This window comes from Hyla sarda, chromosome 1 (assembly GCF_029499605.1).
Source record: "Hyla sarda isolate aHylSar1 chromosome 1, aHylSar1.hap1, whole genome shotgun sequence".
Lineage (NCBI taxonomy): Eukaryota > Metazoa > Chordata > Amphibia > Anura > Hylidae > Hyla > Hyla sarda.
In genome coordinates, this window is record NC_079189.1 from 64,556,117 (window position 1) to 64,628,205 (window position 72,089).

A 72,089-nucleotide genomic window follows, 5' to 3' on the forward strand; every position below is an offset into this window, starting at 1 on the left:
AATGAATCTATTTCCTCACGAATTATCTGCCTAAGACTATTCGCAATAGCAGAAGATTTCTGTGTCACAATAACCTGCACAAACTGACTTCTTATATAAAGGGTCTAAGGTTTCTTGCATTCTGCACATTCCCTATTATGGGGTTTTGAAGAGACTAGCACTGCTTTCCACACCACTTTTGAATGGGACACGCGGACGAACGTAACATCACCCACGGCCGGAAGTAGTCATCAGAGGCAGCGCCCCCTAGGAACGGAAGAGCCCACACAACCTGCACTCTCCAAACCGTCTGGCCCCCGGAGAGACTGAACGCCAGCGGAAGAAAACTAAGAGCCTTGGGACTGTCGGCAGGCTCGCAGCGGCTTCCAGAGAAGACTTATGCCAACCAGGGAGCAACACTATGGAGGACCTGCAGCCTGGAGGCCCAGGCTTCCCACCGGAGGACAGGAAACCTGAACTGAGGTATGGAGAGGCGTGTTCAGTTTTATATCAACAGGTTTCCTGTCCTGCGGTGGGTGGTCCTCTCCAGGGGTGCTGCCATGAGCGTAGCGGTAGACAAAATGTTACCTTTGTTGTCCCAATCTACTCCAACCTGTAACCATTTGTTGCAAACCTGTCTCCCCATTATAACAGGCTATACTGCCTATTTCGGATATAAACATTGGAGATTGATCAAAACCTGTGCAGAGAAAAGGTGGAGCAGTTGTCTATAGCAACCAGTCAGATCACTTTTTAATTTTTAAAAGCCCTCTCAAAATCGCTGAGCACTGCTGTAAAAATAAAGTCAGATTCATGGAGCCAAGACTTATGCCTTGGTGCAGATACCACAGGACACCTTCAGAAATCTTCTGGTGTCCATGCCTCGAGGGGGGGGGGGGGGGGGGGGTTGGGGTCTTATGCGATCAGACATGATATCCCCTATCCTTCGGTTAGGGGATAAGGCTAACATGTCTATGCGTGGTGAACCCCTTTAAGGAGGAAGACTATTAAATCATTGGATGCATTTACAGAGGAAGAGGTTAGGTCAAGACAAGTAGAGTTAAGACAAGTAAGTCACAGGAGCCCTATGGGATACATTTAAAGTTATTAAAAGAGCTAAGTGGTGTACAACTGACACAGTGAGGATAAGTGCAAGATAAAGCATCTGGGGTGTAAGAATAGAATATGTGATCTAGTTCTAACCTCAGTTGTAGAGGAAAACGATTTAAGGGTAAACATTCCAAAAGACTTAAAAGTAGGCTAGCAAAGTAATAGAGCAGCAAGAAATGCTAGCAGAATGCTTGTGTGTATAGGGAGAGGTATTAGCAGTAAAAGAGGGAAGTGCTCATGGGTGTATAGGGTGAGGTATTAGCAGTAGAGAAGTGCTCATGCCGCTGTACAGAAGACTGGTGAGACCTCACTTGGGGTATTGTGCCCAGTACTGGAGACCGTATCTCCATAAGGATATAGATACTCTATAGAGAGTTCACAGAAGAGCTACTAAACTAGTACATGGATTTTAGCATAAAACTTACCAGGAAAGGTTAAAGGACCTTAAAATGTATAGCTTGGAAGAAAGAAGAGACTGAGGGTGATGTGATAGAAACTTTTAAGTACATAAAGGAAACACAATAAAGGAGGAGAGAAGAAAAACTACCACAAGAGGACATAGTTTTATATTAGAGGGGCAAAGGTGTATACAGTAATATCAGGAAGTATTACTTTACTGAGAGAGTAGTGGATGCATGGAATAGCCTTCCTGCAGAAGTGGTTGCTGCAAATACAGTGGAGTTTAACCCTTTGGGGACTGAGCCCATTATAACCCTAAGGACGGGAGCATTTTTTTGCAAATATGACCACTGTCACTTTAAGCATTAATAACTCTGGGATGCTTTTACTTATAAATTTGATTCAGAGATTGTTTTTTCGTGACATTCTACTTTATGGTAGTGGTAAATTTTTGTCGATACTTGCTTCATTTCTTGGTGGAAAATTTGATGAAATATTTGAAAAGTTTGCATTTTTCTAACTTTGAAGCTCTCTGCTTGTAAGGAAAATAGACATTCCAAATAAATAATATATTGATTCACATATACAATATGTCTACTTTATATTTGCATCATAAAGTTGACATGTTTTTACTTTTGGAAGACATCAGAGGGCTTCAAAGTTCAGCAGCAATTTTCCAATTTTTCACAAAATTTTCAAAATCGTAATTTTTTATTGACCAGTTCAGGTTTGAAGTGGATTTGAAGGGCCTTCATATTAGAAATACCCCACAAATGACCCAATTATAAAAACTGCACCCCTCAAAGTATCCAAAATGACATTCAGTAAGTTTGTTAACCCTTTAGGTGTTTCACAGGAATAGCAGCAAAGTGAAGGAGAAAATTCTAAATCTCAATTTTTTACACTCGCATGTTCTTGTAGACCCAGTTTTTGAATTTTTACAAGTGGTAATAGGAGAAAAAGCCTCAAAAAATGTGTAACCCAATTTCTCTCGAGTAAGGAAATACTTCATATGTGTATGTCAAGTGTTCGGCGGGCGCAGTAGAGGGCTCAGAAAGGAAGGAGCAACAATGGGATTTTGGAGAGCGAATTTTGCTGAAATGGTTTTTGGGGGGCATGTCACATTTAGGAAGCCCTTATGGTGCCAGAATAGCAGAAAACCCCACATGGCATACCATTTTGGAAACTAAACCCCTCAAGGCACGTAACAAGGGGTCCAGTGAGCCTTAACACCACGCAGGTGTTTGACGATTTTCGTTAAAATCGGATGTGTAAATGAAAAAATTTTTTTTTCACAAAGTGCAGTTTCTTCCCCAAATTTACAATTTTTACAAAGGGTTATGGGAGAGAATGCCCCCCAAAATTTGTAACCCCATCTCTTCTGAGCATGGAAATACCCCATGTTAAGACGTAAAATGCTCTGCGGGCGAAATACAATGCTCAGAAGAGGAGGAGCGCCATTGAGCTTTTGGAAAGAGAATTCGTTTGGAATGGTAGTCAGGGGCCATGTACATTTACAAAGCCCCCCCGTGGTGCCAGAACAGTGGACCCCACGTGACCCCATTTTGGAAACTAAACCCCTCACAGAATTTAATAAGGGGTGCAGTGAGTATTTACACTGGCGTTTGACAGATCTTTGGAACAGTGGACTGTGCAAATGAAACATTTTATTTTTCATTTTCACGGACCACTGTTCCAAAAATCTGTCAGACACATGTGGGGCGTAAATGCTCACTGTACCTCTTATTACATTACACGAGGGGTGTAGTTTCCAAAATGGGGTCACATGTGGGGGGGGGGAGGGGGGTTCCATTGTTCTGGCGCTATGGGGGCTTTGTAAACTCATGTGGCCTTCAATTCCGGACACATTTTCTCTTCAAAATCCCAATGGCGCTCCTTCTCTTCTGAGCATTGTAGTTCGCCCGCCGAGCACTTTACATCCACATATGGGGTATGTTCTTACTCAGAGGAAATGGGGTTACAAATTTTGGGGGGCTTTTTTTCCTATTTTCCCTTGTGAAAATGAAAAATTTAGGGTAACACCAGAATTTTAGTGAAAACATTTTTTTTTTCATTTTCCCATCCAAATTTAATGAAAATTCGTCAAACACCTGTGGGGTGTTCAGGCTCACTATACCCCTTGTTACGTTCCGTGGGGGGTATAGTTTCCAAAATGGGGTCACATGTGGGTATTTATGTTTTTGCGTTTATGTCAGAACCACTGTAAAATCAGCCACCCCTGCAAATCACCAATTTAGGCCTCAAATGTACATAGTGCGCTCTCACTCCTGAGCCTTGTTGTGCACCCGCAGAGCGTTTTACGACCACATATGGGGTATTTCCGTACTCAGGAGAAATTGCGTTACTAATTTTGTTTTTTGTTTTTTCCTTTTACTGCTTGTGAAAATAAAAAGTATGGGGCAACACCAGCATGTTAGTGTAAAAATTTTTTTTTTTTTTACACTAACAGGCTGGTGTAACCCCCAACTTTTCCTTTTCATAAGGGGTAAAAGGAGAAAAAGCCCCCTAAAATATGTAGTGCAATTTCTCCCGATTACGGAAATACCCCATATGTGGCCCTAAACTGTTTCCTTGAAATACGACAGGGCTCCAAAATGAGAGAGCGCCATGCGCATTTGAGGACTAAATTAGGAATTGCATAGGGGTGGACATAGGTGTATTCTACGACATTGATTCCCAAACAGGGTGCCTCCAGCTGTTGCTTAACTCCCAGCATGCCTGCACAGTCAGTGGCTGTCCAGAAATGCTGGGAGTTGTTGTTTTGCAACAGCTGGAGGCTCCGTTTTGGAAACACTGCTGTACAATACGTTTTTCATTTTTATTGGTGGGGACAGTGTAAGGGAGTGTATATGTAGTGTTTTACCCTTTATTATGTGTTAGTGTAGTGTTTTTAGGGGACATTCGCATTGACGTGTTACGGTGAGTTTCCCGCTAGGAGTTTGAGCTGCGGCAAAAAATTTGCCGCAGACCAAACTTGAAGCAGGAAACTTACTGTAAACCTGCCCGTGTGAATGTACCCTGTACGTTCACAATGGGGGGGGGGGGGGGGTGGGGGGGGGGGGAAGGGGGGGGGCAAACCTCCAGCTGTTTCAAAACCACAACTCCCAGCATGCACTGACAGTGCATGCTGGGAGTTGTACTTCTGCAACAGCTGGAGGCACACTGGTTGGAAAACCTTCAGTTAGGTTCTGTTAGCTAACTCAGTATTTTCCAACCAGTGTGCCTCCAGCTGTTGCAAAACTACAACTCCCAGCATGTACTGACATACCGTGCATGCTGGGAGTTGTACTTTTGCAATAGCTGGAGGCACACTGGTTGGAAAACCTTCAGTTAGGTTCTGTTACCTAACTCGGAATTTTCCAACCAGTGTGCCTCCAGCTGTTGCAAAACTACAACTCCCAGCATGTACTAATCGCCGAAGGGCATGCTGGGAGATGTAGTTATGCAACAGCTGGAGGTTACGCAACTACAACTCCCAGCATGGTGAGACAGCTGTTTGCTGTTTGGGCATGCTGGGATTTGCAGTTTTGCAACATCTGGAGGGCTACAGTTTATAGACCACTGTTTATAGACCACTTGTGATCTCCAATCTGTGACCCTCCAGATGTTGCAAAACTACAAATCCCAGCATGCCCAGACAGCAAAGAGCTGTTTGAGCATGCTAGGAGTTGTAGTTTTGCAAGATCTGGAGGGATACAGTTTAGAGACCACTATATAGTGGTCTCAAACTGCAGCCCTCCAGCTGTTGCAAAACTACATATTCCAGCATGCCCAAACAGCAAACAGCTGTCTGGGCATGCTGGGAGTTCTAGTTTTGCAACATCTGGAGGGCTACAGTCTCAGACTGTAGCCCTCCAGATGTTGCTAGGCAACTTACCGGCTTCAGTAGGATCCAGGGAGCAGTCTTCTTCTGCTGCACACCGCCCGCGCCGATCTCCGTCGCCGCTCGCCGATCACAGTCGCCCGCAGCCTCCGGAGGGGTAAGTGGACCTTCGGCGTTCGGTCCCCGTCGTTTCCCCGTCCTGCCCCGCCTATTGTGGGTGGGCAGGACGGGGAAAACTAAAGTAAACCCCTCCGCCCCCGATCTGCTATTGGTGGTCGCGTCTAGACCACCAATAGCAGAGATAGGAGGGGTGGCACATCTGCCACCTCACTCCTATCGCTTCAGAGGGATTGAAGTTGTCTTAGACAACCGCGATCCCCCTTCTATTCCGTGTCACAGTGTCACCATAGACCCGTAATGACCCGGAATCGGCGCAAATCGCAAGTGTGAATTCACTTGCGATTTGCACCGATCGCAGACATGGGGGGGGGGGGATCTAATGACCCCCCTGGGCATTTGCACGGGGTGCCTGCTGATAGATATCAGCAGTCACCCCAGTCCGGTCCCGCCCGGCGGAGACCGAAATTCCCACGGGTGTATGGATACGCCCTTCGTCCTTAAGTACCAGGACGCAAGGGCATATGCATACGCCCTTCGTCCCCAACAGGTTAACCCCTTAAGGACCCAGCCATTTTACACCTTAGGACCCGGCCATTTGTTGCACATCTGACCACTGTCACTTTAAACATTAATAACTCTGGAATGCTTTTAGTTATCATTCTGATTCCGAGATTATTTTTTCGTGACATATTCTACTTTAACATAGTGGTAAAATTTGGTGGTAACTTGCATCCTTTCTTGGTGAAAAATTAGAAAATTTTGCATTTTTATAACTTTGAAGCTCTCTGCTTGTAAGGAAAATGGATATTCCAAATAATTTTTTTTTTATTCACATATACAATATGTCTACTTTATGTTTGCCTCATAAAATTGACGTGTTTTTACTTTTGGAAGACATCAGAGAGCTTCAAAGTTAAGCAGCAATTTTCAAATTTTTCAAAAAAATTTCAAACTCACAATTTTTCAGGTTTGAAGTGGATTTGAAGGGTCTTCATCTTAGAAATACCCCACAAATTACCCCATTATAAAAACTGCACCCCCCAAAGTATTCAAAATGACATTCAGTCAGTGTTTTAACCCTTTAGGTGTTTCACAGGAATAGCAGCAAAGTGAACGAGAAAATTCACAATCTTCATTTTTTACACTCGCATGTTCTTGTAGACCCAATTTTTGAATTTTTACAAGGGGTAAAAGGAGAAAATGTATACTTATATTTGTAGCCCACTTTCTCTCGAGTAAGCACATACCTCATATGTCTATGTAAATTGTTCGGCGGGCGCAGTAAAGGGCCCAGAAGCGAAGGAGCGACAAGGGGATTTTGGAGAGTATGTTTTTCTGAAATGGTTTTTGGGGGGCATGTTGCATTTAGGAAGCCCCTATGGTGCCAGAACGGCAAAAAAAAAAAAAAAACACATGCCATACCATTTTGGAAACTAGACCCCTTGAGGAACGTAACAAGGAATAAAGTGAGCCGTAATACCCCAACAGGTGTTTCACGACTTTTGCCTACATTAAAAATAAAAAAAAATAAAAAAATTCACTAATGTGTGTTTTCCCCCAAATTTAACATTTTTGCAAGGGTTAATAGGAGAAAATACCCCCCAAAATTTGTAACCCCATCTCTTCTGAGTATGGAGGTACCCCATAAATTGACCTGAAGTGCACTACGGGCGAACTACAATGCTCAGAAGAGAAGGAGTCATATTTGGCTTTTTGAGAGCAAATTTTGCTCGGGGGGGCATGTCGCATTTAGGAAGCTCCTATGGTGCCAGGACAGCAAAAAAAACAAAAAAAAAAAAAAAACATGCCATATCATTTTGGAAACTAGACCCCTTGAGGAATGTAATAAGGAATAAAGTGAGCCTCACGACACTTGCATATGTAAAAAAAAAAAAAATTTCACTAAAATGTGTTTCCCCCCAAATTTCACAATTTTGCAAGGGTTAATAGCAGAAAATACCCCCCCAACTTTGTAACCCCATCTCTTCTGAGTATGGAGGTACCCCATAAGTGGACGTCAAGTGCACTGCAGGAGCGCCACAATGCTCAGAAGAGGAGTCACATTTGCAAACTTTGCTGAAATGGGGGGGACATGTCGCATTTAGGAAGCCCCTATGGTGCCAGGACAGCAAAAAAGCCCCCACATGGCATAACATTTTGGAAACTAGACCCCTTGAGGAACGTAACAAGGGGTTAAGTAAGCCTTAATACCCCACAGGGGTTTCATGACTTTTGCATAGGTAAAAAAAATATATATTTTTTTCACTAAAATGTGGGTTTTCCCCAAAATTTCACATTTTTACAAGGGTTAATAGCAGAAAAGACCCCCCAAAATTTGTAAATACATTTCTTTGGAGTAAGGACATACCTTATTTTTGGATGATTTTGGCTCCGCGGGTGCACAACAGGTCTTGTAGTGGGAGGTCAGTCAGGGGCCTTGAGCTTTTCATAGCAGCCAGGATGTGGGACCCCCCCTCAAGGAGCGTTAATTGGGGGGGGGGAGCACTGAGCCCTAAAATAGGGGAACACTATGGGGGACAACAGGCCGTAACTGGGGTAGACAGGTGGGGTACAGAGGCCCGTAATATGGGGTACAGTGGGGCAGAAAATTATAAAACAGGATATGTTCCCAGAATGATGACCCAGAGCATAGCCAAAACTAAAAAAAAATGCCCGTCCCAAACCCTATGCTCTGAGTCATCATTCTAGGAATGTGGCGTGTGGCCGTCCCTAACCTGTTGCCTCAAATGCGCACCCAGCTCAGGTGGAGAGAGAGCGCTGCACATTTGAGGCAACATAAAAAAGTCCCCGATGATAGTGACTCAGTGACCTGTGACCCATTTTTGAAACACCACCCCCAGAGGTCTCATCAGGTATTTTTTTTTTCAGTTTTTTTTTGGCAATATAGTGATTTATGGGGGTTATATTTTGGAATGTACTCTGGACTTGGTACATTGGTCAAATTATGGAAAATTCTAATGAAAAAGGAAAATTTAGTGCTCCATGGAAGTGTGATACCCCCTGAAGCAGCCTATGCAGAGGCCCAGATTATCTGGGCAAGTGTCGCACTGATAGGTGGTGTCCTTCCGCATCCCCTTCCTGTAACACACACTGCATTTTTTCTGGGATCATCCCTTCTTTCCACTGGGGGGGATCTCACCTGGAAAGTGTTGGCCTGGGACGATCCTGGCGCCTATAACTCCAGACCCTTGGGAAGTCCGCCCTGATCTTTCCCGGTCAACAAAGATCAGGAACCTTAGGACTTCTTCTTGGTACTGGAGGAATGTCCCTGTGTTGCCAGCGTACTGGGATAGTACAAAAGCGTTGTACATGGCAACCTGTACCAAGTAGACCGCAACTTTTTTGTACCATACGCGTGTTTTCCGCATGGCATTATATGGCTTGAGGACTTGATCTGAGAGATCAACTCCCCCCATATACCGATTGTAGTCCAGAATACAAATCGGGCTTGAGGACCGGTCCCACGGTACCGCGCACAGGGACAGGGGTGCTGCCGTTCCCATGAATAGTGGTGAGCATTAGGACATCCCTCTTATCCTTATACTTCACCACCAACAGGTTATCATGGGTCAGGGCACGGGACCCTTGGGGATAGGTGTCTGGACCAAATTTAGAGGGAGGCTTCTTTGGTTCTTCCGCACGGTCCCACAAGCGGACGTGGATCTGGCGGAAAGGGATTTGAACAGAGGGATGCTGGTATAAAAGTTATCCACGTATACGTGGAAACCCTTATCCAGCAATGAGTGCATAAGGTCCCAAACTATTTTCCCGCTAACACCCAGAGTGGGGGGACATTCTGGGGGTTCAATATGGGAATCTCGTCCCTCATATACTCTAAACCTGCAAGTGTACCCGGAGGTACTCTCACAGAGTTTATAGAGCTTCACGCCATACCGCGCCCGCTTCGAGGGAATATGCTGGCGGAAGATGAGTCTCCCCTTAAAACTGATGAGACTCATCTACCGATAGGTCCCTGAGCGGTACACGTAGGCCTCCAAAAATTTGGCCCCAAAGTGATCGATGACCGGCCTCACTTTGTTAAGCTAGTCATGGGCGGGATCACCTCGGGGCGGACATGCCGCATTATCTGCATAACGCAGGCATTTCCGAATGACCTCGAACCGCTTCCGTGTCATCGCCATACTGTAAAGCGGGGTCTGATAGAGGACGTCTCCGCTCCAGTAATGACGAGCACTTTTTGTTCAGGCCCATATGCAGCGGGAGGCCCCAAAATGTCCTCATTTCCGCTGCATCAATGGCGCGCCATTCATTGGACCTGGCCAAAAAGGAATCGGGATGGTGGGCAATGAACTGCTGGGCATACAAGTTCGTTTGCTCCACCATGTGATTGACCAGGCTGTCACTGAAAAAAAAAAACTTTAAAAAGTCCAGAACAGTGACGCCAGCCATGTCAATCCGGATTCCTAAGTCGCCAACAAACTCAGGAATCCGTGGCTGATAACCCTCTGGGGGGCTCCAGACAGGGTCATCGGAAGGGGCTCTTGTCTGGGGAGCCGGACTCCTATTACGAGCGGCATTGCCACTCTTACTTGTGTCGGCCACTGGGTCACTCTCATGGGGGGGGGGGGGGATGGTGCGTGGCTTCGCCTGGCGGCGTCTCCAGTGCCGTACAGGGGATTCATCATCACTACTAGATGATGAGGAGGGCGAGGAAGAACACAAAAAAGTTGGATCTTCCTCGTCCTCACTGGCAGATTCGGAGTTGGAGGCTAAAAAAGAGTAAGCCTCCGCTGCCGAAAATGCCCGGCGGGCCATCGCCTTTTTTCTACGGTGGCGGGGGGGGGGGGGCAGCTCCCTGAACCCCTAATAGGACCCGGGGTAAGGGATCAGACCCTAATAGGACCCTGGGAGACCTATTAGGGGGTCGGAGGGGGGGGGGGGGGCGTACTTTTTTTTTTTTACTTTTATTTAACTTTTTTTTTTTTAACTGATTTACTCCTACCTTTCCCTGCAAACCGCTGTCCCTATTCTAAGGCTCCTGAGGGGGCTCCGGAGCCCCGAGGGGGGATCCACGGCTTCTTCTCACTGCTGCACCCGCTGACTGAACGAAGAGAGTGGGTGCAGCAGAGGGAAGGAGCCGTTAACTCCTCCTCTGCCGCTCTGCTATTGGCTGGACGATCGCCGGCCAATAGCAGCGTTGCTGGGGCGGTGACAGTATTGTCACTGCTCCCCAGCAACGGCAGGTGATTGGCGGTGAATTGTACACCGCCGATCACCATTTATTTCTGGGTCATCGGGTCACAAGTGACCCGAATAGCCGAAGATCGTTTGCGTGATTTCGCAAGCGATCTCCGGCGAACGTCAACATGCGGGGGTCCCGGGACCCTCCTCGGCATTTGCACGGCATGCCTGCTGAAGGATATAGACATGCCGTTCTCTACCCGGCGCGCGGCAGGGACCGGAATACGCCAGGACGTCACAGGACATCCTGGGTCCTTAAAGCCCAGTGTGTCAGGACGTCCCCTGACGTCCTGGGTCCTTAAGGGGTTAACCCCTTAAGGACCGGAGGTTTTTCCGTTTTTGCATTTTCGTTTTTTGCTCCTTGCCTTTAAAAAATCATAACTCTTTCAAATTTACACCTAAAAATCCATATGATGGCTTATTTTTTGCGCCACCAATTCTACTTTGTAATGACGTCAGTCATTTTGGCCAAAAATCTATGGTGAAGCGGGAAAAAAAAATCATTGTGCGACAAAATTGAAAAAAAAACGCTGTTTTGTAACTTTTGGGGGCTTCCGTTTCTACGTAGTACATTTTTCGGTAAAAATGACACCTGATATGTATTCTGTAGGTCCATACGATTAAAATGATACCCTACTTATATAGGTTTGATTTTGTCGGACTTCTGGAAAAAATCATAACTACATGCAGGAAAATTAATACGTTTAAAATTGTCATCTTCTGACCCCTATAACTTTTTTATTTTTCCGTGTATGGGGCGGTATGAGGGCTAATTTTTTGCGCCGTGATCTGAAGTTTTTAACGGTACCATTTTTGCATTGATAGGACTTATTGATCACTTTTTATTCATTTTTAAATGATATAAAAAGTGACCAAAAATGCACTATTTTGGACTTTGGAATTTTTTTGCGTGCACGCCATTGACCGAGCGGTTTAATTAATGATATATTTTTATAATTCGGACATTTCCGCACGCGGTGATACCACATATGTTTATTTTTATTTACACTGTGTTTTTTTTTTTTATTGGAAAAGGGGGGTGATTCAAACTTTTAATAGGGGAGGAGTTAAATGATCTTTATTCACTTTTTTTTTGCAGTGTTATAGGTCCCATAGGGACCTATAACACTGCACACACTGATCTTCTATGTTGATCACTGGTTTCTCATAAGAAACCAGTGATCAACGATTCTGCCGGATGACTGCTCATGCCTGGATCTCAGGCACTGAGCAGTCATTCGGCGATCGGACAGCGAGGAGGCAGGAAGGGGCCCTCCCGCTGTCCTGTCAGCTGTTCGGGATGCCGCGATTAGCCGCGGCTATCCCGAACAGCCCGACTGAGCTAGCCGGGAACTTTCACTTTCACTTTTAGCCGCGCGGCTCAGCTTTGAGCGCGCGGCTAAAGGGTTAATAGCGCACGGCGCCGCGATCGGCGCTGCGCGCTATTAGAGGCGGGTCCCGGCTTCACTATGACGCCGGGCCCGCCATGATATGACGTGGGGTTACTGTGTAACCCCGCGTTATATCAGAAGAGCAGGACCAAGGACGTACCGGTACGTCCTTGGTCCTTAAGGGGTTAAAGGGGTATTCCAGGAAAAAAACTTTTTTTTTTTAATATCAACTGGCTCCAGAAAGTTAAACAGATTTGTAAATTACTTCTATTGAAAAATCTTAATCCTTTCAATAATTATCAGCTGCTGAAGTTGAGTTGTTGTTTTCTGTCTGGCAACAGTGCTCTCTGCTGAAATCTCTGTCTTGGGAACTGCATAGAGTAGAAGAGGTTTGCTATGGGGTTTGCTTCTACACTGGGCGGTTCCCGAGACACGTGTCATCAGAGAGCACTTAGGCAGAAAAGAACAACTCAACTTCAGCAGCTCATAAGTTCTGAAAGGATTAAGATTTTTTTTTTTTTAATAGAAGTAATTTACAAATCAGTTTAACTTTCTGGAGCCAGTTGATATATAAAAAAAGTTTTTTCCTGGATAACCCCTTTAACCCCTTAAGGACGCAGGACGTAAATGTACGTCCTGGTGAGGTGGTACTTAACGCACCAGGACGTACATTTACGTCCTAAGCATAACCGCGGGCATCGGAGCGATGCCCGTGTCATGCGCGGCTGATGATCGCAGCCAGGGACCCGCCGGCAATGGCCGACGCCCGCGATCTCGCGGGCGTCCGCCATTAACCCCTCAGGTGCCGGGATCAATACAGATGCCGGCATCTGCGGCAGTTCGCGATTAAAATGAACGATCGGATCGCCCGCAGCGCTGCTGCGGGGATCCGATCATTCATAACGCCGCACGGAGGTCCCCTCTCCTTCCTCCGTGCGGCTCCCCGCGTCTCCTGCTCTGGTCTGTGATCGAGCAGACCAGAGCAGGAGATGACCGATAATACTGATCTGTTCTATGTCCTATACATAGAACAGATCAGTATTAGCAATCATGGTATTGCTATGAATAGTCCCCTATGGGGACTATTCAAGTGTAAAAAAAAATGTAAAAAAATGTAAAAGTAAAAGTAAAAAAAAAAGTGAAAAATCCCCTCCCCCAATAAAAAAGTAAAATGACCGTTTTTTCCTATTTTACCCCCAAAAAGCGTAAAAAACTTTTTATAGACATATTTGGTATCGCCGCGTGCGTAAATGTCCGAACTATTAAAATAAATTTAAAAAGTCCAAAATTCCTACTTTTTTAATACATTTTATTAAAAAAAAAAAATTATAAAAAATGTATTAAAAGTTTTTTATATGCAAATGTGGTATCAAAAAAAAGTACAGATCATGGCGCAAAAAATTAGCCCCCATACCGCCGCTTATACGGAAAAATAAAAAAGTTATAGGTCATCAAAATAAAGGGATTATAAACGTACTAATTTGGTTAAAAAGTTTGTGATTTTTTTTAAGCGCAACAATAATATAAAAGTATATAATAATGGGTATCATTTTAATCGTATTGACCCTCAGAATAAAGAACACATGTCATTTTTACCAGAAATTGTACGGCGTGAAAACAAAACCTTCCAAAATTAGCAAAATTGCATTTTACGTTTTAATTTCCCCACAAAAATAGTGTTTTTTGGTTGCGCTATACATTTTATGATCTAATGAGTGATGTCATTACAAAGGACAACTGGTCGCGCAAAAAACAAGCCCTCATACTAGTCTGTGGATGAAAATATAAAAGAGTCCTTAAGGCCAAAATGGGCTGAGTCCTTAAGGGGTTAGAGAGTACCTGTCATCAACAAAAACTTTTAATATGTTGTTCATAATCATTAATGAAGACATATTGTAATATATCTTCATTAAAAAAAAATTATATTTATACCATTTTTGTCATTTTATACTTTTGGCCACTAGGGGCCTCTCTTCTATGTCTGGTCTGCAGGCAGCTTCCTATGCTTTTCATAGTAAGTGTACAGCTTTTAGGACTAATGCTGAAAGGGCACTGGTCCTTCCACAGGAAGTTCAGTACTCTCAGCTCAGGACTCGCTCCCAGCCTGGAGCAGCACTGTGAGCTACAAGCCTGCACATGCCTCTCATATAACAGAGGCCAGTCACCTCCCCCTCCCCCCTGCTCTGTGTTCTCCCTGCCCCTCACCACACGTTATCTTATACATTGTATTATCTCACTGCACTACCTGCTTTGTGCCCCACCCGACATTCATCTTAATTAATGTCTCTGTAATTGCTCCCACCACCCCTGGTTCTCAGCATTGACTTTTTAGTGCAGAGAGACACAGGAGAGAGAGACAGAGGCTGCCGTCCCTCCCCTGTACTTAGTCTGTATGCACACTTCAGAGCAGTGTTTCCCAACCAGGGTGCCTCCAGCTGTTGCTAAACTACAACTCCCAGCATGCCTGGACAGCTGTTGGCTGTCTGGGCATGCTTTGTGTTGTAGTTTTGCAACAGCTGGAGGTACCCTGGTTGGGAAACACTGCTGCAGAGGGAGAGCAGCATACAGGAAGACTGGCAGAAGCAGAGTCCGGCCAGGCTTCATGTGACCGCCTCCTTCCACCCCTCAGAAAGACAGTGCTCCTGAGCTAATGAAGAGGGATAAAAAAAAAAGGTATTTCCACAGCGTTTTAAACCTCAATAAACACAGGGATAGGCATAGTTAGAGTAAGGGACAGATGGGGAGGGGGATCAGGGAAAGTTTAGTTGATGACAGGTACTCTAAGTATGCATGGGATAAGCATAAGGCTATCCTTCATATAAGATAGGGCCAGGAACTATTCGTAGTATTCAGGATATTGGGCAGACTAGATGGGCCAAATGGTTCGTATTTACCGACACATTCTATGTTCCTCAATAGCAAAAGCCACCTGTAGCAGCAGCTCACATCCCATCATGGAAACACAGCTCAACCCTTCTTGCCTCATGGCTTGCCTAAATGGTTGGCTGGGCCTAACCTGCAGGTTTAGCCAACAAGCATTTAATTTGTCAGCATTTCTACTCAGGAAAGATTTATCCACAATGATGCATTGCAACAAATGCTCAGCTAAGATAAGAATCAGGTCGGTACAGTGTAAACAGAGAAGGGTGAAATTCTGATTCTAATAATTATAAGCAAGTTGCATAACTTTGTGCTTGCAAGAAGGAAAGTTAGAAATAATGACAGCAATAAAACATAATCATATAGTTATTATAAAGGTGCAAGCTGTGGCATGTAAAGCACTAAAAATACCTCAACAGCTGTGAAAGTCCAAGTGTGCACAGCACAGTGATAAAGGTACAGTAATGCTACCTCTAGATACAGGGACCTTCTCATATGTCATAGAGACATCAGATGTTATGACTGGTGGGGCAGTTGAACATGGGTATTAGTGGGTTTCATACCAGTTACAGTATTGTATTTCAGTGTGAATAAAAACATTAAAAAAATGCAAAACAGACATTAGAGATTTCAAACAATGAAGTTTTATTTAGCGAAAACTGTGACTACACTGGACAGCTTGCTGAAGAACTAGGATGTATGCTGCTCAATTTCTCAAGGTAAAACTCCATAAGGATCCCAAAACAGGTTTATACACACAGCGTGTGATAAAAAGGTAAAGTGCATGAAAGAATGGCTGCTCAGATGAGTGGGAGAAGTCAGAAAAGAACTGATCATTCACCAGATCGGCAGCAGGCCCGAAAACCACACTGCAGATTCTGGCATCCGCTGGCCGTGTCAGCATGAGGACCTGCATGAGAACACAATGGTGGTGAACAACAGAGACAATCAGAAGAAATCCAACAGGTGAGAATCAGCAAAATATTAAAGTCATTAAAAAGGTTTTTTTTGGGCACTATTTTTATATTTTTCAGTTTTTTGAAGGAAAACTGACGGTAGGGTCACCGGCACTAAACTGAATACATAGGCTTATAGTGCGGGTAACCCTCTCTTACCCAAATCAGTCCAGACGTTGTGGTGATAATCAGCATTACTATATATGCAGTAATTCGATTCGTCACAAATGTCTCGGCTCGGCAGTTGCTGACTTTAGCCTGCATAAATTAGTTCAGCAAACGCCGTGCCGAGAAGTTCGTGACGAATCAAACTACTAGAAGTTTGCTCATCTCTAATGCTAATTCTGGGAAACAAGCAATTAGGGGTTCCCATAGCGCTTTTAGCAATACTGATGTCTTCATCCCCTGGCCATTCCGCCAACCCCTTCGTTAACCACTTAAGAACTCCGTTTTTTTTATTTTCATTTTTGCACTTTCGTATTTTCCACCTCCCTTCCTGATCATAACGCTATCAGACCTACAGACCTATACGTGGGCTTGTTTTATGCGTTACCAATTTTACTTTGTAATATCAGTAATTTTAACACAATCTACTGCAAAACCAAGACAAAATTATTTGTGGGTCAAAATTGAAAAAACAAAAAACAGAAAAAAAGCCATTTTGTAACTTTTGGGGGCTTCTGTTTTACGCAGTACGCTTATCGGTAAAAATTACACCTTAGCAATACAATTATACAATTAAAATGATACCAGACTTAGAGGATAGATTTTGTTTTACTTCTGTTAAAAAAAAAATTATAACTTTTTGCACAAAAATTTGTAAGTTTAAAATGTCCTGTTCCGAACCCTATAACTTTTTCATTTTTCCTTATACAGGGCTATATGAGGGCTCATTTTTTGCGCCTTGGTCTGCAGTCTTTATCGGTAACATTTGTTTTGATGGGAATTTTTGATCGCTTTTTATAAAAATTTTAGGGTATACAAAAGGGACCAAAAATATGCACTTTTGGACATTTGGCATTTTATTTACGTATACGCCATTGACCGTGCAGTTTAAACATTATATTTTTATAGTTAAAACATTTACGCATGTGGCGATACCACATATGTTTATGTTTATTTTTGTTTACATTTATTTTATTAAAGGAAATCTGTCATCAGAATCACCCGCACTAAACCTGTTACACAGGCTTGTAGTGCGGGTGATCCTGATTAAAACGCTTCTTACCTGGTTAAAAATGGTTCAGCGGTTCTTCAGATATCTTTATTTTTAGTTTTCTGTTATTCCCTGGCTTGGGACTCAGTGGAAGGTGTTATCATCTGGGACTCGGCCACACGTCATTCTAGCTGGGCGGAGAGGCCGCCTGGCTCATGAATATTCATGAACTTATCCTCGTAGTCTCGCTCCTTTTTCTAGGTCTGGTGGGGAGGGCCGCGAGGATAAGTTCATGAATATTCATGAGCCGGACGGCAGCTCCGCCCAGCTAGAATGACGTGTGGCCGAGTCCCAGATGATAACACCTCCCACTGAGTCCCAAGCCAGGGAATAACAGAAAACTAAAAATATAGATATCTTAAGCGCTCAACCATTTTTAACCAGGTAAGGAGCGTTTTAATCAGGATCACCCGCACTACAAGCCTGTGTAACAGGTTTAGTGCGGGTGATTCTGATGACAGATTTCCTTAAAAAAATTTTGGTAAAAGGGTGGTTATTCACATTTTTAATAGGGAAGTAATTAATTCCCATTTCTAAATGTTTTTTTTAATTATTTTTATTTTTTACATTTTCACACTCTCTTTTAGTCCCCATAGGGGACTATCACATGCAATCCAAGGATTGCATACACTGAACAATGCTATGCCAGAGCATAGCAATGATCAGTATTATCGGTGCTCGATTGCTTCAGCCTGCCATGGCTGGCTGGTGCATCAGATAACTGATCGACCGATGAGGAGGCAGGCAAGGGTCCTCCCGCCATCCTCATGTTTTTACCGTGGTGGTCCCGATCAGCTCCGCTAAGCTGCCAGGACAGTTTTTTTATTTTATTATTTCTTTTAGACGCCGCAATCAACTTTGATTGCAGAGTCTAAGGGGTTAATGCCGGGCATCGCCACGATTGGTTGATAGCAGCCAGGACCCCCCCGCTATGACACTCGCTCAGTGAACAGGTATGCCCTGCGTCCTTAAGGAGTTAATATTCACTGCTCCTTCAGCATCTGTTATCACGTGGCAGCTGTAAGCTGCATAACCACTTGTGCTACAGCAAAGCAGGTAATATTTTATGAAGGTAAGGGTGGAACAGCCGGGAGATAAAGACATCAGTATTGCTAAAAGTGCAATGGGAACCCCACAAATGCGAGTTTTCTGTAATTAGCATACATACATTTTGTTGGATACCATCATGATGGCTTTATTAATTTGGGTAAGAGACGCATTGTTAGTAAAAGGGTGACCCGCACTATAAGTCTGTGTATTCTGATTAGTACTGGTGACCCTTCTGTCAGTGTCCCTTTAATGCAGTGCAGGTGCTATAAAAACAAAAAAAGGGCATACTTACCTGCCTCGATCCACCACAGCTGCGCTATTCAGACATCAAAAAGGAAAATCCGCTAATAGGGGGAGCAGCAGTGAGCAGCTGGGACCAGGAGACACCAGAACAGCAGCTGCAGGGGTGTGGGGACTTATGTTTTTATTTTTAAAGTCCCTAAATTCTAATGCCCAGAAAACCCCTTTTATCAGCAAATGCTTCTTACGTTGCATAAGTCTATTTGTCAATGCTGTAATCTTTTGTTTTAAGTATTTTAAACTATACAGTGGGGATCAAAAGTTTGGACACCCAAGGTAAAAATTTGTATTAATGTGCATAAAGAAGCCAAGGAAAGATGGAAAAATCTTATAATATGTCAAAAAAAAGTTAGATTTTATTTCCATCATTTACACTTTCAAAATAACAGAAAACAAAAAAATGGTGTCTGCAAAAGTTTGGGCACCCTGCAGAATTTATAACATGCACTGCCCCTTTTGCAAAGCTGAGACCTGCCAGTGTCATGGATTGTTCTCAATCATCATCATCTGGGAAGACCAGGTAATGTCAATCTCAAAGGTTTTAAATGCCCAGACTCATCTGACCTTGCCCCAACAATCAGCACCATGGGTTCTTCTAAGCAGTTGTCTAGAAATCAGAAACTGAAAATAGTTGACTCTCAAAGCTGGAGAAGGCTATAAGAAGATAGCAAAATGTTTTCAGATGTCAATATCCTCAGTTTGGAATGTAATTAAGAAATGGCAGTCATCAGGAACAGTGGAAGTTAAAGCAAGATCTGAAAGACCAAGAAAAATATCAGACAGAACAGCTCGCAGGATTGTGAGAAAAAATTAAAAACCCACGTTTGACTGCACAATCCCTCCAGAAAGATCTGGCAGACACTGGAGTTGTGGTACACTATTCCACTATAAAGAGATACTTGTACAAATATGGTCTTCATGGAAGAGTCATCAGAAGAAAACCTCTTCTACGTCCTCACCAAAAAAATCAGCGTTTGAACTTTGCAAATGAACATATAGACAAGCCTGATGCATTTTGGAAACAAGTTCTGTGGACCGATTAGGTTAAAATTGAACTTTTTGGCCAGAATGGGCAAAGGTACGTTTGGAGAAGAAGGGGAACAGAATTTAATGAGAAGAACCTCTGTCCAACTGTTAAGCATGGGGGTAGATCAATTATGCTTTGGGGTTGTATTGTAGCCAGTGGCACAGGGAACATCTCGCGAGTAGAAGGGAAAATGGATTCAATAAAATTTCAGCAAATTTTGGATGCCAACTTGATGCCATCTGTGAAAAAGCTGAAGTTAAAGAGAGGATGGCTTCTACAAATGGATAATGATCCTAAACACACCTCAAAATCCATGGGGGATTAGATTAAGAGGCGTAAACTGGAGGTTTTGCCATGGCCTTCACAATCTCCTGACCTCAACATAATTGAAAATCTATGGATAGACCTTAAAAGAGCAGTGCGTGACAGACAGCCCAGAAATCTCAAAGAACTGGAAGACTTTTGTAAGGAAGAATGGGCAGAGATACCTCAAACAAGAATTGAAAGACTCTTGGCTGGCTACAAAAAATGTTTACAAGCTGTGATACTTGCCAAAGGGGGCAGTACAACATATTAACTCTGCAGGGTGCCCAAAGTTTTGCAGACGCCATTTTTTTGTTTTCTGTTATCTTGAAAGCGTAAATGATGGAAATAAAATCTAACTTTTGTTGACATAAGAATGTCTAATCTGTAATTTGATTCCTTTTGCAGATTTTTCCATCTTTCCTTGGCTTCTTTATGCAAATTAATACAAATGTTTACCTGGGGTGCCCAAACTTTTGATCCACACTGTATGTACAAATTATATATCTGCATTTTGATGGATTTTCCACTTTCAGGGGTTATAAGGCCTATAAAAGCACCATGACATTCGCTGGAAACACTCCTAAAACCTCTATTGGACAATGTATACAGAACTTACCTTTAGTGTATGAAAGCTCAGAAGCGTCATTACATTAATACTATAATTACTAAAGACACTGCTTATGGTGTTATAAAAACAATTTCCCTTCAACCAAAGCAGCTTGGGGCACTGTACAGCCCACTAGAAATGCAGATAACTGACATTCAAGGGTTAAATCTTTAAGGTAGATGCTCATGCAAGTCTCCTGAGAGGTTTTGAAGTCACCAAACACCCAATGCACATTACCATTAATGTTGTCACAGTAGTAGAAGTGTTCATCATTAAGAGAGGGACATGCAGACACCAGCTCCTGTAAGCCTGAGCCAGTCACATTGAGACATCCAGAGAGATTTAGGTGTTCTAGATAAGGTAGTCCTCCGCCTATGGTCAACGCCCTGTAATAAACCCAACACATCATTATTAGGATTTCATCATGATATCACATACACTTTGCTATCCATATACCTGCTGAACAGACATTTAACTTCTATAGATTGAACAGAATAACATATTACAGATAGTCCTGGTGTCATCAGAAAGAAAGACCATTAGTGACCTTGCAGTGCTATGCTGTTTATATTACACCCATTAACCTCTAAACTACAGTGGGGATCAAAAGTTTGGGCAACCCAGGTAAAAATTTGTATTAAATGTGCATAAAGAAGCCAAGAAAAGATGGAAAAATCTCCAAAGGGCAACAAATTACAGATTAGACATTCTTACAATATGTCAACAAAAGTTAGATTTTATTTCCATCATTTACACTTTCAAAATAACAGCAAAAAAAAATGGTGTCTGCAAAACTTTGGGCACCCTGCAGAGTTAATATGTTGTACTGCCCCCTTTGGCAAGTATCACAGCTTGTAAACTCTTTTTGTAGCCAGCCAAGAGTCTTTCAATTCTTGTTTTAGGTATCTTGGCCCATTCTTCCTTACAAAAGTCTTCCAGTTCTTTGAGATTTCTGGGCTGTCTGTCACGCACTGCTCTTTTAAGGTCTATCCATAGATTTTCAATTATTTTGAGGTCAGGAGATTGTGAAGACCATGGCAAAACGTTCAGTTTACGCCTCATGATGTAATCCCCCGTGGATTTCGAGGTGTGTTTAGGATCATTATCCATTTGTAGAAGCCATCCTCTCTTTAACTTCAGCTTTTTCACAGATGGCATCAAGTTAGCATCCAAAATTTGCTGAAATTTTATTGAATCCATTTTTCCTTCTACTCGCGAGATGTTCCCTGTGCCACTGGCTGCAATACAACCCCAAAGCATGATTGATCCACCCCCATGCTTAACAGTTGGACAGAGGTTCTTTTCATTAAATTCTGTTCCCTTCTTCTCCAAACGTACCTTTGCTCATTCCGGCCAAAAAGTTCAATTTTAACCTCATCGGTCCACAGAACTTGTTTCCAAAATGCATTAGGCTTGTCTATATGTTCATTTGCAAAGTTCAAACGCTGATTTTTGTGGTGAGGACGTAGAAGAGGTTTTCTTCTGATGACTCTTCCATGAAGACCATATTTGTACAAGTATCACTTTATAGTGGAATAGTGTACCACAACTCCAGTGTCTGCCAGATCTTTCTGGAGGGATTGTGCAGTCAAACGTGGGTTTTGAATTTCTTTTCTCACAATCCTGCGAGCTGTTCTGTCTGATATTTTTCTTGGTCTTCCAGATCTTGCTTTAACTTCCACTGTTCCCGATGACTGCCATTTCTTAATTACATTCCGAACAGAGGATATTGACATCTGAAAACATTTTGCTATCTTCTTATAGCCTTCTCCAGCTTTGTGAGCGTCAACTATTTTCAGTTTCAGATTTCTAGACAATTGCTTAGAAGAACCCATGGTGCTGATTGTTGGGGCAAGGTCAGATGAGTCTGGGCATTTAAAACCTTTGAGATTGACATCACCTGGTCTTCCCAGATGATTATGATTGAGAACAATCCATGACACTGGCAGGTCTCAGCTTTGCAAAGGAGGAAGTGCATGCTAGAAATTCTGTAGGGTGCCCAAATTTTTGCAAACCGTTTAGTTTTCTGTTATTTTGAAAGTGTACATTATGGAAATAAAATCTAACTTTTGTTGACATATTATAAGAATGTCTAATCTGTAATTTGATGCTTTTTGTTGGAGATTTTTCAATCTTTCCTTGACTTCTTTATGCACATTAATACACATTTTTACCTGGGGTGCCCAAACTTTTGATCCCCACTGTATGTAAAACAGTTTGGTCAACAGTTTCCGGCTTGGTGATCACCTCTGGCAGCCAGGAAGACCTTCAAATCTCAACACAGGTGTAAGCCCAATGGTGGGACCCACACCTATCAGAAATTTATGACATATTCCCCATGGATATGATATGTAGATCTCAGATGGAAATTCCCCCTTTAAAGGGGTTGTCCGAGCACGTAAAAGTTATCACCTATCCACAGGTTAGGAAATAAGTGTCTGACCGTGGAAACAATTTTCAGAATGGGGCCAGTCTCTTATCTCGGAGCACTTCGGCCCACACCTTCTGAGACAAACTGGCCTCAGGGTGACAATCTGCTCCGATGGGGGGGGGGTCTACCGTACAGGGCTCCAGCTCTGCAGCTGTGATGACGATTCGCACCAGCACTCTATTCATTTCTATGGGAGAAGCAGAGACATGTGAACGCTGTGTCGCCACCTCTTCCATAGAAATGAATGGAGGAGGTGTTTCAACCAGCTTATGTGCTGTGTGCGAAACCTCATCACAGCAGCTGAGACAGGGGCTCCGTACTGGACATTGCGGTGGGTCCCAGGAGTCGGACCCCCTGAGATCACACACTTATCCCCTATCCTGCGCAATAAAGGACAATAAATATAGAGCAGTACTGAGCAGTGTACGGTAAGAGAATAGAAGCTGCAGGAATGCCTGTGTGTGCCTCTGCCTCTCTCCATCAGGTTCCTCCTCCTCCAATCACTACAATCCTCTATAAACAGCAGCTGTAACCTATTCTGTCAGTCTACAGATATCATCAGTTATTTTACAGTTAGTGCAGGAAGGGGCAAGAAAAGAGACAGACGTGAAGAAAGAGGCATTAACAGAGTTTCTTATCTTCCCTTCGGTGGTATTGATTTATGGAAAGAAAACGTAACCAGTAGCTTCTATTTAAATATGGAAATGTCATTTTCTGATGACACACTGCTTTAAAGCAAAGGCTCACATTTGACCTGGTGCATACATATATTACTAAGGTGTTATGCCTTAATTATAGGAATTGTTGCCTTTACAATCAAAAGTTACCATATATTCAAATAAAAAGCATCCTTTAACCCCTTAAGGACTCAGCCCATTTTGGCCTTAAGGACTCAGACAATTGAATTTTTACGTTTTAATTTTTTCCTCCTCGCCTTCTAAAAATCATAACTCTTTTATATTTTCATCCACAGACTAGTATGAGGGCTTGTTTTTTGCGCGACCAGTTGTCCTTTGTAATGACATAACTCATTATATCATAAAATGTATGGCGCAACCAAAAAAACACTATTTTTGTGGGGAAATTAAAAAGAAAAACGCAATTTTGCTAATTTTGGAAGGTTTCGTTTTCACGCCGTACAATTTACGGTAAAAATGACATGTGTTCTTTATTCTGAGGGTCAATACGATTAAAATGATACCCATTATTACATACTTTATTATTGTTGTGCTAAAAAAAAAAAAATCAAACTTTTTAACCAAATTAGTACGTTTATAATCCCTTTATTTTGATGACCTCTAACTTTTTTTTTTTTCCGTATAAGCGGCGGTATGAGGGCTCATTTTTTGCGCCATGATCTGTACTTTTTTTTGATACCACATTAAAAAACTTAATACATTTTTTATAATTTTTTTTTAATAAAATGTATTAAAAAAGTAGCAATTTTGGATTTTTTTTTCCGTTCACGCCGTTCACCGTACGGGATCATTAACATTTTATTTTAATAGTTCGGACATTTACGCACGCGGCGATACCAAATATGTCTATAAAATTTATTTAGCCGGAACATCGGTATAAGTTATCGGCTATCGGCCTCAAAGTTCACAGATTATCGGCCCTAAAAAAAAAAAAATCAATATCGGTCGATCCCCACTCCCGACCCTGCTGCCACATCCAGACGCTCTGCGTCAGTGATTCTAATAGCGATGCCTTTAATCTGCATGTCATACTGAATAACAGTATTATTTCACTACCACAGCACACTCCCTATGCGTGTTAAGGCAAGGCAAAGTGTTTTACAGCCCTATTGAGGCTCCTTGTAGGACAAAAAAAAGGGATTTTTGTCTTACCGTAAAATCTTTTTCTCAGAGGATCCATTGGGGGACACAGACCTTGGGTGTATGCTGTTGTTGCTAAGAGACTTGACATTAAGGAAATCAAAAAGTCGGCTCCTCTAAGCAGGATATACCCGCCTACAGAGCCTGAGGTAATCAGTTTAGTCCCCAAGCAGTAGGAGAGGACCGAGAAGGCAGAAAACCAAGACCAGTCCGAGGTAGCCAGAACAAAAAATTAGCTGGACACACCTTCGGACAGGTAACCTAAACCGGAACACCAAAGAAAGGGCGGGAGCGGTGTCCCCCAATGGATCCTCTGAGAAAAAAGATTTTACGATAAGACAAAAATATCTTTTTCTCTATCAGCTCCTTTGGGGGACACAGACCTTGGGACGTACCAAAGCCGTCCCTAGGGTGGGCACAGAAAACAATCAAGGGGCAGGCTGGGCCACCGCCGCCTGCAACACCTTACGGCCCAGACTAGCATCTGCGGATGCAAAGGTATGAACCTGGTAGAATTTAGTAAAAGTGTGCAAGGACGACCAGGTAGCCGCCTTACAGACTTGAGAGGCTGAAGCCCTGGTATGGAGAGCTCAGGAAACTCCGACAGAACGCGTGGAGTGAGCTGAAACCCTGAAAGGAGGGGGCTTCCCCCTGCAACGGTAAGCCTCTGAAAAGGCAGACTTGATCCACCGCGAAATGGTTGCCTTGGAAGCAATTAAACCCTTATGGTGACCGTCCGTAAGAACAAAAAAGGAATCACATTGACGAAAGGGAGACGTAACAGAGAGGTAGGTACGCACTGCCCGTACCACATCAAGTTTATGAAGCAAACGCTCCCCAGAATGAGATTGAGCGGGCCAAAAGGACGGGAGGACGATATCCTCATTAAGGTGGAAAGCAGAAACCACCTTAGGTAAAAAAGAAGGAACCGGACAAAAAACAACTTTGTCCTGATGGACAATTAGAAAGGGAGAGCGGCAAGAAAGAGCCGCCAACTCCGAAACCCGTCTGATGGAGGTAATTGCCATAAGGAATGCCACCTTCCAGGAAAGGAGACGAAGGGAAACCTCCCTAAGGGGTTCAAAGGGCGCGCCCTGCAGTGCGCCAAGGACCAAATTAAGATCCCAAGGAGGAGCTGTAAGGAGGAACCTCTTGGGCCACTCCTTGAAGGAAGGCCCGAACATGAGAATCAGATGCCAGAGGGTGTTGGAAAAGAATGGAAAGGGCAGACAATTGACCCTTTAAAGAAGGCTTGTGTGTCTTGAGCATGGTGCGAATCACCTGAGTTGAGAAGCCACGGGCCCTTAGTACCGCGGTCTCAACCACCACGCCGTCAAATGCAGAGACCGTAATTTGGGGTGGCCCAGGGGACCCTGAGAGAGAAGGCGTAGCAGAACGTCGTCCAGGAGCCGGGCGACAATCGGCGTAACACGCCCTCCGAGTCAAATCTGGAGCCACGTGAATGCCCTCCGCGTTGAGCTTCCTCAGGACCCTGAGAAGGCGAAGAAGAGGAGGGAACAGATAAGGTAGGGCGAACCCCGACCAAGGAATTACCAGTGCGTCCATTGCCAGAGCACGGGGGTCCCACGACTTGACACAAAGAGGGGAACCTTCTGGTTGTGGCGGGATGCAAAGAGATCCACATCTGGGGAGTTCCCCAGAGGCCACAGATCTCTGCGAACACCTCCGGATGAAGGGACCACTCGCCGGGAGAGGACCGGCTTAGGAGGTCCGCTTACCAATTGTTCACGCCTGGGATGTGAATTGCCGAGATGGCTGGAACCCTGAACTCCGCCCAGAGAAGAATCTTGGAAACTTCGGCCATCGCCGCCAGACTTTGGGTGCCACCCTGGCGATTGATGTATGCCGTCGCAGTGGAGTTGTCCGACTGGACACGAACTGGGCGGTCCTGGAGAAGGATCTCCCAATGTAACAGGCAAAGGTAGATTGCCCTCAGCTCTAAAGATTTTGACCGGGAAGAGTGTCTCCCTGGGAGACCAAAAGCCCTGGACTGTCCGGTCTCTGAAGACACCCCTTCAACCCGAAAGGCCAATGGAGGGGCAGGAAGGAGTGCCCCTGAAGAAGCAGGAGGGGGGGGGGGAGCGGAGCCACCACAGAAGGGAGAGACGAGATGACCGAGGAAGTACGATCTTGCGATCGAGGGACAATGGAGACCTGTCCCACCAGGATAGTATTGCAAATTCAAGGAATCGAAAATTTTATTGAGCGAAGGGAACGGCCTCCATGGCCGCCCCATCCGACTCAGGACTTCCATGCAAAACCGAATGGATACTGGGGAGGGGTTCCTGAGTATACGAACCCCCGACAGAAGGGTCAACCGCTTGTCCGACGGAAGATGAACCCGTGCGGACCAGGTGTCGAATCGAAGTCCTAGAAAAACCAGGGACTGAGTGGGGGATAGGTTGGACTTGTCCCAATTGACCAACCAACTGAAGCGAGACAGGGCCTGAAGTGTGAGGGTGAGACTCTCTAGATTCTGGTCCTTGGACGGAGCCTTAATCAGAAGGTCGTCCAAGTAAGGGATCACTGAGACCCCGCTTTGTCCGTAGCAGACCGATCACCGGCTCAAGGACCTTGGTGAACACCCTCTGAGTTGTGGCTAGGCCGAAGGGGAGAGCCACAAACTGAACATGTCCCTCCGGGACAGCAAAGCAGAGGAACCGCTGATGTCCCGGAAATTTCGGAACATGGAGATAGGCGTCCCTGATGTCTACTGAGGAAAGAAACTCCCCCTGATCCATGGTTGCCACAACCAGAGAGACTCCATGCGGAAGTGGAGCAAGAGGAGATGCCGGCTGAGGAGCTTTAGATCCAAGATGGGGCATACTGGACCCCCTTTTCATGGGAACTACAAAGAGGTTGGAATAAAAACCCAGAAACCGTTCCCTGAGAGGAACCGGAACAATGACCCCCTGAATGAGGAGGGACTGAAGCGCACCCCAGAAGGCCTAAGCCAGAGAGGGAGATCGTGGAACTCGGGAAAGGAAAAAGCGATCCTTTGGAAGAGAGGCAAACTCGTTCCGGTAACCGTTGGACACCACATCCCTGACCAGGAGTCCTGCACATGCGTGGTCCAGACGTCCCGGAAGAGTAACAGACTACCTCCCACCAGAGAAAAATCCGCGGGTGGGGGCCTCCCTTCAGGCAGAGGTGGGTTTACAGGTACAAACCTTGGCGCAAAGCAGCCCGAACAGTTACCCGAATTCAAGGATGTGCAAGTCTGGAAGAAGGCAGCCTTTTTGTCCCGAGAAGGCGCCTGCCTGGTCCCCTTCGTGACCCCGAAGGTCCGAAAGGAGGTAGATTTACAGCAGGAGGTAGTTCTATAGGCCTTATTTTGAGGTAATAAGGAACTCTTCCCTCCCGTGGCTTCAGAGATGATCTCGTCTAGGCGCTTAATAAAAAGCCAAGAACCAGTAAAAGGAAGCTCAGTGAGAGACTTAGAGGCTGCGTCCGCATCCCAGGCTTTTAGCCACGCGGATCTACAGAGAGCCACAAGGTTACCCGTGGCAAAAGCAGCACAGCGGGCCGACTGCATGGAAGCAGAACATAGAAAATCTCCCGCTTTAGAAAGCAGGAGAATTAAGATGGCCAGTTCTTCCGAGGAAGCTCCAGAAGAATTGCCCTGGCGGAGTCGGGAAACACAGATCTTAAGGGCCCAGGAAACCCAGGCAGAGGCAAAGGCAGGGAGAAGAGATGAACCCGCAGCCACAAGGGCAAATTTAGCCAAGGTCTTCCCTTTTTGTCCGCTGGATCCATAAAAGATGCAGCATCGGGCAAAGGTAGGGTAGTAGTCTTAGATAGACGGGAGACTGGTGGGTCCACTGTAGGAGGTGAGGACCACCGGGCAATGAGGTCCTTAAAGGGATAACGCGCTTGAACCTTCTTTGTTTCTTGAAACCTCTTGTCAGAGTGCCTCCAGGCAGACTCTAGCAAGGCATGAAATTCAGCATGGGAGATGAACATCTTGTGTGCCGGACGGGCACGATGAAAGGAAACTTCTGGGACAGCGTCCGAAGTTCCTGGGTCCTCTAGGTGAAAGGTGTCTCTTATGGCCGAAACCAATGAGTCCACCGTATAGGTCATGTCTGCGTGGTTTTCTGAGTCTTGAAACAGAAGCAGCCTCATCAACTAGTTCACCAGGGGAGTGAGAACTGGTGGAGGCAGCCTTAGAAGAGGGAGACACTGACCTGGCGCGCCGTTTTGAAGACTCAGGGGAGCTTCTCAGGGAGCGTCTTCTGGAAGAAAGACACTTGCTGGAAGACGTAGCAAAGGGACGATGCCCATGCCTACGTCTGTACAAAGACTCCAGAGGAGTCAGAGGAATGGTCCCTATTACGCTTGTGAGAGCTTTAAAATAGGGTGAGGGAGAGCGAGGCTCTATTGTGGAACGGTGTAAGGAGGACCTCTCTAAGGCAGTCACCACGGAATGGGAGACCTGCGCCAAGTCAGAAATAGAGAGGGAAGACACCCACATTGGGTCTGGGAGAGCATCCTGAATAGTAATACTAGGGGGTGCAGTGGTGCAGGTGGAACAAGTGGGTTCAGCAGACCCAGGTATATAGCGTTGCAGCCCTTACAAGTATAGTAGGTGACCAGGGCCCCAGGTACCTGCTTAGAGGGAGGTAATCTCACCAGCATCAATGTCCCCCACCAGTCAGCTGCTGTGAGAAAAGCAGGGACACCAGGACCAATCAGAAGAGAGGGGCCGGGTTAGACTGGAGCGCCTCTGATTGGCCTCAGTCCCCCGCACAGCTCTGATTGGCTGAAGACATTCTCGCTCTCCATAGGGCGCGAATCTCGCCGGGGAAGAAAGATGCCGGCTCATAATGGCGCCCGCTCCAATCCACGAGCATATGTGAGTGCCGGGGAACCGAAGCGGGCAAAGTGCCGGCGCAGCGAGCCGCTGTGAAAACCAAAGTAAACTGCACCCCGGTCGTGCTGCACACCACGCGGTCGGAGTACAGAAGAAAAAAAAAAAAACATAGAGAAGGCAGCCGCGGCTGCTGAATAAAGAAAGACTGCCCAGTGAATAAAAATGAACAGTCCTACACCACTGATATTAACCCCCTGAGTTCCCCCAATAGCGTTAGGGACCCCTTGCCCAATAGGGACCCCAACTAGAAACAATAAAAAGGAGTGGGACCAAAACAGGGGTCCTCCAGAGGTTGCAAGCCCCAGACACCTGAAAGAAAAAAAGGGAGGAAAGGGAATACTCACCTCATGAAGTCTTCAGTCATGAAGTCTTCAGCCAGCTTTTTGTCACCTGCATCATGCCGGGCTTGAAAAGCGAGACGAGCAGGGAAAAGTGGGGGACCCGGACCCATAAGGTACAACCCCAAGCGCTGGCCGTTGGCGAGAGGGGGTTGACAGTACATCCACGATGCTTGTGCCCCCTCAATTGCAAATGGGGAAACAGTGAATGCTATGTTCCTGAGTCCCCACCTGAAAACAGGAAAATAAAAGGGAATAAGAAAAACTAAACGTCCTTATTCTGTAAAAATAAAAAAATGTTAGACCAAGTCTGGGGAGAACCCCCGACTAGTGTCCATCTCCTGCGACACCAAGCTTAAACTGATTACCTCAGGCTCTGTAGGCGGGTATATCCTGCTGGGAGGAGCCGACTTTTTGATTTCCTTAGTGTCAAGTCTCCTAGCAACAACAGCATACACCCAAGGTCTGTGTCCCCCAATGGAGCAGATAGAGAAACAGCAGTTTTTAATAAAAATTTGCTGTGAATAAATTCGGACCAAAACAAAATCTTTTAGGAAATTTTGATGAATCGTCCGAATCAAATTTTTCAAAAATCCACTCACCTCTAGTTCAGACAATTCTGATCAATAATGTTTAATTTTAAAAGTTTAGGGGATGAGTGTCTATGGATGCAGATCTCCTTTAGTTTAGTACTTTATGATGGAAACAATGTGTAAGTAGTCAGATGGTAAAAAAAATTAAAAATAAGATTCACTAACCTGAGCCCACGATCTGTGATCTGAAGACAACCCGAGAGGCTAAGTAACTGTAACACACGTGCAGCACTAGGCTCACACTTCGCACTCCCAGAGAAAGAGTCTGTGACCTCTGACTGAAGAGTCCTTTTGCCACCTTTGCAGAGAGCAGAGGTTTCTGGGAGTGCTTGTATAGTTCTTAGTTTTGCTCCAGCAGAACAGAATGAATGGCCACAATAGGTATAAGCATCTGACTGGTATCGCTGCTGCCAGCCACCATTAGTCCTCATACCAGGCATTGGATTCCTGTTGCAATACCCATTACCAAAGCAATTCATATTGGAGGACATCTCCAATACACAAAGTCCATCAGTATTTCCATACTTCCAATCAGCCGCATCTTCAATGTCAGCCAGCCTCTCAGACTGTAAAATCCAGAAAGGTGAAGATGGATAGCCATCACAGTGGCCAGACCGCGTCCATAATTCTTCAGAAAACAATCCGCACTGCATGGCATTAGTCCTCATTCTGTTGTTCATGTCTTTTCTCCCCCAGGCTGATTTGACATTTTTGTTGTTTCGGGAACATTTCAATAAACTTTTCCTGTAAGGAGGTAGCACGCCGAGGGCCAGACTCAGCCTTTCCAGCGTTCTGTCACTGATCTTATCACATCCAGACAGGTCAAGATGACGAATGTTCTGACAGCTGCCAAAATACCACCTGAAAGGGAGAAACTTACATTATTAAAATGCTGTGACAAGGATTTCCAGAATATAGATATAAAAAAAATTCTGATGCTAAAACTATTACCTTAAAGGGGTTATCTGGGCAGCAAACTTTTGGTTTGGGGACATGTCATTATAGGCTGGTCAGCCAATTGGTGCCCACTAAATGGCTGAGCAGGCTCTGTGATACTGGTGGCGGCAGTCACTTATGTTACTGGGTGTCATGGCTGTAATCCAGGCTTCTGTTGTTGAGGAGGAGATTGCTATACTTAACTAGGTTTATCTGCCCCATAAGAGTTAAATGGAGTTTCAGCTACATGGACCGCTGCTCAATTCATTCGGGGGAACACAGACCCCTCATGTTAAACCGGGGAAATTGCACACCTATTAAATACAACGTCATCATAGATGCTTGGTTTGATGCTTTGTGATTGTCTCAGCAGTCAAATCCAAAAATATGCATGCGTTATGGCTGTTAGCTTGGATATTACATTTTATAGATGTGACAAAGAATTTGTAAAGGGCAAGGGCAAGCAACATACAAAGCCGAAATAGTACATCACCTAGGTATTGGTCTGAAACACCTAACATTGGAGAAGGACAATGCCTGAGATGTAAATGGTTATTCTCAATCCCATGATAAACATACGTACCCATCAAAAGTAGAGTCTGAAATATCCGTCTGAGTAAGATCCAGGTGTTCTAGATTGGGGCAAAACTCAAGCATCTGCCGAATCTATAAAGTGAAACAACAAACAGTTATAGAATATGCCTGAGCTATTCATCACAATTAAAAAAAATCTCTCTATATATAAATGCATACCATTTTGCTGCTAGCGGCTGAACTGTATGCTAGTACAAGGGTCTTCACTGAATGACCAACATAGGGAAGAATATTCTGTATTAAACCATGCAGTATCTCCTTTTCTTGCTGTGCCACACTTATGGAGGACGAATAACCTTCATCTTCAGGCTCCTCTGTAACAAAAAATAAAATAAATCTAACAGCTGGCATGAGATTCAGGAAGGGTCTGCTCACACTTCCTTTGTTGTTTCCGTTGTAGGTGTATTTTAGAAGTATTCCCCGATGTATGCCTCCAACAGGCAAACAATTGCATATCAGCCACTGACTCCCAAGTAGCATATGTTTTTAACTATATATCACTCTGTATGTGTGATATAACACTACACTTTCCCATATAGTAAAAAGCAAAAAGAATGCCAATGCATACGCCATAACAGTATATGCTGGGTGCATGGGAACCTATGTATACATTTGGCATATGCCATGGGAGCCCTCCTGTAGAATATGCTGGGCATAGATAAATGAATTGTAAGCAGACTCTGAGCGTACTTTCACACTATGTTGGTAGTATCTGGTTATGATATGCATAGGACTCTATTCACCTCCTTTAACTTTGGTCATATTATAAAGAGGCAGCTGCAGAACATCACCAAACCTGGGAGCACCAGACTGCGGGGAGGGGAGCCCTGGTTTTGCACGGTGACGAAGAAGGTAGGAGTGTTTTTTTTTTGTTTTTTATTTAACCCCTCCTGACTCATTATAAAAAAAAAAAAATAAGTAAATGGGCGAACTACCCCTTTAATACCCCCTTAATAATCTTTTACATAATATGGTTGTCTTAACCAGACACCATCATTAGGGCAGAAGGAAGTTACCCATTTGCCAAGCCCCCAATTTCTAGAATGTAGACTTCGCCCAGCCATATATTACTCAGTGGTCTCAAACTGTGGCCCTCCAGATGTTGCAAAACTTCACCTTCAATCATTGGCGGGAGTTGAAGTTTTGCCATATTTGGAAGGCCACAGTTAGAGACCACTGTATTACAAGTGGTGCACAAGCGATAAACAAACTGGTTCCTTACCAGACTCATCAATGTCGGCATCCTCATCCCACTCCTGGTATGCACGACTCTCATCCTTCCTTCTGGACACCCAGTCCTCATCTGGCTCAGGGTCAAGGTGAATAGCCGCCCCGCTGTACCAGTTACCTAAAAAAATAAATAAAAAAAAAAAGACACTTGTCACAACGGAAAAAGGAAATAAGCTTTTCTCAACCTGAAGACAAGGTAATCCTGATAAGGCATGAGCATCCCTGCAGCAGCCCGCATTCTATGCGTAGCTACATCTAAAGTTTCGGAAACCGCCGGGCTTCCGAGACAGGGACATGACATCACGCCACGCCCCCTCCATTCATTTCTACGCCCCTTTACCAGGAATAGCCCTTTAAGATACAATGATAGGCAGGAAAAAAAACAGCAGAGAGCAAACAATCTCACACCAATATGGAATGACAATAGTTATTGGAAAAGGATTAATGTAATGAAATAGGGAAGGAAAACATGAACTCAGAAACAGGAGATGACTTCGCAAGGCAACCACCTAAATCAGTGTTTCCCAACTAGGGTGCCTCCAGCTGTTGCAAAACTGGCTATGCTGGGAGTTGTAGTTTTGCAACAGCTGTGGGCACCCTGGTTGGGAAACACTGCCCTAAATATACATATGTCCAGAGTCTGCATCTGTTCATCCTTAAGGCATTTGTACCCAGATGTGGAGGTGGTGCCTACTCACCACATTCATAAGTAGGTGTGACTCACCTCTAGCCCACAGCACCGGGTACAGATGTTTCCAGAGAGATCCAGCCTTTGCCAGCTGTGCCCATTTACTGTTTACTTGACTACAACGACACAGCTCCTGGGGATTAAGGTAACTAAAAATTTTCAGCATTACCTCCGGAGGAAGATGACAAATGGATGTTGCACTCAGCTGAGCAGCTGGCTCTGCAACAACAAGAAATCCTTATAAATACCTGAGTACACACTGCTTCACTAAAGTTATATAACACCAACATATCTCACACACACACACGCATCGTGATTTTGGGGAATTGCGATATGTCGATATGGCCCACCAGAAAAATTAGGAGTTACCTGCCACGGTGGCTGTGCTGCCACCAAAATTAAAACCAGAAAACACTGTCTTAAAGGGGTATTCCGGCTGTAGACATCTTATCTAAAGGATAGTAGATAAGACGATCACGTCACGCCCCCTCCCAAAGACATGAATGAAGGGGGCATGACATCACGTCTCGGTAGCCCTGCGATCAGACATCTTATATCCCCTATCCTTTGGATTGGGGATAGGATGTTTAAGGCCAGAATACCCTTTAGGGTACGTTCATACGTACGCAGATTTGATGTGCAGGATTTTCTGCTGCAGATTTCAATGTAAACGAAATGACTGAACACAGCTTCTTATTACAAATCCTGCGCATCAGTTACAAATCCTGCGCATCAAAACTGCGCAGGATCCTGTATGTGTGAACGTACCCTTAGGGTACGTTCACACATACGTAGATTTGATGCACGTGAACGTACCCTAAGGAATAAGGGGGGTGTGGGGGAAACAAAAACCCTGAAACTCACCTTGCCCTGGTTCCCGTAGGTCTGCCGCAGTTCTCCTCAGTGCGGTCCCGGTGTCTTCTCTGTGCTGCCAAACACCAGTTGGTCCAGGACCTTTCCCGCTCAGATAATCATTGGCCACAGCATTGTCAGGTGTCAGGCCAGTGACTGGCTGAGCAGGAAGGTCCTGTAAGTCCTATAAGACACCGGAGGAGAATGGGATCTGCAGCAGACCTAAGGGGGACCGAGGCTAGGTAAACATCCAATTTTTATATGTTTCCGGGCAAAATATTAATGGGGGAGACGTGTCAAGTGAGGGGGATGGGGGCTGAGTGACATTGGGGGATTGAAATTAAATTGGTAAGATGTAAAATGGAGGGTGTAGACATGAAATGGGCGGGGATAGACGTGAAATTAGAGGATTTCACCATTTGATTATTATATCGCAATTGCATAACGAAATCCCGATATTTACCTCTATTATCACAATTGCACGTTTTCCCCAAATCATGCAGCCCTAATATAAGTAATAATGCAGGACTACATTACAAGGGACAAGTACTGACATATCAGAAAAGTCCAATGTAAAGTTTACATATGAAGACAGTGCAAGTCATGTTTCTGGCCATTTTTTTAAGCTGCTGTACTATGAAGGCAGAAGCTGAAAATAATCATTTTGAAGCCAAATTTCAAAATATCCCATAAAATGTTGAGCAATTTTGTCAAAATATTGCCAAATTCAGAATTCTGCTGACCTGTTTAGTGGAATGTGTGACAGGCGGGTGGTAAGAATACACTCTGTCAGTACTAAAAAGTGCTGATGACAAAGCATGAGGAAAGGAAGGGAATTCATGAGAAAATGATTTCTGTGAACTAGAGTACTAGATATCACCGTCGTAGTGGAATCGGCTATGGGCACTGAGCAGAGAGGTGGTGGTGGTGGGAATGGGTCTATTATGCTGTTCCTAAACCAAGTTTAGATACCTCAAACCTGTAATTGCACTGTATAAAAACTATGGTTAAACATACTTCTAATTATTCATAAATGTGGCACTTCCAAAAACATCCCCCAAAACACTCCATGTATAAGAAGCTACACGCAATATGTAGAAAAAGTAATACTACAAAATGTCCAAGGTGCTTAGATCCTTTTTGTCACTTAAATTACATTCAGCATTAAAGGGGTACTCTGGTGGAAAACTTTTTTGCCAGAAAGTTAAATAGATTAGTAAATGACTTCTATTTAAAAATCTTAATCCTTTCAGTACCTATTAGCAGCTGTATGCTACAGAGGAAATTCCATTCTTTTTGAATTTCTTTTTTGTCTTGTCCACAGTGCTCTCTGCTGACACCTCTGCCAGTGTCAGGAACTGTCCAGAGCAGCATAGGTTTGCTATGGGGATTTTCTACTGCTCTGGACAGTTCCTGATACGGGCATCAGGTGTCAGCAGAGAGCACTGTGGACAAGACAAAAAAGAAATTCAAAAAGAAAAGAATTTCCTCTGTAGCATACAGCTGCTAATAAGTACTGGATGGGTAAAGATTTTTAATAGAAGTCATTTACAAATCTGTTTAACTTTCTGGCACCAGTAGATTTAAAAAAAAAAAAATAATAATAATTTTTTTAAAGTTTTCCACCGGAGTACCCCTTTAATACAAGTAATAGGCCTCACCCTTCTCCGTCTTTTCATCCATAGAGTACTTGAGCACCTTCTGAATCTCTTCAGCCTCAGTCCACAGACTCAGCCCTCTGAGCAGTTCTGTGGGGTCTTTCTGGGAGCAGTGTTGGGCGATCACCATCTTTTTAATGTCCTTTAGCTCATCATAAGTAAAGTATTCCATCAACATGGGCTGAAAAACCTGAGAGAAAGCTTATTTAGTCTAGATGTGTACATCTCATGAGATGTTTTATGAACATTGGATAGTGAAACGTCACGACAACTAAGGGTCTATAGCAGTGTTTTCCAACCAGGGTTCCTCCAGCTGTTGCAAAACTACAACTCCCAGCATGGCTGGACAGCCTTTGGCTGTCCAGGCATGCTGGGAGTTGTAGTTTTGCAACAGCTGGAGGCACCCTGGTTAGGAAGCACTGTTTGAGTGAACAGAAATGATATGGCAGTAACCTTCCATCTGAAGATGCTTGTATGCACATGAGAACGATCAGAAATAATGGACTTACCTCCTCTTCTTCCTTCATATGAGGGATGAAGTCACTGGTGAAAGCCTCCAGCCTCTCCTTCAGCTGCTGGGCATAGTTCAGCTGTTCATATTCATCCTGAGAGCACAGAACAATGACTGGGTGGTGACATTTTATGTCTAACATATAAACTGATAAACCACTGCTTTTAAAACACAAGGTTAACACTTCTTGTCGGCAGCAAACGTAGTAAACTTTTATAAGTGACAAGTGCTCAGCAGATTTATCATGATGAAATCTCTTCCAGTGTCACAACCTCTGTACAATCAGTTCCTCAAATACAGGGGAGAGGAGTGGTCATTTACTTATACTGGACATTTCATGGACTTTAGCTGTCCAATTCTGTTCATGGCAAAAATCAGTCTCCTTCCCACTCTGGCAGCTGAAAATATAGTCCTCACATTCACTGCAAAAGGAGTTTCCCTATTCTGTCACGCTGCTGCAGAGGATCTGGGTTAAAGCTATATTTCTATTGGCTGCCCTGCAGAGAACAGAGGATCACTGTGCAGAGACCTGGCTGTGAGCAGAGTAAATAAGCATGTGTCCCTTCCAGCACTCAGTTCCGAAAAAAAACTTTATCCCCAAATAAGGCTGGGTTCACACCACTGTTTTGCAATACAGTTCCCGTGTCAGGTTTTTGGATGAAAAATGGATTTCTCAAAACCGGACTAAACTATATCAAAACGTGTGTACAAATTTTAACCCATATACGGTTTGAAAAATGATGTCCGGTTGCATCTGGTTGTTCCCATTGACTCCCATGTAAAAAAAAAAAAAAAAAAAAACACATACGGTTTTTCACCCAGACCAAAAACCATGGTACGGTTTTGGGTACGGGAAAAAAAAAAAAAAAAAAAAAACACTCAGACCTTGTCAGATCAAAAATATTTGATATGACTCCATGATATATCAAAAGTATTTTTTTGTAATTACAGGTACACTATAAAACAGATTCTTACTTGGCACTGGGCAGTCACAGTAGGGCCCTGTATTCTGTATTACAAGCCAAAATGCACATAGGTTCCAATGCTAGAGACTCATACACACAGCACTTATATCAGTATATTTCTTTAATATTGTTCTCTGCACATACATTATAAAAGAACAAGTAGACCAGTTTCCCATGAAGACAGATCAGGACACAGCTCTGAGCGATAAGTCACTGTAGTAGATGCAAAGCTGCATGTGATATTACATTTGGCTCACAGCGGACAGCAGCTTCCGATATAACAAGTAATTGTCTTTAGGAGACAACCCCTTTCATTGTGAAATCAACATTACTATGCCATACAGTATGTGCATTCGGCAGGAGGCTTACCTTCACATTTTTCAGCCCTTTCTCGAACAGGACAAGCATCTCAGAGAGCTTGTTGTCAGAGTGCACATTGTACACGGTCTGGCTGCGTTGCTGTAACAGGCCAATGATGCATTCATTCTCGATCTGCTCGTGCATCTTGAACTCCTTGAAGGTCTCGTACAGAGACTGCAGCAGGGCGCGGAAGTCATTGTTGTTGGAAAAATTGGTCTTGGAAAGCTGGGTGAGAGGTTGAACCAATACATTAGTTTTCAGCTCAGAAAAAAAATAATATAAATGTGTATGAAAAATAAAGAACTCAAAATAAGAATATAATTATTACATATGACCGTGACACATTAGAAATGAATCCAAAAGGAAATATTACTATAACCTTTGGTAGAAAGAAACGGCCTCATGTTTTCTTTTAAAAAGCCATGTCACTGTGAACATACAGCCTGATGAAAGAACCATAAGAGGTTGCATCAATTCATCCAACATTAGGAGCCAAGGCAGAACTAACTATTGACCTTAGAAACTTTTTATATTATAGCTATCAACTGGCTCCAGAAAGTTAAACAGATTTGTAAATTACTTATATTAAAAAATCTTAATCCTTCCAGTAGTTATCAGCTGCTGAAGTTGAGTGGTTCTTTCTGACAACAGTGCTCTCTGCTGACACTTCTGCTTGTCTCAGGAACTGCACAGACTAGGAGAAAATCCCCATAGCAAACCACTCCTAATCTGGACAGTTCCTGAGACAAGCAGAGGTGTCAGCAGAGAGCACTGTTGTCAGAAAGAAAATAACTTCAGCAGCTGATAACCACTGGAAGGATTAACATTTTTTAAATAGAAGTAATTTACATATCTGTTTAACCTTCTGGAGAAAGTTGATTTTATAGATAAATAGGTGTGTGTGTGTGTGTATAAATATAGCTCTATCTAAAAAATAAAAAAAAATCAATATATATATATATATATATATATATATATATATATATATATATATATATATAAATAAATAAATAAATAAAATGATTTATTTTTTTTTTTTTTTAGATAGAGCTATATTTATACATACACACACACACACACACACACACACACACACACACACATATTTTAAAGTTTTTTCCTGGAATACCCCTTTAAAGTTACTCAAAGTTTTTTTTTGTTTTTTTTTGTTATAAAGCCAGGAATGGTGAGTGGTAACATTTTTTACATACTAGTGGTCTGAAAACCAGCTGATCCTGACCTTTAGCGATCAGCTGATATCTCCGGAGAAAACCACATCTGGTCAGAGAAATGTAAGAGACAGCAGCTTTATCTGTGTTTTCCAAACAGTAAGTCTCCAACTGTTGCAAAACTACAACTTCCAGCATGGTGGGGAAAAGATTTAGCATAACTTGTAACTTATTGATTGAAATCTCTGATCTTTCTATTCTAAAAGGAGTCCAGTGGGCAGTGTCACTCAATGATAGGAGTCTAGTGGGCGGTCCTAAGCATGGAAAGATCAGAGATTTCAATCAGAATCTGCAAGTTATACTGAATCTTTTCTCATAAGTATATATATCAACAGGCTCAGCTTTCTCTGCTCTATAACATGAATTTGGCGGATTAGATAGCACTTTCATGGTGACAGAATTCCATTGGGTGAGAGGGGAATACCAGACTTCTTTCAGAACAAGGGGATCCAGCATGTTGAATTCCAAATCAGGAGGTCACCATAGCCCCGGGGTTAGTGTGTATGGCCAGCCTTATCCTGCTTATAATAATGATATGACTACTGACACTTCACCAATGTTGCGCAAAATATTCATCAGCGACAATTTCTCCTAAAATGTGTCTCAGGGTGATCAGCTGAAAGGTTAGGGTCCAGCAGTGAGCGCCTAGGACACCAGGGGATAGGGCTATTTTTATTTCCCTACCCGGAATTAAGAGGCCTGAGTAGATGTCAGAGGATAGTTAGGCTGCATTCACACCATGATTTTGCAATGCAGTTCCGTATAAGTTTTCAATTTAAAAACAGTACGGAACCGTATTGAAAACAGTATGCCAAAAGATGCATCAGGTTGTGTCCGCTTTGCGTCCTATACGGTTTTGTCAGTTTTTTTCCTGTACCAAAAACGGTAGTCTACCACTTTTTGGTCCGGGTGAAAAACCGTATTACAACGTATACGTTCTTTTTTTAAAACATGGGAGTCAATGGGAACCGTACAGAACCGTATGTGCGTACGGTTCCATCTGGTTTTCACCATACTTTTTTTTACTTTGCACATTTTTATTGGAATTTCAATCAAACAAGTGAAGCTTTATTCATAATGGAATGAAAAGTTTAAAAACTTACACTTTTTTTTCTTAAAAACGGATGAAACCGGACATCATTTTTCAACCGTATATGGTTTTCAACCGTATACGGATTAAAATTTGTACACACATTTTGATACAGTTTAGTCAGGTTTTGCAAAATCAGTTTTTTTAATCAAAAACCTGATACGGGAACTGCATTGCAAAAACGTGGTGTGAACCCAGCCTTAGTCAGGTAGGTACTGGATTGCATAATGCGCTGCCTTTAGCCATGTAATCACAAATCCACAGGCATGTGTGTACTGTAGGCATTTCCACGGTTTCCACCTTGCAGACTATGCAAAAGGAAAGATTAGTGGGTCACGTACCAGACATTAGCAAACTAACTCTCTTATCTTTCCACTCAAAAGCACAAATGGCTCCGCTGTGTAAAGTTCTTCATCGTATATGTGCAAACACAACACACAAAGGAATGAGAAATCCCTGGAGAACAGAAGTGGTAGCCACCTTGGCATGGTGCCTACGTTTACATGGGAGATGTGCCTACTGACAACAGGAACATCTTTGAAAGATTTATCTGGCTCAAACACTGACTGGCTCCTAAGCTATTACGTTCTGCCCTTGTGCCTCAAGTAATCCACAAGTAAACAAAACAAACAAATTGTAGTCTGGTTATGCTGAGAAACCAAACAAGCAAGAGGAAGACGACTCTAGGCCACAGGGTAAGAGATTGGAGAAGCCACATGAAAGTTAAAGGGTTATCCAGGGAAAAAAAATGTTTCTATAGATCAACTGGCTCCAGAAAGTTAAACAGATTTGTAAATTACTTCTATTAAAAAATCTTAACCCTTTCAGTACTTATGAGCTTCTGAAGTTAAGGTTGTTCTTTTCTGTCTAAGTGCTCTCTGATGACACCTGTCTTGGGAACCGGCCAGTTTAGAAGTAAATCCCCATAGCAAACCTCTTCTAAACTGGGCGGTTCCCTAGACACGTGTCATCAGAGAGAACCTAGACAGAAAAGAACAACCTTAACTTCAGAAGCTCATGAGTATTGAAAGGATTAAGATTTTTTTTTATAGAAGTAATTTACAAATCTGTTTAACTTTCTGGAGCCAATTGATATATATAAAAAAAAAAAGTTTTTTCCTGGAATACCCCTTTAAACCAGAACACACAATAATAGCCATGTATATACTTTAAGGGTCCATCAAGGAGATTGTTCTTTGTGGATTGTCTGTCGTGGTTACTTTACACAGCTACCAGATTTTATGTTGTACTGAACAGTGGAAATGCCTACAGTTATTTTCTAGAATCCTATTCTCACTATAGGGCCAGAAATGACAGTTTTAGGTCATACAGAAAGGTCCACCCTTCATGGATAGTACTTGATGCTCAGCTGCTTGGACTCTATAGCACCCGTCTCCATACCGGATATTATAAAATAGCACTAGACAACCCCTTTCATTTAAAGTGGTATTCTGGCCTTATACATCTTATCCCCTATCCAAAAGGAATAGGGGATAAGAGGTCTGATCGTAGTGGTCTTGCCACTGGGCCGATACGTGACATCACTGCCACGCCTCCTCCATTCATGTCTATGGGAGGGGAATGGCCATGACACAATGAAGGGGCTTGGCTGTGACGTCTTGTCTCAGACAGCGCCCGCCACAGAATACTGGGGGCTGCACCGAGGTCGCGGACATCCCAGCAGAGGGATCCCTGCGATCAGACATCTTATCCCCTATCCTTTGGACCAGAAACAAAAACCCCATTCCCATTAGAACATTGTTTTTGCAGTGTGGTAGTGGTGCAGATTCCTAAGCCGGGCTGTCCGAATTATCATGCAGGGTTGAAGAACTTTTGAACAGTAAATCTTGAATGTATAAAGTCATTGGAGGAATTTATCAAGGTTTGCATGCTAGTTTTCTGATGTAAAAAAAGTTGATGATGTAAACATTGATGAGTTCCCCCAATGTCTTTGGACAGAGTAACAAAGAAATACAGGACACTGGGTCAGCATAGCTACAAGACTAAATAGTTTACCATCTTGGCTGCTGCCAGCAGGGACATATGTAGACAGCACATTAATACATTTCCAAGTTGACATATTTTTATGTATGTATGTGTATATATATATATATATATATATATATATATATATATATATATATATCTTTTTTTTTTTTTTTTTTTTTTAAAGGAATATTCCAGGAAAATTGACTTACCCCCTATTCAAAAGTATAAGGGATAAGTAGCTGATCGCAGGGCTCCGACCAATGGCATCCCCCCCACAATCTTCAGCAGGGGACTCTGGCGGTCTCAGTGAGGAGCATGTGTCGTCTATCTGTAGTCGGCACAGGCTCCATTAATTTCTATGGGAGCGCCAATAATGCCCGAAAGCTGTACTCGGGTCTTTTTGGCGCACCCATAGAAATGAATGAAGCACATGACCGCTACACCACGCACTCTTCACAGAGCACCGGGCCCCGTGGATAGGGGATAAGTAAATGTTTTTTGTCTGAGATTTTCAGTGATGTTACAAACATAGATAAAACAGTCTGCCATGGAATCCCAACACCCACCAAGTCATGAAACATACAAATTTTTATTTAAAAAATGTAATAAATAAAAATGATACACAGTCTGGTCCTCTCCCCCATTCTTCGGTACAGATCCTGACTCCCTCCTTCATCTCACTGTCATATGATCTCCTTCAATAATTTTTTTTCTGACTTTTTTCTTAACTTATAAAATAGAGAAATAATTGTTAGCTGCAGCCCTAGAATATTGTACGCGACTATGACATCAATGGGGCTCACAACCTAATATCCAAAGCTCAAAAACAAATAAAACTAATCACATAGGAAGAAAAAAAGAATCAGTAGGTTTTTGGATTATGAGAAGAAACCATAAAACTAGAAAACACCCATAAAACACTAGAGGGACGCAGGAACTCCTTGAAGATGTTGTCCTTGATCAAAGCAAAGACACAAGCTGGCCAATGCGACAGGAGCTATAGCCTTAACTTCATAACCCTAGAGGACCAATGACACAAGTGTATGTCATGGTGCCCCAGTACTTTATGCACCATTAAAGGGGTTATCCATGAAAAAACAACAACATTTTTTATATATCAACAGGCTCAAAAAGTCAAACATATTTCTAAATTACTTCTATTAAAAAAATCTTATTCCTTTCAGTACTTATGAGCTGCTGAAGTTGAGTTGTTCTTTTCTGTCTAAGTGCTCTCTGATGACACCTGTCTCGGGAACTGTCCAGAGTAGAAGCAGATCCCCATAGCAAACCTCTTCTACTCTGTGCATTCCCGAGACAGACAGAGATGTCAGCAGAGAGCACTGTTGTCAGACAGAAAAGAACAACTAATTTTCAGCAGTTGATAATTATTGGAAGGATTAAGATTTTTTTGATAGAAGTAATTTACAAATCTGTTTAACTTTCTGGAGCCAGTTGATATAAGAAATTTTTTTTTTCCTGGAATACCCTGTTAAGTACATTTACGGCATGAACCGAAAAGTGCTCACTTCACACATGGTGAGTCCCAACTACTGACCTCCCTCGCCGCTTATGATGGACATAAGGAAAGCACCCTTAAGGAAGCCGCTCCTAGGCGACGTACCACGTGGGGTTACAGTGGGTCACTCGCCTTCGTGATTTGCTTTAGTTTCACCTTCCATCTGGTCCTTTACCTGGGTCTCACACAGGATCACTGTTTGTTATACAGCATTATTACATATTGTCTTCATTTCATTCATTGTATTTCATTTTCAGGATAGTGGGGTAATGTTTGATTCATATCTGACCTCCATTGGGGAACAATATTGCACATTATTTGCAGGACCAGAGGTCATATTTATGTATATACTGGACAAGTGATGTCTATAGAGGGGTCCATGGTCGCCTCGGGTTGTAGGATAGAGCTCAGTGTTTAAGCCTTTTTAAATTGCTTATAAAAGATTCCTTATTTTGTACGTCATTGTTTATGTTTAGTATTTAATAAAATAATTTTTGTTTGCTCTGCAATCACTGTGACTGCAAGCAGCGTATCCGCAGCGCCAAATATGCTGCGGATGCACTGTGCGTGACCCTACCCTAAAGGGGTAATCACATCACATCAAGCGATAATATCTAGTTAGACTATGTCTTCAGTTTATCATTCGTGGGTGTCTGCTTTTTAGGCCCATCCTGGGAATGAAGGGCTGCAGAACTCGTTTAGCATTATGTCTCCTAAGTTTTCATGGCACTCTTGGTCACTATTCACTTGAATGGACGAGCTGCTATACAGCAGTATTTCTCAACAAGGGTGTCTCCAGCAGTTGCAAAACTACAACTCCCAACATGCCCAGACAGCCAACGGCTGTCCAGGCATGCTGGGAGTTGTAGTTTTGCAACAGCTGGAGGCACCCTGGTTGGGAAACACTGACATACAGGGTAATCTGTGAATAGGACATTGTACCACAGCAGCTCTGCTGCCCCTTTCCTTCTAAAAATCTGATCTATGGGATCTCCATGAAAGTTCAATCACATGTAAGGAGGGATCGGGATCGAGCAGACGGCCAAACAAACTTTCACGTGTATGCGGAGATAACTGTTGAAGGTGTATGGCATACATAGATGACTGTAGACTTACTTATAAAGTCTAAATTCTGCTTACAGATGCTGCACCCTAAGCTCAGCCATCTTAACGAGACTTTATAGAGAAATTTACAGGGTCACAAGATTATTATGTCTTTAGTCTTTGCTTTAAAAAACTTAACAAGATGCAATGGTGCTAAGTAAGCGGAAAACCTTATCACAGCTGTAAACACCAGGAAGAACAAATACTGTGCAGTACAGGTAGACTATATTAAAGTATATCTCCAGTAATAAAGAATATAATTATATACAGCAGGAATGTGCTCAATCATCACTTTTATAAATCCCTTTCATTGACATTTACTTATAGTTCACACCGCAGGGAACACACAACTATGCATTAGGAGACAGTACATTCTGCATGGTTTCCTAAGCTTCTCTCTAAAGTACAGGATCAAATGCAGGAGAATCCCACTCCACCGCACCGCCCCGGAGAATCCCACTCCACCGCACCGCCCCGGAGAATCCCACTCCACCGCACCGCCCCGGAGAATCCCACTCCACCGCACCGCCCCGGAGAATCCCACTCCACCGCACCGCCCCGGAGAATCCCACTCCACCGCACCGCCCCGGAGAATCCCACTCCACCGCACCGCCCCGGAGAATCCCACTCCACCGCACCGCCCCGGAGAATCCCACTCCACCGCACCGCCCCGGAGAATCCCACTCCACCGCACCGCCCCGGAGAATCCCACTCCACCGCACCGCCCCGGAGAATCCCACTCCACCGCACCGCCCCGGAGAATCCCACTCCACCGCACCGCCCCGGAGAATCCCACTCCACCGCCCCGGAGAATCCCACTCCACCGCACCGCCCCGGAGAATCCCACTCCACCGCACCGCCCCGGAGAATCCCACTCCACCGCACCGCCCCGGAGAATCCCACTCCACCGCCCCGGAGAATCCCACTCCACCGCACCGCCCCGGAGAATCCCACTCCACCGCACCGCCCCGGAGAATCCCACTCCACCGCACCGCCCCGGAGAATCCCACTCCACCGCACCGCCCCGGAGAATCCCACTCCACCGCACCGCCCCGGAGAATCCCACTCCACTGCACCGCCCCGGAGAATCCCACTCCACTGCACCGCCCCGGAGAATCCCACTCCACTGCACCGCCCCGGAGAATCCCACTCCACTGTACAGCCCAGGAGAGTCCCATTCCACTGCACAGCCCCGGAGAATCCCATTCCACTGCACAGCCCCGGAGAATCCCATTCCACTGCACCGCCCCGGAGAATCCCATTCCACTGCACAGCCCCGGAGAATCCCATTCCACTGCACAGCCCCGGAGAATCCCATTCCACTGTACCGCCCCGGAGAATCCCATTCCACTGTACCGCCCCGGAGAATCCCATTCCACTGTACCGCCCAGGAGAATCCCACTGTACAGCCCAGGAGAGTCCCACTGTACAGCCCAGGAGAATCCCACTGTACAGCCCAGGAGAATCCCACTGTACAGCCCAGGAGAATCCCACTGTACAGCCCAGGAGAATCCCACTGTACAGCCCAGGAGAATCCCACTGTACAGCCCAGGAGAGTCCCACTGTACAGCCCAGGAGAGTCCCACTGTACAGCCCAGGAGAATCCCACTGTACAGCCCAGGAGAATCCCACTGTACAGCCCAGGAGAGTCCCACTGTACAGCCCAGGAGAGTCCCACTGTACAGCCCAGGAGAATCCCATTCCACTGTACAGCCCAGGAGAATCCCATTCCACTGTACAGCCCAGGAGAATCCCATTCCACTGTACAGCCCAGGAGAATCCCATTCCACTGTACAGCCCAGGAGAATCCCATTCCACTGTACAGCCCAGGAGAATCCCATTCCACTGTACAGCCCAGGAGAATCCCATTCCACTGTACAGCCCAGGAGAATCCCATTCCACTGTACAGCCCAGGAGAATCCCATTCCACTGTACAGCCCAGGAGAATCCCATTCCACTGTACAGCCCAGGAGAATCCCATTCCACTGTACAGCCCAGGAGAATCCCATTCCACTGCACCGCCCAGGAGAATCCCATTCCACTGCACCGCCCAGGAGAATCCCATTCCACTGCACCGCCCAGGAGAATCCCATTCCACTGCACCGCCCAGGAGAATCCCATTCCACTGCACCGCCCAGGAGAATCCCATTCCACTGCACCGCCCAGGAGAATCCCATTCCACTGTACCACACTAGATTATGTGCTGGAGGTGGGAGCCTAAGAAACTGTAGAACACAATGGGGTAGATAATACACTGTTGCAAAGTAAGTGTCTTCATTACCCATAGCAACCAATCACTGTTCAGCTCTCATTAAGATGTGAAAGCTGGTCTCTGACTGGTTGCTATGGGTAACAGACCATTTTAGCGTGACTGTGCCACTCTTACTACTCAAGCTCACTGTTTAACCAGTCAAGACCGTTACCAATAAAGTTGGTTGACTATTGGGGTAAGGGTTGTCTTGTTATATAGTACCTGAACTCCTTTTAGACCCAAGATTGGAAGTTTCAAATAAAAAAAAGTGATCCAGAGGCCTATCATTTCCACAAGGGAGCGAGGCTGCTGTTCTCTAGCACTGAGTATCTACAGTATTATATAATACATCCCATAGACAGCAGTCTATACAGGAAGATATAAGTGACTATTTGCACCCAGGCTCACACAACATGCAGCGTTTTCCAAACAGTGTGCATCCAGCTGTTGCAAAACTACAACTCCCAGCATGCCCAGACAGCCTTTGGCTGTCCGGGCATGCTGGGAGTTGTAGTTTTTCAACAGCTGCAGACACGCTCTTTGAAAAGCACTTTAATACTGACTGATCTGAGTCCCAACCAAATACTTATTAGGGAGGAACCGGGAATATAGCGAAATTGCAATGAAGACTTAGCATTCAATAAAACCAAGATTCATAGGACATGTGCAGTCCAAAAGGGCTGAACTACAGGAGGCCCCGGCTCAGCTTTACCACCCAATGCCATAACCCCACTGCTACATGCAGCTCTAGTTATTAGGATGGGGGTTGTGTGCTGTAGAATTACTTAAGATGGGGGTGGGGGTGGGGGTTTCAATAATGCTTGTCTTCAATTCCTAGCTCTACTGAAAATCAATGGTCAACAATGAAGTGCATTATGTTCAGTGAGTTCACACAGCTGTACAGTGCCAATGGGAATTCGATCTTCGTGTTAATAAAGGGGGTGTTAAGAGGTGGGACCCCATGTCTTAAAGTGGGAGGGGGGCTATAACAGCCACTTAAAGGGTTATCAGGTATATTGAAAATGAAATCCTGTTAGGTGCAGGAATAGAAAAAATAAAAAAATAAAAAACACTATACTTACCTAACCCTCGTCCCCTTCAGATCTCATACAGCTCCATCTAGTCCACAAAACCTCCTCTTCCTGCTTCTGAGATGAGCGCTTAGCACAGGACCTACCTGTTCAGCCATCACTGTGGCCAGTGACACGCTGAGCTGGCAGGTCCTGCACCAAGAGCTTGTCTTAGAGGAGGTAAGAAGGGAAAAGATCAAGGGACCGGACAGAGGAAAAAAAGAGGAGGTGCAGGGAATCAAGGCTAAGTATGTACAGTTTTTTTCCCGATTTTTACCGCCCCCAGCAGGATATTAAAAGGAGTAGTCTAGTATCCAAAAATGTATCCCGTCTGCCGCATGTATCGAGGTGTGTCGATCAAGGCACAAAGTGGTGCCCAACATACCACCTCCATCTCAGTGGATAGGGGATACGTTTTATTATACTAGATCAGTGGTTCTTAACCTTGTTGGGGGTACTGAACCCCACCAGTTTCATATGCGCATTCACCGAACCCCTCTTAATTGGAAAAATAAAATATGATTTTTTCAAATTCAAAACATAGGAGGTATATATTTAAGTATATACTTATAGGTGCACAAAATGAACAAAACCATTAAGAACAAAGAACAAAACCATGAAAACATGATTTTCACACAAAAACTAAAACATAATTAATATTTAATGCAAATCAGTGTGACTTCTGCTGTTGTCTTTCAGAGACCAGTTCAGAAATGCGCGGATTTACCTTGGCAAGTGCTACTCTCATGTCATTTTCGCAACTATGGCAGTGTCCCCCCCCCCCCCACCACATTAGGCAGGCAGTGTCCCCCCCCCCCCACCACATTAGGCAGGCAGTGTCCCCCCCCCCCCACCACATTAGGCAGGCAGTGTCCCCCCCCCCACCACATTAGGCAGGCAGTGTCCCCCCCCCCCCACCACATTAGGCAGGCAGTGTCCCCCCCCCCCCCCACCACATTAGGCAGGCAGTGTCCCCCCCCCCCCCCACCACATTAGGCAGGCAGTGTCCCCCCCCCCCCCACCACATTAGGCAGGCAGTGTCCCCCCCCCCCCCACCACATTAGGCAGGCAGTGTCCCCCCCCCCCACCACATTAGGCAGGCAGTGTCCCCCCCCCCCCCCACCACATTAGGCAGGCAGTGTCCCCCCCCCCCCCCACCACATTAGGCAGGCAGTGTCCCCCCCCCCCCCACCACATTAGGCAGGCAGTGTCCCCCCCCCCCACCACATTAGGCAGGCAGTGTCCGTCCCCCCCCCCCACATTAGGCAGGCAGTGTCCCCCCCCCCACCCACATTAGGCAGGCAGTGTCCCCCCCCCCACATTAGGCAGGCAGTGTCCCCCCCCCCCCCACATTAGGCAGGCAGTGGGGGGGGGGGGGAATTGCCCCGTCGCTACAGGACCGGCAAACACTGGCTCTGCTCGAGGCCCCGGGCCAGCTCAGGGCCCCAAGCAATTGCTTGGTTTGCCTGTCCTGTTGCGACCTCCCCCGCCGAACCCCCGGGACTGACTCACCGAACCCAGGTTAAGAACCACTGTACCAGATAAGATAACCTCTTAGCACTTTAAAAGGGGTACTCCACTGGAAAACATTTTTTTTTAATTAACTGGTGCCAGAAAGTTAAAACAGATTTGTAAATTACTATTTAAAAATCTTAACCCTTCCAGTACTTATTAGCTGCTGTATGTTCCAGAGAAGTTTTTTTCTTTTTGAATTTCCTTTCTGTCTGACCACAGTGCTCTCTACTGACACCTCTGTCCACTTTAGGAACTGTCCAGAGTAGCAGAAAATTCCCATAGCAAACCTATCCTGCTCCGGACAGTTCCTAAAATGTAGAGGTGTCAGCACAAAGCACTGTGGTCAGAAATAGAAAATTCAAAAAGAAAAGAACTTCCTGTGGAGCATATAGCATCTGATAAGTACTAGAAGGATTAAAATTTTTAAATAGAAGTACGGTAATTTACAAATCTGTTTAACTTTCTGGCACCAGTTGATTTAAAGAAAAAAAAGTTTTCCAGGGGAGTACCCCTTTAAACTGCCCCGATACCCTTTGGAACAGCGATCTCCAGATGGGAATACCCCTTTAAGACCATCATTGTGACATCCAGTACTATAGGGTTGTGTCACCAAATTTTCGTAACCTGTTTCCCCATGTCTGGTCTGGTCTGCTCACATGACCCTATGTGGAGTTAGAACGTAACATACTGACTGTTGGCATGAAGGTACATTACACCAGTTATGTGGTGTAAACACGTTTTAAATAAAGCTTAGGTAGAAAGCCAAAGTATCAAACTGGGGTAAAAAGGCCTAAACCTACATACCCTGTCCATGAAACGATTGCACCACTTTTCAGCACAGGGTGGCAGTGATCTATTCCAGACACAGCTCACTAATAACACCCTACACAAAATATCTACAGGGACCCATATTAGTGACAAGACGTCATACAGAGTATATGGGCTACAATCACAGTAAGCACAAGAATGGCATAACCTTCACTTAAAGAGGTACTCCAGTGGGAAAAAAAATTTTGGTGCCAAAAAAATAAAAAAAGGTTTGTAAATTACTACTATTTAAAAATCTTCATCCTTCCAGTAATTATCAGCTGCTATATGCTCCACAGGAAGTTAAGTTGTTCTTTCCAGTCTGACCACAGTGCTCTCTGCTGACACCTCTGTCCATGTAAGGAACTGTCCAGAGCAGGAGAAAATCCCCAAAGCAAACATCTACTGCTTTAGACAGTTCCTGACATGGACAGAGGTGTCAGCAGAGAGCACTGTGGTCAGACAGAAAAGAACTATACCACTTCCTCTGGAGCATACAGCAGCTGATAAGTACAGTGATCCCTCAACTTACAATGGCCTCAACATACAATAGTTTCAACATACAATGGTCTTTTCTGGACCATTGTAACTTGAAACCAGACTCAACATACAATGCTACGGACAGTCCAGATCTGTGATACCTGTCACAACTGGAGGAACTGACCAATCAGAATTGGCATTTTATTGGTAAATCACCTCTATTACTGAAGTACAAGCACTGACTGGCTGTCTGGTAGCGCCCCCTACAGTACAGGGAGGAACTACAAGTTCTGTACTACTCCTTACCTGTACCAGGATTAGCTGCTCCTTTGGACACAAAGTAAGGGCGGCTCCATTTGGGACACTGTGTGTACTGTATAGGACCCTGAAGAAGCTCCTGTCCTCTACATGAACCATTGTTTCCCAACCAGGGTGCCTCCAGCTGTTGCAAAACTACAACTCCCAGCATGCCCGGACAGCCAACGGCTGTCCGGGCATGCTGGGAGTTGTAGTTTTGCAATAGGTGAAGGCACCCTGGTTGGGAAACACTGACATAGACAGTGATTATAGCTCCCAGCAGATCTTTCTTACTTTTATATGTAAGGACTTGCTTTATCTGTATTATTTATCTACTTATTTTTCTTTAATCCTCCTATTTTTCTATTTTTGGATGACATTTTGGTGGCTTCAGAACCAATTACCAGGTTTCCATAGAGTAATGGTCTCAACATACAATGGTCGTCCTGAAACCAATTAATATTGTAGCTTGAGGGACCACTGTACTGGAAGGGTTGAGATTTTTAAATAGAAGTAATTTACAAATCTGTTTTACTTTCTGGCACAAGGAGATTTGAAAAAAAAAATGTTTTTTCCATCAGAGTACCCCTTTAACATGATAAAGGCAAAATTTACCCTGTAAAGGTGTTTACAGGGAAAATGGGGGAGATTCATCAAGACCTTGTGCTGAGGAAAAGTTGACCAGTTGTCCAGAGCAACCAGATTGCTTTTATTTTTCTAAAGCCTTTTCAAAAATGAAAGAATGAATCTGATTGGTTGCTATGGGCAACTGGTCAATTTTTCCTCCACACAAGTTTTGATGAACCTCCCCAATGTGTGTTATTAGTACCCAGTAGAGCCCTGCACAGGACTGTTTACCTAATCCCTTTCCGGCTGCACTTCTGACCATTAAAAGGAAAACGGTCACATGATCACTCCCGCAATAACCACAGGTACTGACGATAGTGCGGGGGACGCCGATTCATATGATCCCTACCTTGCCCAGATCCGTCCGGCCGTTCACCCACAATCTTAGTTTTTCTATATATGCAAATGTGGCTGTAATTGGGATGGGCGGGTTTTCAGGAGCCTAGTGGCACTGTGACATCAGCACCGCTCACTTACGAATATACATCCCCCCTCCCCCCGGCGCTCCTAACTGGTCTTCACTGCGCAGGTGCCGCTTCCTGACATGCGCAGTGCAGACCAGTTAGGAGCGGCGGGGAATGAATATTCATAAGCAGGCGGCGCTGCGGATGGGCGGTGCTGATGTCACAGTGCCACTAGGCTCCTGAAAACCCCGCCCGTGCCAGTTACAGCCACATTTGCATATATAGAAAAACTAAGACTGCGGGTGAACAGCCGGACGGACCCGGGCAAGGTAGGGATCATATGAATCAGCGTCCCCCGCACTATCCGTCAGTACCTGTAGTGTGGGAGTGATCATGTGACAGTTTTCCTTTAACACTCGCTACTACAAGGTGGGTGTTCTATTTCTGCCCACTCCCGCAAAAAATTTGTCACAGCTTTAAACTTTTCTCTGTGCCAATTCATCAGCCCCCTGTATGTTATGTGACCGCCCGATCCTGCAAGTTTTATATCGAGCCCAATCCCATTACAGTCCTCTAGTACACAGCAAGTGATAAGTATTATACACAGTCATGACCGTAAATGTTGGCACCCCTGAAATTTTTCTAGAAAATGAAGTATTTCTCACAGAAAAGGATTGCAGTAACACATGTTTTGCTATACACATGTTTATTCCCTTTGTGTGTATTGGAACTAAACCAAAAAAGGGAGGAAAAAAATATAATTGGACATAATGTCACCAAACTCCAAAAATGGGCTGGACAAAATTATCAGCACCCTTTCAAAATTGTGGAAAAATAAGATTGTTTCGAGCACCTGATGCTCCTTTAAACTCACCTGGAGCAAGTAAAAGGTGTGGGCAATATAAAAATAACACCTGAAAGCAGATAAAAAGGAGAGAAGTTCACTTAGTCTTTGCATTGTGTGTCTGTGTGTGCCACAATAAGCATGGACTACAGAAAGAGGAGAAGAGAACTGTCTGAGGACTTGAGAACCAAAATTGTGGGAAAATATCAAAAATCTCAAGGTTACAAGTCCATCTCTAAAGATCTAGATTTGCCTTTGTCCACAGTGCGCAACATTATCAAGAAGTTTGCAACCCATGGCACTGTAGCTAATTTCCCTGGGTGTGGACAGAAGAGAAAAATTGATGAAAGGTGTCATCGCAGGATAGTCCGGATGGTGGATAAGCAGCCCCAAACAAGTTCCAAAGATATTCAAGTTGTCCTGCAGGCTCAGGGAGCATCAGTGTCAGCGTGAACTATCCATCGACATTTAAATGAAACACTATGGCAGGAGACCCAGGAGGACCCCACTGCTGACACAGAGACATAAAAAAGCAAGATTACATTTTGCCAAAATGAACTTAAGTAAGCCAAAATCCTTCTGGAAAAATGTCTTGTGGACAGATGAGACCAAGATAGAGCTTTTTGGTAAAGCACATCATTCTACTGTTTACCGAAAATGGAATGAGGCCTACAAAGAAAAGAACACAGTACATACAGTGAAATATGGTGGAGGATCAGTGATGTTTTGGGGTTGTTTTGCCGCCTCTGGCACTGGGGGCCTTGAATGTGTACAAGACATCATGAAATCTGAGGATTACCAATGGATTTTGGGTTGCACTGTACAGCCCAGCGTCAGAAAGCTGGTTTGCGTCCGAGATCTTGGGTCTTCCAGCAGGACAATGACCTCAAACATATGTCAAAAAGCACCCAGAAATGGACGGCAACAAAGCGCTGGAGAGTTCTGAAGTGGCCGCTAATGAGTCCAGATCTAAATCCCATTGAACACCTGTGGAGAGATCTTAAAATTGCTGTTGGGAAAAGGCGCCTTCCAATAAGAGACCTGGAGCAGTTTGTAAAGGAAGAGTGGTCCAACATTCCGGCTGAGAGGTGTAAGAAGCTTATTGATGTTATAGGAAGTGACTGATTTCAGTTATTTATTCCAAAAGGTGTGCAACCAAATATTAAGTCAAGGGTGCCAATAATTTTGTCCAGCCCATTTTTGGAGTTTGGTGTGACATTATGCCCAATTTGCTTTTTTTCCTCCCTTTTTTGGTTTAGTTCCAATACACACAAAGAGAATAAACATGTGTATAGCAAAACATGTGTTACTGCAATCCTTTTCTGTGAGAAATACTTCATTTTCTAGAAAAATATCAGGGGTGCCAACATTTACAGCCATATGACTGTAGGTTCCATAACATACACTACAGGCCTTTGGCTGTCCAGGAATGCGGAGAGTTGCAGTTTTGTAACAACTAGAGGCGCCCTGGTTGGGAAGCACTGTACACACATATTACATTATATAACCTATGTATAGCAGTGCACATGTAATATACACTACACTACACTGTATATAACCTATATATAATAGTATAAATGTAATGTACCTAGTAATACCATATATAGAATATACCACAGTATATATATGTAATAGTATGTACGTAATGCAAATAGTAATATCATACACTGCAGTATATACAGTACACTATAACCTATGTATAGCAGCGCACATGTAATATCCACTACACTGTATATAACCTATATATAATAGTATAAATGTAATGTACCTAGTAATATCATATATAGAATATACTATACACCACAGCATATTACCTATATATAATAGTATGTATGTAATGCAAATAGTAATATATCATACACTGCAGTATATACTGTACACTATAACCTATGTATAGCAATGCACATGTAATATACACTACACTGTATATAACAGTATAAATGTAATGTACCTAGCAATATCATATATAGAATATACTATACACTATATACCACAGTATATAACACACATATATATATATATATATATATATATATATATATATATATATATAAATAGTATGTACGTAATGCAAATAGTAATATATCATGCACTGCAGTATATAACCTGTACACTACAACCTATATATAGCAGAATACTAATGTATATGGTAACATAAATCTATATTGTATTTACTGTACATTATCTTACTATACCTTTCATTATAACCTATGTATAGAAGTATAAATGTAATGTTAATATAACCTCTTATTATATATGCTGTACAATAGGATACAGCCCCCTATAGCAGTGGTCTTCAACCTGCAGACCTCTAGATGTTGCAAAACTACAACTCCCAGCATGCCCGGACAGCCGTTGGCTGTCCGGGCATGCTGGGAGTTGTAGTTTTGCAACATCTGGAGGTCCGCAGGTTGAAGACCACTGCCCTATAGTGTATATTAGTTACATAATAGTATACATGAAATCTACCTGGTAACAAGATCATATATAACATACAGTGCATAATGATATATCTACAGTGTATTTAGTATTATACCCCATATAACAGCGTAAAAGGCTTCTACATGGTTTTATAATACATCACATATGGTACATACTGTATATAACACAAGAATGTATACAGTAACCTAAAGATATATACACCACACTGCTCTGTATACAATGTACACAGTAACCTATATCTATAGCAGTATACAAGTATTATATTACACTGCTGTCCTGTATACAATGTAAACAGTAATAGATATATATATGTGTGTAATATATATATATATATATATATATATATATATATCACTGCCCTGTATACAATGTACACGGTAACCTATATCTATAGCAGTATACAAGTATTATATTACACTGCTGGCCTGTATACAATGTAACAGGTATATATATATATATATATATATATATATATATATATATACACACATATATCACTGCCCTGTATACAATGTACACAGTAACCTATATCTATAGCAGTATACAAGTATTATATTACACTGCTGGCCTGTATACAATGTAAACAGTAATATATATATATATATATATATATTATATATACACACACACACACACATAGATATATATCTATATATATATCTATCTATCTATCACTGCCCTGTATACAATGTACACAGTAACCTATACCTACAGCAGTATATACACATCATACTGCCCTGTATACAATGTACACGGTAACCTATATCTATAGCAGTATACAAGTATTATATTACACTGCTGGCCTGTATACAATGTAAACAGTAATATATATATATATATATATATATATACACACATATATCACTGCCCTGTATACAATGTACACAGTAACCTATATCTATAGCAGTATACAAGTATTATATTACACTGCTGGCCTGTATACAATGTAAATACACACACACACACAGATTATATATATATATATATATATATATATATATCTGTGTGTGTGTGTGTATATATAATATATATATATATATATATATATATATATATTACTGTTTACATTGTATACAGGCCAGCAGTGTAATATAATACTTGTATACTGCTATAGATATAGGTTACTGTGTACATTGTATACAGGGCAGTGATATATGTGTGTGTGTATATATATATATATATATATATATACCTGTTACATTGTATACAGGCCAGCAGTGTAATATAATACTTGTATACTGCTATAGATATAGGTTACTGTGTACATTGTATACAGGGCAGTGATAGATATATATATATATATATATATATATATATATATCACTGCCCTGTATACAATGTACACAGTAACCTATACTTACAACAGTATATACACATCATACTGCCCTGTTTACAATGTACACGGTAACCTATACCTACAGCAGTATATACACATCATACTGCCCTGTATACAATGTACACGGTAACCTATACCTACAGCAGTATATACACATCATACTGCCCTGCATACAATGTACACGGTAACCTATACCTACAGCAGTATATACACATCATACTGCCCTGTATACAATGTACACAGTAACCTATACCTACAGCAGTATATACACATCATACTGCCCTGTATACAATGTACACGGTAACCTATACCTACAGCAGTATATACACATCATACTGCCCTGTATACAATGTACACGGTAACCTATACCTACAGCAGTATATACACATCATACTGCCCTGTATACAATGTACACGGTAACCTATACCTACAGCAGTATATACACATCATACTGTGCTGTATACAGTGACCTATATCCAGTACACACAGGTCCTGTGCTCCAGCGGAGGAAGCGGTAACGCACATCCTCGGCCGGGCCGTTCACACTGCGCGGTCTCTCGTTACCTTATCGCAATAGCGCCCGACCAGCTGCTTCATCCGCCAGTGCGGCCCGGTGAACACATCCACCTCATCCGGGAAAGGAGCCATTCTCCACTCTCCATACAGAGCAGACGGCGCTGAGTTCCGCGGGCGGCCACCAGGCTACCACGACGACTCCGGGACTGAACCTACAGCACTAACACCACTCCTCCTCATTACAAGTGCGCAACTACGGCCTACCGCCACTGCGCCTGCGCACCTCTCCCCAGCGTCACTCCCTGAGAGCATCTTCTCCGACGCATGCGCGCCTCTCCGACAGCCTTCGTCGGTCTTCTAGCGCGCCTACGCAATGCACAGCAAAGCTACCAGCCAGCCATCGCGCATGCGTTTACTGAAGTGGATGGCATTGTTGTTATGTCATGCTGACAAATTGTAGTTACGAGAGCAATTTCACCCGTATGCAGTATGTTCAGTGGTGTCCGATATTGACTGTATCCTACTGTGCATATTATCCTCGGAAAGTCTTTACTGACAATGGAAAACAAAAATTTATAAAGAATTATATAATATATAACATTAGAAGCATTTATCGTAAACAACTGTTTCCCAACCTGTGACTCTCCAGCTGTTACAGAATTACAACTCCCATCATGTTCTGACAACTTGTGTTTCTCTACCTGTAGCTCTCCAGCTGTTACAGAACTACAACTCCCATCATGTTCTGACAACTTGTGTTTCTGTACCTTTAGCTCTCCAGCTGTTACAAAACTACAACTCCCATCATGTCCTGACAACTAGTGTTTCTCTACCTTTAGCTCTCCAGCTGTTACAAAACTACAACTCCCATCATGTCCTGACAACTAGTGTTTCTCTACCTTTAGCTCTCCAGCTGTTACATAACTACAACTCCTATCATGTCCTGACAACTTGTGTTTCCCTACCTGTAGCTCTCCAGCTGATACAAAACTACAACTCCCATCATGTCCTGACAACTTGTGTTTCTGTACCTTTAGCTCTCCAGCTGTTACAAAACTACAACTCCCATCATGTCCTGACAACTAGTGTTTCTCTACCTTTAGCTCTCCAGCTGTTACAGAACTACAACTCCTATCATGTCCTGACAACTAGTGATTCCCTACCTTTAGCTCTCCAGCTGATACAAAACTGCAACTTCCATCGTGTCCTGACAACTAGTGCTTCCCAACCTGTAGCTCTCCAGCTGTTACAGAACTACGACTCCCATCATGTCCTGACAACTAGTGTTTCCCTACCTGTAGCTCTCCAGCTGTTACAAAACTACAACTCCTATCATGTCCTGAAAACCTGTGTTTCCCTACCTGTAGCTCTCCAGCTGTTACAGAACTACAACTCCCATCATGTCCTGACAACTTGTGTTTCCCTACCTGTAGCTCTCCAGCTGTTACAGAACTACAACTCCCATCATGTCCTGACAACTAGTGTTTCCCTACGTGTAGCTCTCCAGCTGTTACAGAACTACAACTCCCATCATGTCCTGACAACTTGTGTTTCCCTACCTGTAGCTCTCCAGCTGTTACAGAACTACAACTCCCATCATGTCCTGACAACTTCTGTTGCCCAACCCGTGACTCTCCAAGTGTTGAAAAACAACAGTATTTTAGGACTTCTGGTATGAAAATAATTCATGAGAACTCCCTGGCCTTATCAGCAACCAGGACCCACGGCTAATTCCATACATCACCGATTGGGACGATATCCGGCATTTACCCTTCAAACATTGTGATAAAAGTTGATTGTTGCATCTAAAACAAGAAAAATCTATTGCTGGGGTCCCGATCAGCTGTGAGGATGGGCGGTGCTCTCTTACCTTTGTTTGTTTAGTCTGATCAGCGCCTCAGCGGCCTGTAGTAATGGAGCACCTATAACACTGATCAGCGCCTCAGCGGCCTGTAGTAATGGAGCACCTATAACACTGATCAGCGCCTCAGCAGCCTGTAGTAATGGAGCACCTATAACACTGATCAGCGCCTCAGCAACCTGTAGTAATGGAGCACCTATAACACTGATCAGCTCCTCAGCAGCCTGTAGTAATGGAGCACCTATAACACTGATCAGCGCCTCAGCAGCCTGTAGTAATGGAGCACCTATAACACTGATCAGTGCCTCAGCAGCCTGTAGTAATGGAGCACCTATAACACTGATCAGCGCCTCAGCAGCCTGTAGTAATGGAGCACCTATAACACTGATCAGCGCCTCAGCAGCCTGTAGTAATGGAGCACCTATAACACTGATCAGCTCCTCAGCAGCTTGTAGTAATGGAGCACCTATAACACTGATCAGCACCTCAGCAACCTGTAGTAATGGAGCACCTATAACACTGATCAGCACCTCAGCAGCCTGTAGTAATGGAGCACCTATAACACTGATCAGCTCCTCAGCAGCTTTTAGTAATGGAGCACCTATAACACTGATCAGCGCCTCAGCAGCCTGTAGTAATGGAGCACCTATAACACTGATCAGCGCCTCAGCAGCCTGTAGTAATGGAGCATCTATAACACTGATCAGCGCCTCAACAGCCTGTAGTAATGCAGCACCTATAACACTGATCAGCGCCTCAGCAGCTTGTAGTAATGGAGCACCTATAACACTGATCAGCTCCTCAGCAGCTTGTAGTAATGGAGCACCTATAACACTGATCAGCGCCTCAGCAGCCTGTAGTAATGGAGCACCTATAACACTGATCAGCGCCTCAGCAGCCTGTAGTAATGGAGCACCTATAACACTGATCAGCTCCTCAGCAGCTTGTAGTAATGGAGCACCTATAACACTGATCAGCACCTCAGCAACCTGTAGTAATGGAGCACCTATAACACTGATCAGCGCCTCAGCAGCCTGTAGTAATGGAGCACCTATAACACTGATCAGCGCCTCAGTAGCCTGTAGTAATGGAGCACCTATAACACTGATCAGCGCCTCAGCAGCCTGTAGTAATGGAGCACCTATTACACTGATCAGCTCCTCAGCAGCCTGTAGTAATGGAGCACCTATAACACTGATCAGCGCCTCAGCAGCCTGTAGTAATGGAGCACCTATAACACTGATCAGCTCCTCAGCAGCCTGTAGTAATGGAGCACCTATAACACTGATCAGCGCCTCAGCAGCCTGTAGTAATGGAGCACCTATAACACTGATCAGCGCCTCAGCAGCCTGTAGTAATGGAGCACATATAACACTGATCAGCTCCTCAGCTGCCTGTAGTAATGGAGCACCTATAACACTGATCAGCGCCTCAGCAGCCTGTAGTAATGGAGCACCTATAACACTGATCAGCACCTCAGCAGCCTGTAGCAATGGAGCACCTATAACACTGATCAGCGCCTCAGTAGCCTGTAGTAATGGAGCACCTAAAAGGGTACGTTCACACTACGGAATTGCCGCGGAATTTCCGGGCGGAATTCCGCAGGCGCAATTCTGTGGTGTGAACTTTAACATTAGTGTGAACGGGTCTCCGCGAGACCCGTTCACACTACGGAATTTCAGCGGCGGACATGTTCATTCTTTGTGCGGAATCCGCGAGCGGACCATAGCCGTCAATGGTGACGGGTCAGTGCCCCGCGTCCCTAGTGCCGCAGTATTCGGCCAGGCAGAATCAGTAGTAATGGAGCACCTATAACACTGATCAGCGCCTCAGCAGCCTGTAGTAATGGAACACCTATAACACTGATCAGCGCCTCAGCAGCCTGTAGTAATGGAGCACCTATAACACTGATCAGCGCCTCAGCAGCCTGTAGTAATGGAGCACCTATAACACTGATCAGCGCCTCAGCAGCCTGTAGTAATGGAGCACCTATAACACTGATCAGCGCCTCAGCAGCCTGTAGTAATGGAGCACCTATAACACTGATCAGCTCCTCAGCAGCTTGTGGTAATGGAGCACCTATAACACTGATCAGCGCCTCAGCAGCCTGTAGTAATGGAGCACCTATAACACTGATCAGCGCCTCAGCAGCCTGTAGTAATGGAGCACCTATAACACTGATCAGCTCCTCAGCAGCTTGTAGTAATGGAGCACCTATAACACTGATCAGCACCTCAGCAACCTGTAGTAATGGAGCACCTATAACACTGATCAGCGCCTCAGCAGCCTGTAGTAATGGAGCACCTATAACACTGATCAGCGCCTCAGCAGCCTGTAGTAATGGAGCACCTATAACACTGATCAGCGCCTCAGCAGCCTGTAGTAATGGAGCACCTATTACACTGATCAGCTCCTCAGCAGCCTGTAGTAATGGAGCACCTATAACACTGATCAGCGCCTCAGCAGCCTGTAGTAATGGAGCACCTATAACACTGATCAGCTCCTCAGCAGCCTGTAGTAATGGAGCACCTATAACACTGATCAGCGCCTCAGCAGCCTGTAGTAATGGAGCACCTATAACACTGATCAGCGCCTCAGCAGCCTGTAGTAATGGAGCACATATAACACTGATCAGCTCCTCAGCTGCCTGTAGTAATGGAGCACCTATAACACTGATCAGCGCCTCAGCAGCCTGTAGTAATGGAGCACCTATAACACTGATCAGCACCTCAGCAGCCTGTAGCAATGGAGCACCTATAACACTGATCAGCGCCTCAGTAGCCTGTAGTAATGGAGCACCTAAAAGGGTACGTTCACACTACGGAATTGCCGCGGAATTTCCGGGCGGAATTCCGCAGGCGCAATTCTGTGGTGTGAACTTTAACATTAGTGTGAACGGGTCTCCGCGAGACCCGTTCACACTACGGAATTTCAGCGGCGGACATGTTCATTCTTTGTGCGGAATCCGCGAGCGGACCATAGCCGTCAATGGTGACGGGTCAGTGCCCCGCGTCCCTAGTGCCGCAGTATTCGGCCAGGCAGAATCAGTAGTAATGGAGCACCTATAACACTGATCAGCGCCTCAGCAGCCTGTAGTAATGGAACACCTATAACACTGATCAGCGCCTCAGCAGCCTGTAGTAATGGAGCACCTATAACACTGATCAGCGCCTCAGCAGCCTGTAGTAATGGAGCACCTATAACACTGATCAGCGCCTCAGCAGCCTGTAGTAATGGAGCACCTATAACACTGATCAGCGCCTCAGCAGCCTGTAGTAATGGAGCACCTATAACACTGATCAGCTCCTCAGCAGCTTGTAGTAATGGAGCACCTATAACACTGATCAGCGCCTCAGCAGCCTGTAGTAATGGAGCACCTATAACACTGATCAGCGCCTCAGCAGCCTGTAGTAATGGAGCACCTATAACACTGATCAGCTCCTCAGCAGCTTGTAGTAATGGAGCACCTATAACACTGATCAGCACCTCAGCAACCTGTAGTAATGGAGCACCTATAACACTGATCAGCGCCTCAGCAGCCTGTAGTAATGGAGCACCTATAACACTGATCAGCGCCTCAGCAGCCTGTAGTAATGGAGCACCTATAACACTGATCAGCGCCTCAGCAGCCTGTAGTAATGGAGCACCTATTACACTGATCAGCTCCTCAGCAGCCTGTAGTAATGGAGCACCTATAACACTGATCAGCGCCTCAGCAGCCTGTAGTAATGGAGCACCTATAACACTGATCAGCTCCTCAGCAGCCTGTAGTAATGGAGCACCTATAACACTGATCAGCGCCTCAGCAGCCTGTAGTAATGGAGCACCTATAACACTGATCAGCGCCTCAGCAGCCTGTAGTAATGGAGCACATATAACACTGATCAGCTCCTCAGCTGCCTGTAGTAATGGAGCACCTATAACACTGATCAGCGCCTCAGCAGCCTGTAGTAATGGAGCACCTATAACACTGATCAGCACCTCAGCAGCCTGTAGCAATGGAGCACCTATAACACTGATCAGCGCCTCAGTAGCCTGTAGTAATGGAGCACCTAAAAGGGTACGTTCACACTACGGAATTGCCGCGGAATTTCCGGGCGGAATTCCGCAGGCGCAATTCTGTGGTGTGAACTTTAACATTAGTGTGAACGGGTCTCCGCGAGACCCGTTCACACTACGGAATTTCAGCGGCGGACATGTTCATTCTTTGTGCGGAATCCGCGAGCGGACCATAGCCGTCAATGGTGACGGGTCAGTGCCCCGCGTCCCTAGTGCCGCAGTATTCGGCCAGGCAGAATCAGTAGTAATGGAGCACCTATAACACTGATCAGCGCCTCAGCAGCCTGTAGTAATGGAACACCTATAACACTGATCAGCGCCTCAGCAGCCTGTAGTAATGGAGCACCTATAACACTGATCAGCGCCTCAGCAGCCTGTAGTAATGGAGCACCTATAACACTGATCAGCGCCTCAGCAGCCTGTAGTAATGGAGCACCTATAACACTGATTAGCGCCTCAGCAGCCTGTAGTAATGGAGCACCTATAACACTGATCAGCACCTCAGCAGCCTGTAGCAATGGAGCACCTATAACACTGATCAGCGCCTCAGTAGCCTGTAGTAATGGAGCACCTAAAAGGGTACGTTCACACTACGGATTTGCCGCGGAATTTCCGGGCGGAATTCCACAGGCGCAATTCTGTGGTGTGAACTTTAACATTAGTGTGAACGGGTCTCCGCGAGACCCGTTCACACTACGGAATTTCAGCGGCGGACATGTTCATTCTTTGTGCGGAATCCGCGAGCGGACCATAGCCGTCAATGGTGACGGGTCAGTGCCCCGCGTCCCTAGTGCCGCAGTATTCGGCCAGGCAGAATCAGTAGTAATGGAGCACCTATAACACTGATCAGCGCCTCAGCAGCCTGTAGTAATGGAACACCTATAACACTGATCAGCGCCTCAGCAGCCTGTAGTAATGGAGCACCTATAACACTGATCAGCGCCTCAGCAGCCTGTAGTAATGGAGCACCTATAACACTGATCAGCGCCTCAGCAGCCTGTAGTAATGGAGCACCTATAACACTGATCAGCGCCTCAGCAGCCTGTAGTAATGGAGCACCTATAACACTGATCAGCGCCTCAGCAGCCTGTAGTAATGCAGCACCTATAACACTGATCAGCGCCTCAGCGGCCTGTAGTAATGCAGCACCTATAACACTGATCAGCGCCTCAGCAGCCTGTAGTAATGGAGCACCTATAACACTGATCAGCGCCTCAGCAGCCTGTAGTAATGCAGCACCTATAACACTGATCAGTGCTGTGCCAATCAAAGATGGCATGTAATAGTTCTTTATGGGGACTTTAAAATAGTGAATACAATAAATGCTAACAAAAAAGATGTAATAAATGTGAATAAGCCTCTTCCATAATAAAGGTTTGAATCACCTCCCTTTTTCAATTTTTTCAAAAACAATAATGTACATCATGATGCGCTGCTACTTTGGACACGAGGATGTACATTTATGTCCTGTACATGTAGGAAGCGCAGGAGCTGTGCTCGCTGCATGTACGGAGGGTCCGAGCTGCTAGCGGCAGCCATGAACTCGTATGTAATGGCGGATATCAGCAATCGTGCTAATGCCCTCCATTAACTGTTCAGATGCCTTGATAAATACTGATCACTGCATCTGCGGCAATGGGGCGGCTTTGCTGGCACATCAGATCTCCCGCCAAGGGATCAGATGAGCCAAGATGGCGGACGGAGATCTCCTCACCTGCCTCGGGCCACTCTGATGGGTTCTTCTTCTTTGATCTGCTTTCTAGCAGACTACAGTAGTAAATCACCGACTATACTAATCAGTGCTATGCCTATTGGGACATAAAACATTTAAAATAAATGGTAACAAAAAAATATATATAAGAGGCCCCTCCTTGAAAAACATTATAAATGAAGGAACGAATGAATTAATGAAGCAATTAGTTAATCAAACAATCAAATTATAATGTTCATGATCCCAAATGGTCAATGGCGTCAACGTTAAAAAAAAAAGAAAAAGTCCAAAATTGCTGATTTTTGGTCTCATCACATTCCAAAAAAATTTAAGAAAAAGTGAAAAAAAAGTCACATATACGTAAAAGTGGTACAATAATAAAACAAAAACCTACAGATCGTTGTGCAAAAGATTTGCCCTTATACAGCCCCGTATATGGAAAAATTAGAAACGTATAGGTGGTCACAATAAGCCAATTTTAAACATACTTTTATTATGAAAAAAAAGTTTGTGTTTTTTTAAAAGCAGTACAGTAATAGCAAAGCATATAAACATGGATATCATTCTAATCGTATTGACCCACAGAATAACGAAAACATGTCATTTAAACTGCAAAGTGCACAGCAGGAAAACGAGACCGAATGAATCCTTTTCTTTTCAATTTCCCCACAAAAATAATATTTGTTTGGTTTTGCTATACATTTTATGGTGATGTTATCAGAAAGTACAATTGGTTGTGCAAAAAACAAGCCCTTATTAGTGATGAGCGGCAGGGGCCATATTCAAATTTGCGATATTTTGCTATGTTCGTTCTCATGCGAAAATTCGTAATGAAATTTGCATAGTACGCATACATTATTATTATATCTCACCTAAAAGAAGGGAGGGATCAGTGTCCAGTCTGGAAGTGCCGATATTTGCATAAATATTCGCAGAAATATTCGCATAAATACACATAAAAAAGTGCATTTCGAATATTCGCGCCCAACACTAGCCCTCATATGGGTGTGAAGATAAACATTTTAAAGAGTTATAGCTCTTAGAAGGAGAGGAGGAAAAAAACTAAAATGTAAAAATAAAATGGGCTGTGTAAAAAACAAGTACCAGAATTAATGATTTTGGTCACTTCATATAGCGGAAAATAATTCATAAAAAGCGATCAAAAAGCCCCATGAAAACAAAAATGGTAATGATCAATGTGACATATCACTGTATGAAAAAGTTCCCCCTCATACAGACCCGAATACAGAACAATAAAAGTGTTATGGGGGTCAGAAGAAGACAATTTTAAGAGGAAGAATTTTCATACAAAAAGTTATAATTTTTTAAAAATAAAACAAAACCCATATACTCATATGAACCTGCAAGATAAGGATAATGTGTCATTTTTCCGAAAAGTGCACTGCGTAGAAACATTTTTTCATGCAAAATTTTATGATTTTTTTTAAAGTAGTAAAATAAATCAAAAACTATATCAAATGGGTATTGTTTAACTCGTATTAAACTACAGAAAAAATGATAATGTGCCATTTATACCAAAAAAAAGTGCACTGCGCAGAAATGGAAGCCCTCAAAACTAGCAAAATGGCTCATTTATATTTTGCTCTACACCCTAAAATGGGTCTGTAGGGGGAAAATTAAAAGTGTTATGGATATTAGAAGTCATGGAGAAAATACGAAAAGGAAAAATCCTGATGTCCTTAAGGAGTACAAAATAAGTTATATATTCCTGGAAATAGTATTAAAAAAAACATACTCACTTTCCTCAGGTCCCCCCAACTCCTGCTAGAACTTTATCCAGTCCTTTGCTTTCTCCTTTCGAGACTCGTCTCAGCAGTGCCGGTCCTTTTAGCCAATCACTAACTGAGGCTGAACACTGCTGCACACAGTAACTGGCTGAGCAGGCTAGGACAAGCTTGGCTTAAAAGTAGGAAGCAAAACGATGAGCTGCTTGGAAGTGAGGTGGGTGAGTATACCTTTTTATTAGTTATACACCATTTCCAGCCATACAATTTTTTCGTCTCTGGATAACCTCTTTCACACACAAATTTGATTTAATGGGGTACTCTGGTGAAAATTATTATTATTTTTTTTAAATCAACTGGCGTCAGAAAGTTAAACAGATTTGTACATTACTTCTATTAAAAGATCTTAATCCTTCCAGTACTTATTAGCTGCTGTATAAAACAGATACATCTGTGAATTTATTTTCTCTCTGACAACAGTGCTCTCTGCTGACACCTCTGTCCGTGTCAGGAACTGTCCAGATTAGAATAATATCCCCATAGAAAACCTCTCCTGCTTTGGACAGTTCCTGACAAGGACAGAGGTGTCAGCAGAGAGCACTGTGGTCAGACTGGAAAGAACTTCACAAATTTTTCTGTAGTATATCTGTAGTATACAGCAGCTGATAAGTACTAGAAGGGTTAAGATTTTTAAATAGAAGTGATTTACAAATCTGTTTAACTTTTTTTGCACCAGTTGATTGGAAAACATTTCTTTTCCCAACCAAGTTCCCCTTTAACCCCTTAACGACGCAGGACATATATTTACGTCCTACGGCGGCACCCGCGATATGAAGCGGGGTCGCATCACATTGTGTCGGTCCCGGCGCTCATCAACGGCCGGGACCCGCGGCTAATACCACACATCGCTGATCGCGGCAATGTGCGGTATTAACCCTTTAGAAGCGGCGGTCAAAGCTGACCGCCGCTTCTAAAGCGAAAGTGAAAGTATCCCGGCTAGTCAGTCGGGCTGTTCGGGTCCGCCGCGGTGAAATCGCGGGGTCCCGAACAGCTTGCAGGACACCGGGAGGGCCCTTACCTGCCTCCTCGGTGTCCGATCGACTAATGACTGCTCTGTGCCTGAGATCAAGGCAGGAGCAGTCAAGCGCCGATAACGCTGATCACAGGCATGCTAATACACGCCAGTGATCAGCATGAGAGATCAGTGTGTGCAGTTTTATAGGTCCTTATGGGACCTATAACACTGCAAAAAAAAAGTTAAAAAAAGTGTTAATAAAGGTCATTTAACCCCTTCCCTAATAAAAGTTTGAATCACCCCCCTTTTCCCATAAAAAAAATAAAACAGTGTAAATAAAAAAAAGTAAACATATGTGGTATCGCCGCATGCGTAAATGTCCGAACTATAAAAATATATCATTAATTAAACCGCACGGACAATGGCATACGCGCAAAAAAATTCTAAAGTCCAAAAAAGCGTATTTTGGTCACTTTTTATACCATTAAAAAATTAATAAAAAGTGATCAAAAAGTCCGATCAAAACACAAATCATACCAATAAAAACTTCAAATCACGGCGCAAAAAATGAGTCCTCAGACCGCCCTGTACGTGGAAAAATAAAAAAAGTTATAGGGGTCAGAAGAGGACATTTTTAAACGTATATGTCACGATGCCGGCTGGCAGGTAGTGGATCCTCTGTGCCAGAGAGGGATTGGCGTGGACCGTGCTAGTGGACCGGTTCTAAGCCACTACTGGTTTTCACCAGAGCCCGCCGCAAAGCGGGATGGTCTTGCTGCGGCGGTAGTGACCAGGTCGTATCCACTAGCAACGGCTCACCTCTCTGGCTGCTGAAGATAGGCGCGGTACAAGGGAGTAGGCAGAAGCAAGGTCGGACGTAGCAGAAGGTCGGGGCAGGCAGCAAGGATCGTAGTCAGGGGCAACGGCAGAAGGTCTGGAAACACAGGCAAGGAACACACAAGGAACGCTTTCACTGGCACTAAGGCAACAAGATCCGGCAAGGGAGTGCAAGGGAAGTGAGGTAATATAGGGAAGTGCACAGGTGATTACCCTAATTGGAACCACTGCGCCAATCAGCGGCGCAGTGGCCCTTTAAATCGCAGAGACCCGGCGCGCGCGCGCCCTAGGGAGCGGGGCCGCGCGCGCCGGGACAGAACAGACGGGGAGCGAGTCAGGTAGGGTAGCCGGGGTGCGCATCGCGAGCGGGCGCTACCCGCATCGCGAATCGCATCCCGGCTGGCAGCGGGATCGCAGCGCCCCGGGTCAGAGGACGTGACCGGAGCGCTGCAGCGGAGAGAGTGAAGCGAGCGCTCCGGGGAGGAGCGGGGACCCGGAGCGCTCGGCGTAACAGTACCCCCCCCCTTGGGTCTCCCCCTCTTCTTGGAGCCTGAGAACCTGAGGAGCAGACTTTTGTCAAGGATGTTGTCCTCAGGTTCCCAGGATCTCTCTTCAGGACCACAACCCTCCCAGTCTACTAAAAAAAAATTTTTCCCTCTGACCTTTTTGGCAGCCAAAATTTCCTTGACCGAGAAGACGTCCGAGGAGCCGGAAACAGGAGTGGGAGGAACAGATTTGGGAGAAAAACGGTTGAGGATGAGTGGTTTGAGAAGAGAGACGTGAAAGGCATTAGGGATACGAAGAGAAGGAGGAAGAAGAAGTTTATAAGAGACAGGATTAATTTGACACAAAATTTTGAAAGGACCAAGATAGCGTGGTCCCAACTTGTAGCTAGGGACACGGAAGCGGACATATTTAGCGGAGAGCCATACCTTGTCTCCAGGGGAAAAAACGGGGGGAGCTCTTCTTTTCTTATCCGCGAACCTCTTCATGCGTGAAGAAGCCTGTAAGAGAGAATTTTGGGTCTCTCTCCATATAATGGAAAGGTCACGAGAAATTTCATCCACAGCGGGCAGACCAGAGGGCAAGGGGGTAGGGAGGGGGGGAAGAGGGTGACGGCCGTACACCACGAAAAATGGGGATTTGGAGGAAGATTCAGAGACCCTGAAGTTATACGAGAATTCGGCCCATGGAAGGAGATCTGCCCAGTCATCCTGGCGGGAGGAAACAAAATGTCGCAAATAATCACCCAAGATCTGGTTAATTCTTTCTACTTGTCCATTGGACTGGGGATGATATGCAGAGGAAAAATTTAATTTAATCTTGAGTTGTTTACAGAGAGCCCTCCAGAATTTAGACACGAATTGGACACCTCTATCCGAGACAATCTGCGTAGGCAACCCGTGAAGACGAAAAATGTGTACAAAAAATTGTTTAGCCAACTGAGGCGCAGAAGGAAGACCAGGAAGAGGGATGAAATGTGCCATTTTGGAGAATCGATCAACGACCACCCAAATAACAGTGTTGCCACGGGAAGGGGGTAAATCAGTAATAAAATCCATACCAATCAGAGACCAAGGCTGTTCGGGGACAGGCAGAGGATGAAGAAAACCAGCGGGCTTCTGGCGAGGAGTCTTATCCCGGGCACAGATAGTGCAGGCTCGCACAAAGTCCCCAACATCCGTCTCCAGAGTCGGCCACCAATAGAAGCGGGAGATGAGTTGCACAGATTTCTTGATGCCCGCATGACCTGCGAGATGGGAGGAGTGACCCCATTTGAGGATTCCGAGGCGTTGGCGTGGAGAAACAAAGGTCTTCCCTGGAGGAGTCTGCCTGATGGAGGCAGGAGAAGTGGAGATCAGGCAGTCAGGTGGAATGATGTGTTGCGGAGGGAGATCAACTTCTGAGGCATCCGAGGAACGAGAGAGAGCATCGGCCCTAATGTTCTTATCGGCAGGACGAAAGTGAATCTCAAAATTAAATCGGGCAAAGAACAGAGACCACCGGGCCTGGCGAGGATTCAGCCGTTGGGCAGACTGGAGGTAGGAGAGGTTCTTGTGGTCGGTGTAGATAATAACAGGAGAACTTGATCCCTCCAGCAGATGCCTCCATTCCTCAAGTGCTAATTTAATGGCTAGAAGCTCTCGATCCCCGATGGAGTAGTTCCTCTCCGCTGGAGAGAAGGTCCTAGAGAAAAAACCACAAGTGACAGCATGCCCGGAAGAATTTTTTTGTAGAAGAACAGCTCCAGCTCCCACTGAGGAGGCATCAACCTCCAATAGGAAGGGTTTGGAAGGGTCAGGTCTGGAGAGGACGGGAGCCGAAGAAAAGGCAGACTTGAGTCGTTTAAAGGCGTCTTCTGCTTGAGGAGGCCAGGACTTGGGATCAGCACTTTTTTTGGTTAAAGCCACGATAGGAGCCACAATGGTAGAAAAATGTGGAATAAATTGCCTGTAATAATTGGCGAACCCCAAAAAGCGTTGGATAGCACGGAGTCCGGAGGGGCGTGGCCAATCTAAGACGGCAGAGAGTTTGTCTGGATCCATCTGTAGTCCCTGGCCAGAGACCAAATATCCTAGAAAAGGAAGAGATTGGCATTCAAACAGACATTTCTCAATTTTGGCATAGAGTTGGTTGTCACGAAGTCTCTGAAGAACCATACGGACATGCTGGCGGTGTTCTTCTAGGTTGGCAGAAAAAATTAGGATATCGTCCAGATATACAACAACACAGGAGTATAACAGATCACGAAAAATTTCATTGACAAAGTCTTGGAAGACGGCAGGGGCGTTGCACAGTCCAAAGGGCATGACCAGATACTCAAAGTGTCCATCTCTGGTGTTAAATGCCGTTTTCCACTCGTCCCCCTCTCTGATGCGGATGAGGTTATAGGCGCCTCTTAAGTCCAATTTAGTGAAGATGTGGGCACCTTGGAGGCGATCAAAGAGTTCAGAGATGAGGGGTAAGGGGTAGCGGTTCTTAACCGTGATTTTATTAAGACCGCGGTAGTCAATGCAAGGACGTAGGGAGCCATCTTTTTTGGACACA

General features: G+C 44.3%; 1 protein-coding gene across 2 annotated transcripts; it reads right to left on the reverse strand.

Moving 5' to 3' along the window:
* Positions 1 to 15,567: 15,567 nt before the first annotated feature.
* FBXL5 (F-box and leucine rich repeat protein 5) lies at positions 15,568 to 58,134 on the reverse strand. 2 transcript variants are annotated; one of them, XM_056555179.1, is made up of 11 exons: positions 57,862 to 58,134; positions 38,306 to 38,521; positions 36,970 to 37,065; positions 36,464 to 36,650; positions 33,987 to 34,169; positions 33,255 to 33,380; positions 32,192 to 32,346; positions 32,022 to 32,104; positions 30,668 to 31,363; positions 20,646 to 20,794; positions 15,568 to 15,856 (listed from the first exon to the last, which is right to left on the reverse strand). In XM_056555179.1, the coding sequence occupies exons 1-11, from the start codon at positions 57,943 to 57,945 to the stop codon at positions 15,780 to 15,782; spliced, it is 2,052 nt and encodes a 683-aa protein (XP_056411154.1). In that variant the 5' UTR covers positions 57,946 to 58,134; the 3' UTR covers positions 15,568 to 15,779. The 2 variants fall into 2 exon arrangements, with proteins under 2 accessions (XP_056411154.1, XP_056411155.1); XM_056555180.1 differs by lacking the exon at positions 57,862 to 58,134 and adding an exon at positions 57,729 to 57,835.
* Positions 58,135 to 72,089: the final 13,955 nt, after the last annotated feature.

Coding starts and splice junctions, on each gene's coding strand:
- FBXL5 (XM_056555179.1), bottom strand. CDS start 57,945: ATGGCTCCTTTCCCGGATGAGGTGGATGTGTTCACCGGGCCGCACTGG. Junction 33,381..33,986: donor CCCGGTGCTGTGGGCTAGAG/GTGAGTCACACC, acceptor TTATTTTTTTAG/GTAACTGGTACAGCGGGGCG. Junction 32,105..32,191: donor CAGCCGCTAGCAGCAAAATG/GTATGCATTTAT, acceptor TTCACTTTATAG/ATTCGGCAGATGCTTGAGTT.